General features: G+C 40.7%; 1 pseudogene; it reads left to right on the forward strand.

The window, feature by feature from the left end:
* Positions 1 to 30,081: 30,081 nt before the first annotated feature.
* On the forward strand, positions 30,082 to 46,470 carry LOC101439849 (serine/threonine/tyrosine-interacting protein pseudogene; annotated as a pseudogene).
* Positions 46,471 to 72,089: the final 25,619 nt, after the last annotated feature.

Here is a 72,089-nt window from a genome sequence, read left to right on the forward strand (position 1 = left end):
GGAGTTTTTGGTCAGTGTCCCAGCAGGAAATAGAATTTACCTTCGATAGTTCGAATGAAGAGACTTTAACGAAGAGATTCCTTACAGAGGTGTGGGCAGAGTTAATGTAACTAAACAAGAAATGTTGACGCACTCGGTGCTTAACAACAGCAGGAAAGCAGTACTGTCCGTAGGGCTAAAGAGGCAAGGGTAAGGAAGAGGGATGTCAGAGCCTCAGAGAAATTGGAGCAGAGAAGGAGTGGTGACCAAGTGGGATGATAGTCGGGACGGGATGCAGCTACTGCCCGAGGAGCAGGGCCCAAGCAGGGAGGAATCAGCCAAGAAACACCCCAACTGCTCTCTCCACCCTCTGATCTCTCGTCAGAGCCTCTCATTGGCTGAAACCAGCCAGAAGCCAGAAGGCCAAGAAGCCCAGGTGATGCAGTTACTAGGGAGCAGCCTCCCAGAGCGAGAAGGTGAAGGACGTCCAGGGAGGGGCCGTGGAAACTAGCCAGCCCAGTACACCCCCTTTGCCACTCGTCAGCTGTTTCTTCTTTGTTCGGATGAAGAAAACATCCCCAATAGGGGGATGATGAAAAGTCCTATCAGCCCTCGTGGGGTAATCCCAGCTCAAGCATAATCCCATCTGCATTAGCCACCATCAGCACTTTTCATTCAAGGAACAATGAAAAGGAGGTGAAAAGAGAAATAATCAATTACCATAAGACATGGCTAGCCACCACAGTCTGATTCTGTAGCTGGTAATGAAGCTGACAGTGATAATTACAATTTCCTTTTTTTATCACCCATTTCATATTCTCCTAACATTGCCAGTATCTAAACTAGAATTTTCGTTTCCTGGCTGCTAAAACAAACAACATGCAATGGGTTGGCTTGATAACAGGTATTTATTGGCTCACAGTTTTGAGGTTAGCAGAAGTCCCAAATAAAGTCATCATCAAGGCAATGGTTTCTCTCAGAAGACTGGCATTCCAGGGCTGGCTCCAGGGATCCTTGGGCTGTCCCATGACAATGCACATGGCAGCCTCTCCTAGCTGCTCCATGTTCCTTTGATGTCTGGCTTCTTCCTGTGATTTTCTCTCTGTGTCTGAATTCCATTTTGCTTATAAATGTCTCCAGTAATAGGATGAAGACCCATCCTGATTCAGCTGATGGAAGTAACCTCATCAAAAACTCCTTTTGTACAGTGGGTTCCCATCCACAGGAATGGATTAAGATTAAGACCATGTTTTTCTGGGGTACATATATCCAAGCCACCATAACTAGTTAAGATTTTTTACTTGGTGAGATGACTCCAAAAATACATATCAGAGAATGTGAGTCCTTAGTGGTCATGTCTTTACTGAGTTGTTACAGTTTTCCACATGCTTTTATTAAGGATGTGAGAGCATGAAGAGGCATCCCACTGAATCCCCTGGGTTCCACTTTGCTGCAATTGTGCAGAAGCAACCAATTTCCTCTTTATAATTGGAATCAGTCATCTTAGATATTGAACCCCCTTCTCTGACTGCTGTTTCTGTGTCAAGAAGAGTTCTAAATGGCCAGTGGGGATTGTCAGCTTCCAATTTACTGGAACCACAGCTGTGCTGTGTTCCCTCATGCAAACATTCTTCCCCTGAGAGCTGGGGCCTCCAAATCTACCAGGCCAAGGTATGCGAACATCAAGGAAAAGTTCTATAAGTCTGTTATTAGCTATACTTGTGAGAGGTGTCACTCACACCTTTTTCACTTGGTTTTCAGATATTTATACTCGGTTTTGAGGGAAACTGCACTGTAGTTTGGTCACAGATTCAAAGCATATATGGCATCCTGCAGGAGAGCACTCCAATCTCTCACGGTGCTGTCCCCAGCTGGGGCTGAGCCTTTGGCAGGCAATTCTGTCAGGCTAGATGCCTCAGGATGATGGGGTACATGGAAAGGTCACTGGATTCCATGGACATAGGCCTATCACTTCACTATGATTGAAAAAAAACAATGGGTCCTTTTTAAGAGATTACGTTGTATAGGATGATGATAAATAATGGATCCTATAGATCTCATGATGATAGTGTTGGCAGAAGAGTTTCAGGCAAAAAAAGGTAAATACAGAATATGTATATATTCCCATGAAGTCAAAGCCCTTCCTCTTAGAAGGTGGAAGAAATTAAGTAAAATTAGGTCATTCACTGGTTCCCACAGGGATTGATGCCCTATCCAGGGCTCACTGGTATCTGTGCAGTGGTTGGCAGAGGGGAAAGACCTGTTGTCATGATTTATTCCTGTCACTACAGTCACTTTATACATGGCAAGCACCAGGGTGTCTAGGGAGAGAAATTGTCTACATTCATAAACTAGGTCATCTTGCCTACCATATTTTTTAAAGCTTCCTCTGCAGTAAATGCTCTCTGGTAATCATTTCTTGCATCATTAATATCTTCATTGAATGTGCCTATTTCCAGAGTTTGACCTACATACTTCTCCCTAACTCTTTTTGCCTCTTTGCCATATCAGTCTTCCACTATTAGTCTTTCCAAGTCCCTAATCAGTCATGCTAACCTGCTAGTCCCTACCCACAAGACTAGAAAGATCTTTACTTCAGCCCATCTTTCCTTCCAAGCAAATCAAATGTTTTGTCCAAGATTCTACACACTGGAAAGATTTCCTTCATCATCTTACAGGGCCATGTCTGAGTGGGGATGCAATGCATCAACCATCCACTTCTGAAGGGTGCCAGCACACAAATAGATCTATCTATAAACCAGGACTGTAGTTTTTCCTCTTATCTTAACTGGTAAGATGGAATTTCCCATGAGGCCATTCACGTCAGTTAAGGAAAGAGCTGGAGAAACAGTAGGAGGAGATGAGATGCAATGGGAGTCTCAGTTTACCTGTGTCTCCCAGACCTATTCTGACCTGGTCTCATATATACCATCCTAATTTAATAATGGAATACTGCTGCACATACTTAAATTTATGATTTTGTGGGTAACATCCAATTGATAATGAATAGCTTAGGTCACATAATCATTTGGTATCATTTGTCAAGGGTTTAGATAACTCAAGAATCATTGAATCTGCTGGGTCATGGAGCCTAAGGGGCACAGACACTTGTACTGTAGCCTAGACATGGTACAGAGTTCTCTAATGCTCTGGGATCCACCTTAAAATGGCAACATATGGGTTACTGAGTAAATGGGGGCAGAAAACCCAAATGTGGTATATGTTCAAAGAGACCCACTAAGCATTGAACCCTTTTCTTTGTGGTGTACAGTGAAGTGTAGCAATTAAACGTTCACTTTGGAAGGGCTAGACTACTGAATTCCTAAGAATTTCACCAATGCAGTCAGGCTCTTGAATTTTGTGGGGTTTATCTTCCTTTCTCTGGTATCTCTATATCTTACATGTCTATCTCTAGTATCCTTGCCACATCATACTCACCAGTTTCAAATGGCATAATATCATTAATATAATGGGCTAGCATGAAGTACCACAAGGTGACAAGGACTCTCTGGATTAAATGATGCTAGAAAACAGGGGAATTGACACAACCCTGATGTTAGACTATGAAGGTATATTACTGTCTCCTCCAGGTGAAATCAAACTGTTACTTCTTGCTCTTACTCAAGAAAATGGAGGAAAAAAATCATTTGCAAAGTCAATAGTTGTATACTAGGTGCCATCACACTAGAAAAAACACTGCATCCAGAATAACAGCTGCAATTGGCAACAACCACTTAAATGAGTTTAGAATAATCCACAGTCATTCTTCTTGATCTATATGGCCATTTCTCTTACTAAATAGGTATTAAACAGGGATTTGATGGGAACCACCACCCCTTCATCTTACAAGTCTCTGTTGATACTCTAATATCTGAAGTACCCTAATAAGGCAGTATTGGTTTTGGTTTACTCCTTTCGCAGGCCGGGGAGGGGGATAGTCAGTTTTCCAGATGCTTCATCTTGGCTTATAATAATTTTTATTCCATGGATCAGGGAGCCAATTTTAGGATTATTCCAATCATTAATTAATACTGTCCTAGCTCCACTTTCAAGAATGGAGAAAATAACCAGACTTGGTCCATAGGTCCAGTAGACTCATTGTAAGATGATTCAAGCCAAGTGTAGCAGTTTGATGTGGTTATGAATTCCAAAAATAGATATTGGATTATGTTTGTAATCTGATCTGTACCTGGGCCTGATGGAGTTATGATTAGGGCTTTAATTGGGCCACATCATTAGGGCATTGGGTCCCCACCCTTTGGTGGGTAGGGACTCACAGATAAAAGGCATGGCAAAGGAGAGAGTTGGGGGTTCTTAATGTTGGAGTTTTGATGTTGGAGTTTGATGCTGAAGTCTTAAGCCAGAGCCCTGGGGAAAGGGACAGAGCTGTTCACCTGATAGTCTACAGCTGACCTTGTGGAGAGAGGCAAAGCCTAGAGAGCCTCATAGTCTACAACTGCCCTTGTGGAGAGAACAGGAACTGAGCCCAGAGGAACCCAGAAAGCCTGAACCCTTGCAGACGTTGGCAGCCATCTTGCTCCAACACATGGAAATAGACTTTGGTGAAGGAAGTAATTTATGCTTTATGGCCTGGTATCTGCAAGCTCCTACCCCAAATAAATACCCTTTATAAAAGCCAACCCATTTCTGGTATTTTGCATCAGCGCCTCCTTGGCTGACTAATACACCAAGATTCCTTTTATCATCAGACTTTTATTAATCTCTACCATAATTGATAGACCATGTTGGTTTTTAGAGTCTCCAGATATTAGCATCAGTTTTGTGCTAATACCAAGTAACTTCTAGACGGTCTGAAGCATTTCCCTTTCTTCTGTGCCCAGTCACCCTAGCAAATGGCCTCAGGCGTCTCTGGAGAAAGCCTGGAAGTAATTTACAGAATATACTTTTGATCACCTTTTAGGATTCTTCCTTAAAGCTACCTGGCTTCTCTCTCAAACGGTTCTGAGCTTATACCACCTTATCTCAGGGTACTGGGTGCCAGGGGAGAATTTTCACTGTAGCTTCTTGAATCAGGTTCCTACCCCAAACAACAACAATTTTCCCCAATTATCTAGATCTCTTCTGTCTAATGTGGTAGCTGAGAGTCCCATGTGGTTATTGAGCACTTGAAACATGACTAGTCCAAATTGAGTGTGCTTACATGTAAAATACACATGAGATTTTCAAGATTTAGTCTAAAAAATAAATATCTCAATATATTTTATATTGATTACATGTTGAAATGATAGCACTTTAGATATATTGGGTTAAAGAAAATATATTAAAATTAATATCACCTATTTTTCACTTTTCAGCATGGCCACTAGAGAATTTTAAATGATAAATGTGACTTGCATTATATTTCTTTTGGACTGCGCTGATATTGATCAAGCAATACCATTGTGGGCTGCACATCTATTTTATTACTAGGGACCGTATGATCAATTGTGCACCACCATAAATCCATGTGGCACAAAACACTGTGATTATTATTCTATCCTTGTGGCTTATTAGAGTAATTGAGCCCACCTTGTCTCTGATAGTCTGTCATGGTGGGTTCCCATTATTATCATTAATATTGGAGGTCCCAATTCAATGACAGTAGCTCCCACTGTCACCTCTGGCCTATAGAGGATGGCTATCACAGAGCTTTTCAGTTATGCTGGTGTTCTTTTTACTGATGAATTTTTAAAATGCTTTTGTAAAGTGAGAATCCTCTGGGTTTTGGGGGAGGCATTAAATAGAGTGCACATAATCAATACATTTCAACTTCCCATTACTCTAAGCTTTGGATTCTTTCTTCTACAATATGCTAGGGAAGTTCCAGCGTACTCAGCCTCATTAGATATAGGGTACTATTGAATTCAGGTTTTAATTAGAACCAAATAAACTATTAGAGAGACTCCCAGCTGTTTAAGCTACCTTATTACATCTCGAATCACCCATATTGAATTCATCCACATTGACAGATTTCATCCAACTCAACTTTACACTTCATTCTCCCAGGCCTAACACTCTTAGAATCTATTTGTATACATTTTACATGGGTTCCTGCCAATACAAGTGGAAAGAGATTGCAATTCCTTTGGAGTATAACTATATCCCCCTGGAGCAGATGTTTAACTTTTTCTTCTGGGCTACGATGAGATGTAGTTTTCATTATGAGCTGGGAGGTAATGAGGTAAGGTGGGCTTGAAGACAGTGGGTATCCTCTTGCTATGCGAAATATTAGAAAAGTCTTTTTGCAAGGGACTACTTTCTCTAGTAAGAGATTTAGGGGTGTTGAAGGTTCAGTTAGCTCAGCTGCATTTGTATAATCCCAAATGTCCTCATCCCAATCTCAGCATCCAACCCCTTCTTAACCAGTACCCTAACACTAGCACAGAAGCCACGAAAGATTGTACATCTAACAGGCATAACAAATCTTCAACCCACAGGATTACACTTTAGGCTTTACCAATCACTATGCTGTATCTGCTCTGAGGCTGCATAAGGTAAGGGTTTTTTGTTTTGTTTTTTTGAAGATTTATTTTTTTTTAATTTCTCTTCTCTTCCCCCCATCCTCCTCGTCCCCCATTCCCCTCCCCGCCCCAACCCCTGTTTTCTGCTCTCTGTGTCCATTTGCTGTGTGTTCTTCTGTGCTCGCTTGTATTCTTGTCATGTGCCACCGGAAACTGTGTCACTGTTTTTGTTGCATCATCTTGTTTCATCAGGTCTCCGTGTGTGGTTGGGTTGTACTTTTTTCATGTGGAGTGGCTCTCCTTGTGGGTCATACTCCTTGAGCGTGGGGCACCCCTATGGAGGGGACTCCCCTGCGTGGTACAGCACTCCTTGAGCGTGGCAGCACTGCACGTGGGCCACTCACCACACGGGTCAGGAGGCCCTGGGTATCGAACCCTAGACTCTCCATATGGTAGGTAGATGCTCTATCAGTTGAGCCACAACTGCTTCCCAGTAAGGGATTCTTTAAAGGCCTTGATAGAAACTTTTCTGGTACTGCACGCAAGTTTTAAGTTGAAAGTTTAAGACTCAGAGCCTCTCTCTCTCTGGTAAATGCTAAAGCACAGTCAGGAGTAGCCAACCCACCTGCAATTATTATTATTATTTTTTAAAGATTTATTTATTTATTTATTTATTTTTATTTATTCCCCCTGCCCCCCAGTTGTCTGCTCTCTGTGTCCATTCACTGTGTGTTCTTCTGTGACCACTTCTATCCTTCTCAGCGGCACCAGGAATCTGTGTTTCTTTTTGTTGTGTTATCTTGTTGTGTCAGCTCTCTGTGTGTGTGGCACCATTCCTGGGCAGGCTGCACTTTCTTTCGCACTGGGCAGCTCTCCTTACGGGGCGCACTCCTTGCGCGTGGGACTCCCCTACGTGGGAACACCCCTGTGTGGTACAGCACTCCTTGCGCGCATCAGCACTGCACATGGGCCAGCTCCACATGGGTCAGGGAGGCCCGGGGTTTGAACCGCGGACCTCCCATGTGGTAGGCGGACGCCCTATCCATTGGGCCAAGTCTGCTTCCCCCCACCTGCAATTATTGTAATCACCACTGTTGCTGTAACAATCAAGTGCAGCAGTTACCCGATCACTTCAAACCCTTCCTTCCGTTGGCTCTCCATCCTACACCACCATCAGTGATAATTTGAATAATCAATGCTACTTCGTGCCACAGTTACCAGTGTCCCATTTACCCAGCAGAAAGGTCATTTATGTATTCATTAAATGAGTGAGAAAGCTGGTTCCAGAATCTTATTTTGAAGGTTGTTTCCTGAGACCATTCCTGGCACCAACTTCTACATCGCTCAGGATCTCAGCAGGAAACAGCGTCTATGCCGTATGGTTAAAGGAAGATGTTTTAATGAGGAGACATTACAGGGGTATGAGCAGAGTTAAGAGAGCAAATAAGGAATGTTAAGGAACACAGAGTTGAGCAACAGTATGAAGCCATCACTATCTCCAGGGCTGAAAAGGCAATGGAAGCAAATATGTGACCGAAAGAAGTGAGAGTTAGAATTATGGAGTAGGGGACGCATGGAAGGGTCACAGCCACGCTATAAACATGATACAAGTGCAGGAAGAGAGCAGGTAAGAAATATTCCAACATCATTGCCAAACCCAATCAGAAGCCAGAGGCAGAGGAGCACAGGTAATACAGTCTAAAGAATGGGGCCAGTGTCCTGGACCTCAAGCAGGTAGAGAAGAGCTGAGAATGGATCTTAGGATGGGGGGCAGAAGGAGAAAAACTGTCCCACCAGGATTGCACATTACCTGAAAAATCCCCTTAAATCCTCTTAACCCAGTATCAGTAAATATGTACTATTACTATCCCCATTTTATAGATAAAGAAACACACTCAGAGAATTGCTTGCTCAAGCTTATACAAATAGTAAATGGTAGAGTTACTGCTTGAACCTGGGCAATTTGAACTTGAATTTTCATGTCATGCTAAACGAGATTAGTTAGGCTAGATTAGAGGGTAAAATTAGAGGAAAAGTGGAGACAAAGTTTAAGGCCAAGTCAGGGAATGCCTTAAGAGCTGGTCTAAGGAATTCTTTAGTGAGCTCTCCAAATGCAAGTTGGTACCACATCTGTCTCTACAGGTCCTTAGTCAAGCCCTATGGGAATTAGGAGGCCCATTGACATTTGCTGCCTCTTCTGAGTAGCCGGGACCAGACAGTCAGCCTTGGAAACCTTGTAGGGCTCCAGGGTGTGGTGGTCCTTGGTTGTTCTGGACCTCCCATTAGTCGCTATCTTTCGTATGGTAATTATTCTATCATATTGCTTTGGGAGAACCTTCCCTTCATCTCTGTCAGACCGTGTGTTTTGGGTTGTGGTCCTGAGCAAGCCAGAGAGCGTAGTGCATTACTCCCAAGGGCAACGTTTGGTTCAAAGGTGGACACATGGCTGAAGTCAGGCCAAAAGACCCCAGCAAAAGTCGAATCCTGAAATTTCATTAAAAGAATAAGAACCTGAGAGGAATTTGGAGTACAACTTTCGCTGCCAGGTTTCCAAAAATGGAGCCTGAGACTGAAGGCAATCTAGAGGAAGGCAAACTGAGAAAGGAGCAAAATCATGTCCCGATTCCAGCCACAGCCACAGCCTGACCCATCCCTAGACTTTTTGTTACATAAGCCATAAAATCCTTTTTTAGCTTAAGGCAGAGAAGGGTTTTCTGCCTCTTGCAATCATAAGGCAAATAGGGTAGGTCGAGGAACTGGCCCAACCTTCTCCGGAACATGCTACAATCTTTGCTCCTAATGCCACAGATTTTAGAAGCCTGAGTATTGGGGCCCACAGTGGAAGAGACCTGTGTGATGGCAGAGGGTGAGAAGCCCGGAAAGAGGAATTTATGCTCTGGGGATCAGAGACAAGATAAACACTTGAATCAACCCACACCCCCGTGGAGGTATATTTAGTAAACTTTTTTCCTCACAGGGCTTGAAAGATCAAAATTGCTTTTTAAAAATAATAAAAAGGAAACAGTCACTGTGGTTTCTTTTGACACCAGCCCAATTTCTCGGCTGTCACAATACTTTCAAATAACATGTGTAAGCTATTGCTGGGCTGTCTCTTTTTCTCCTAAATCCTAAGGCAAAAAACAGAAGTCTGCAGTTCAAGCTGCATAACAGTGTTTAGTTAGAGACTTCCTGAGATCTCGAAGATTCCTTGATGGTTTATAGGCTGTGATGTTCTCCTTGCAACTGCAAAATTGCTTTATGCAAATAGAATGTGGGTTAATGATCTAAGCCAGGGGTAACAGCCTGAACTCCCAGTTTCATTTTTCACTGCTCTTGGATAACCCCTGAAATCTGCCTGGGTCCCTTTATACCTATGAAAATAGGGGTCATAATAACCTGCTTCATGGGAGATGGAGTTATGATACTTGAACTTAAGTTTCACAGTTTTCCTAAGAGACTTCTTACTCCACCTTCACTACCTACCCTCATGCCCTCCCAACACATATACTTCCAAAGTGTATTCTTTTGCAATCTTACTTGTTTTCTTGCAGGTATAGTTCAGAGGAAAAAGCATATTGAGTTTTAATCAAGACTAGCCCTTCCATTTATAATTTTGATCCCATATTATACTTTGGTCTTAGTCTCCACTTAATCCTTCTCTCTCCATCACGTCTTAAAACTTGTTTAATTGGCTTTATGATGCATAATTTACATGTAGTAAAATGCAACCATTTTGAAAAATAAGTAAGTTTTGACAAATTAGTATACCTGTTTAACCACTGCCACCACAATTAAGATATAAAACAGTCCCATCACCCCTAAAAAACTGCCTCGTTCACTCAATCCCCTCAGTCCATTGCTAATCCCATCAGACAACCACTGATCCACTTTCTGTCACTATAGATTAGTATTGCCTGTAATAGAATTTCATATAAATGGAATCATATATTTTATACTGTTTTGTGTCTGAGTTCTTTTGCTTAGCATATTATTTTTGAGATTTGTCCATGTTGTTGCATATATAAGTAGTTCAACCATTTGATTGATGAGTAGTATTCCACTGTCTGGCTATACTACAATTTATCCATTCATCTTTGATTGACATTTAAGTTGTTTTCAGTTTGGGGCTATTATGCATAAAGTTTCTATGAACATATGTGTACAAGTCTTTGTGTGGACATGTTTTCATTTCTTTTGGATAAATACCAGGAAGTGGAATTCTAATTCATATTATAAATGCACATATACTTTATAAAGCGCCAACAAATTTTTTTCCAAAGTTTTTCCACTTTGCACACTTTGTACACTTCTGCCAGCAATGTATGAGAGTTTCAGTTGTTTTGTATTCTAACCAACACTTGGTATTGTCATTTTTTTAAAATTTTGCCATTTTAGTGGGTGTATAGTAGAATCTCATTGTGGCTTTAATTTTTATTTCCTTGATGACCAAAAACGGTTTTTTTGTCTGTTTGTTTTTTAAAAATTATTTTATTTTATTTTTGTCTTTATTAATTTTTTTAATATTACATTAAAAAAATGAGGTCCCCATATACCCCCCACCCCCCTCACCCCACTACTCCCCCCATAGCAACATTCTCCTCCGTCATCATAAGACATTCAACTAAAAATGTTAAGCATCTTTTCAAGGGCTTATTGGCCATTTATATATCTTCTTTTGTGAGGTGTCTACATCTTCTGTCCATTTTTTGTTTTCTTATTATTGAGCTGTAAGCTTTTGATATATATATTAATGTTTATATTCAAATATATATTTTTTTCTTTTCATTTTCTTAAAGGTATTGTGATGGTTAGGCTAATATGTCAACTCTGCTAGATAATTGTGCCCAGTTGTTTGGTCAGGCAAGCACTGGGCTAATTGTAATACAAGGACATTTATGGGTTTTGGTTATTGGCGAGTTTACATAGATGGCTGATTACATCTGCATCAACCAGGGAGATTGCCGTCAGCAATGAGTGATGCTTTATCCAATCAGTTGAATGCCTTAAAAGCGGAAGTGATTTCAGCATTCAGAGAGAATTTCCCAGCTCGTCTTTGACAGCCAATGTCTCCTGGAAACACATCAAGGACCTTCATTGGACTTTCATCGGAGGCCCTGATTTGCAGCCTGCCTGCGGAACCTAGATTTGTGCATCCCCGTGGTCACATACGCGATTCTTATAAAACCTCATATTATTTACAGATCTCTCCTGTTGATTCTGTTTCCCAAAAAAACCCTGACTAATACAGGTATCTTTCAAAGAGCACAGTTTTAAAGTTTTATGGAGTCCAATTTATCTCTTCTTCTTTTTTTTTTAGAGAAGTTGTAGGCTTACAAAAAGATCATGCATAAAATACGGAGTCCCATACCACGTTATTATTAACACCTTGCATTAGTGTTTTTGTACAGTTGTTACAATTCTTGAAATAATTCTTCTGTATTTTTAACCTCTGCTGGCTCCTTTTCTTCAGCATATAAAAATGTTCAAGTTCCTCCAATAACTACCCAAACAAAACAAAACTAGGAAAAATAAAACCACTCCTCCCACTACCTCCAAGAGCCCTTTATTGAACTCATATCCCTTTCTAGCTATCAGTGTATCCCTCTTCTTCTTTCACAGCCAAGCAGGTCAAAGGAAGAGTTTTCACTGACTGTCTGTACATTTTCTAAAACCAATGATTTCTTTAACCCGCTCCCAGTGCTCCACTTAGATATCTCCAGCAAAAGTCATCTACCCAGAAGCACAGCTGGGTTCTCGCCCCTGGGAAGCGAGTGCATACACACTTTACCACCCTCAGTTTGAGCAGAGCTGGGGGCACGGCCTGCATGGAGGTAGGGCCTGTGCAGTTGATTGGTAGGGTCTGGGGAAGCCCTTTGACTACCTTCTCTTTGTATTTTAAAGTTTTGCTTTTTTCATGGTTTCCTCTAATATCTCTTTGTTGCTGTCGAAGCAATTAGATAAACACATTATCTTAAAAAAATGATTGCTCAGGAGCCGCCTTTGGTGTTGTGCTCAGGGAGGTCGGCCTCTCCCTCGGCCTCCCCTCTGAGCTGGGCTACTCCCCGCGCCACCTTCTAGCTTTGCCTCCACGCCACTCTCTCCCAGCCTGCTCCCTAAAGCGGATTGTTTACCCCTCACCTTCCTGACTTTCTCTGCAGCGCTGCTCACCATCACTCTCCATTTCTCCTACTTTTTCTCCTTCTTATGTGGCACAGACACACAGAGTATCTATTATTCAATAGAATTTGACAAAATCAGTTGACTTTAGCTAGTGTGTCATGATGAGAGGCTCAGTTCCTGCCCTCAAGAAGCTTCTGCTCTAGTTGGCGAGACAGTCCAGCCATCTGTCACCCTGGTGGGACACACGCGAGTCCAGAGAGGGAGCACCCAACCAGCTTAGGGGTATAGCAGTTTGATTTGGTTATGAATTCCAAAAATAGATATTGGATTGTGTTTGTAATTTGGTCTGTAACTGGGCGTGATTAAGTTATGATTAGGGCTTTGATTGGGCCATTCCTTGGTGGGTGGGGACTCACAGACAAAAGGCATGGCAAGGACAGAGTTGAGGGTTTTTGATGTTGGAGTTTGATGCTGAAGGCTTAAGCTGGAGCCTGGGAAGTAAGCTCACAGAGGAAAGAGAAGCAAGCCCCAGAAAGAGAGGAATCCTGAGCCCAGGAAGAAGCAAGCCCTGGGAAGAGAGGAACCCTGAACCCAGAAAGAAGCAAGACCCTGGACGGGAGGAACCCAGGAAGCCTGAACCCTCACAGATGTCGGCAGCCATCTTCCTCCAACACGGGAAAATAGACTTTGGTGAGGGAAGTAACTTATGCTTTACAGCCTGGTTGGTATCTGTAAGCTCGTACCCCAGATAAACACACTTTATAAAAACCAACCAATTTCTGGTATTTTGCATCAACACCCCTTTGGCTGACTAATATAGGGGGGTTGAGGAGCTGCAAGACAGGATACAGCACCTACAGAGGTGTGTGTGTGCTTGGGGTAAGGTATGTGAAGTCTGTGAGAGCAAGAGATTTACACTGAACAGTTCAGACAGGTGGAGCTTAGGGAATATGTGGGAAGCACAGGATGCAAAAATAGGACTGCCTCTGTCCATTCTCTCTTTTCATAGAAATAAGATGGTTGGACTACGTTTCCCAGCCTCCCTTGCAGTTAGGTGGGGACATATGACTAGGTTATCTCCAATGGAATGTAAGCAGAAAGGATACATGCCAGGACTTTCAAGAGAATGGGTGTGCCTCCTTCATGTTCTCAAGATGGCAGAGCCACAGGACAGAAGAACTCCCTGGTTCCTGAATGACTATGTGGAGCAGAACTGTCCTGCAAATCTGAGCAATTGGTCAAGATTGCTCTGTGAGCAACAAATAAACTTCTAATGTATTAAAGCACTGGAATTTTTTACTTATCTTTATTACTGCAATATAACCTAGCCTAATAATACATTATGGTTATGGTACATTTGTGAAAACTTTATAAAATGTACATGTAGGTATAGAGTTTCAAAAAATGGAATATTGTCAAAATGTTAGCAATAGTGGTTATCTCTAGCTGGTGGAATTAGGGGTGGATTTCATTTTCTTTGTACTTTTCAGTCTTTTCCACATTTGGCTACAATGATCATGTACTATTTATAACCACATACCATACAATTTTTTTCTAATATAAATTTTAAAAATTCAGATCATTGTAGAGATAATAACAAGTTAAGAAAAGTTATTCCTAGGAGGCATGTAGAAAGTCTATTCAAGGGGTAGAATCTAAGGGTAGGAAAAAGCAGAGGAAAAGCAATTCAGTTTCACAATCATTGAAAACTTACTCATGTAGAAAGAATAGCAGGAATACAGCAGTGAAAAGCACCCAGTCCCTGGCCTGGATTCTTACCAATTATCTTCCTCCCCCACCCCAGAACCTCACTCCTTCTAACACAACTTCCATTTGCTATTGGCCAGTGGGCAGGGGTGGGGGGTAGCAGAGTGTAGAGTGTTTTCATTTTTCTTGGTATTTTTTCTTAATGTTTTTATTTTGAAACAATTTTAAACTTACAGGACAGTTGCAAAAACAATATAGACACCATTCAGAGAATTTCATCATATCCACCACCACCCCAGATACTCAGATCCACCATTTTAACATTTTACCCATTTGCTGTATCATTCTATTATCTATCTATCTATCTATCTAATTATCTATCTATATTCTAAACATTTGAGAGTAGGCTGTATACATCATTCTCCTTGAGCACATAATATTTCCATTTATTAATACAGTTCCAAAGAACAAAGATATTCACTTATGTAACTACTTTAAGTACAACTATCAAGGTCAAGAAATTTAATTTTGACATAAAGCTTACAATCTGTATTCCAATTTTTTTTTTATATGTTCAGTAATGTCCTTTTGGGCATTTTCTTCTCTGTTACTAAATGCAGTCCAGGATCATGTATTGCGTTTATTTGACATTGTCTTTTAGCAGGTTTTATTTAAAAAACAACTGTGGAAACACATATACAACATAAATTTTCCCATCTCAACCATTCCAAGCATAACATTCAGAGAGATTAATCACATTTGTGAAGTTGCCCTACCCTCACCACCATCCATTACCAGAACTTTCCCATCACCTCAAACAGAAACCCTACACTTGTTATTCCTTAACTCTCTATTCCACCTTTCTCCCTACCCCTGGTAAATTTTACCCCTCTTTCTGTCTCTACGCACTTGCATATTCTAGCTATTTCATGTAAATGAAATTATACAGTATCTGTCCTTTGTTGTCTGACATATTTCACTCAACATAATGTATTCAAAGTTCATCCATGTAGTGGCATGTGTCAGAACTTGATTCCTTTGTAAGGCTGAGAAATACTACACATTTTGTTCATCTACTCATCTGCTGGTGGACATTTGGGTAACTTCCCCCTTTTGGTATTGTGTATAATGTTGCTATGAACATTGGTGTACAAGTATCTGTTAGAATACCTGCTTTCAATTCTTTTGGGTATATACTAGAAGTGGGATTGCCAGGTCATATGGTAGTTCTACGTCTAGCTTTTTGAGGAACTGCAGAAGGTTTTCCACAGCAGCTGCGCTATTTAAAATCCCACAAACAATGCACAAAAGTTTCCTATTTCTCCACATCCTTGATAAAGTTCGTTATTTTCTGTTTGTTTAATAACAGTCATTTTAATGGGAAGGGGGTGGTATCTCATGGTGATTCTCTTTGTATTTTCTTCACATATTTTAGGGAGGCTTAGGATATGCATGAGGGCAACAGAGAGAGGACTTGGGAGCAGAATATAGAGAAAGGACAGTCAGGTGTTAGAAAAGAAAGCAGTTAGTGGGGCATGGTTTAATGGGTGTACTTTGACTCCACAGATGCTGCACATACCTTCTGTTCCCTCCACTTCCTGAAACTCACTCCTCCCTTTGCTTCCATGAGAACATAAATTCCTGATTTTCTTTCTTCCCTTCTGGCCACTTTGTGCTTTTTCTCTGCCATCTTTTGATTCCTCAAGAGTCCATCCTTGGACTTCTTCTCTGAGTGCACTCTCTTCTGAATGGCCTCATCCTCTCCAATGTCTTCCCAAGTCTATCCTCTAGCTTAGATCCAAATCCAGATGAAAACCTGCCTAAACAGGATTTTTGTTTGAATTGTACCTCTCCTCACTTCCATTCAGTGACCCTATTGCATCATCATCTACACAATTTTGTCAAGTTAAGGAAACCTGGGTATCACTCCCATTCCTTGTCCCTCTCCAACCCATCACCAGGCTGTTTGTGTTACTTCCTTATTATCTTTTGAGGGTATCTGGTTTCCTACATCCCCATTGCCAGGATCTCAGTTCAGGCCATCATATATCTTGTTTGAACTTCTATAACAGCCCCCTAAATAATCTCTAGGCCCTAAAGACCCTCCATTTTCCACATAACCCTGAGAACATTTTCTCTCTAACTTTAGAAAAATTATGAGATAGAACAGGCATCTGGCTGGCCAGGATGGCAGTCTAAGATGGTCCAGGATTCTGTTCCACAGTAGAATATTTAAACAACTAGCAAAAAGTGGCAAAGCCATCTTCATCAAAATTCCAGAGAAATTAAAGGGTTGCAGTGATTAGACAAGTGCCGAATTAAGAAAATGCAGCTTTTTAAAAGGGTAGGAGAGCCCATGAGACACATGCTGGACACTTCCCCACCCTCACCCCCTCGCTGGCATGGTGTGGAGCTAGTAGACTTCCACTGTGGGTCACTGGCCCTATTCTAGAGGGAACAGAGTTAACCCCTATGCACATACTGCAGTGCCTGTATGTTGGTGCCAGTCTGTCAGGTAACAGCCTGAAGGACTGAACCAGAAAACTTATCTCTGGCTCACCCTCCCAGAACTTGCCCTGTGGGCAGAGGAAGCTTGTGGACTAATAAAGCAGTGTAAGAAAAATTGAGTCACAGTGGCCTGTGGCAAAGGGTTAGCTGCTTTAAGTCATACACTAGAGCACCAGAGAAGGAGAAAAATTCTATTTCATAAGGAGTAGAGGGAGCATTTGAATTCTGTAAATGGAAAATTTCTTAGGCCACCAGTAAGCACAAGCCACAGTCTCAGAAAAGACTGAGGACTCCACTGCACTTTTGCCTCAGGCTAATCTTCAGAAGAGGACTAAAATCTGAAAGATAACACCAGCCAACATGACTAATTTGCAAAGATGGTGAAAAGTGGTGTGTGTGTGTGTGTGTGTGTGTGTGTGTTGGTTTGTTTGCTTTTGTTAGCTCTTGGCACACTAGGAAATCTCTGTCATATCACTATCTGGGCACAAACATAAGGAACAGAAGTTCAGGGACTAATTTCAGAGTTAACACTTTAAAATATAAAATGTACACTGTGCAACAAAAGAATACACACTAAACAAAGAAATAGGAAGTATTGGCCCATCCAAAGGAACAAAATAAAAATCTAGAAACCATAAGTAGAGAAAACCAAAATTTGGATATACCAGGAAAAAAACATTTTAAAAAATTCTCAATACACTCAAGGAGATAAAGGAAAATACAGAGAAAGAACTTAAGGATATCAGGGAAACAGTGAATGAACAATATGAGAATCTCAACAAAGAGACAGAAATTTTAAAAACAAACCAAGCAGAAAAGCTGGAGTTGAAGACCATAATAACTGAAATGAAAAGTCCCTAAGGGGTTTCAACAACAGATTGGAGCTGGCAGAAGAAAGAATCAGTGATCTAGAAGACAAGACAATTGAAATGATTCAGGCAGAGGACCGGAAAGGAAACAGAATGAAAAAGAGTCAACTAAACCTAAGACACCTGTGAGATATCATTAAGCATACCAATATACACATTATGGGAGCCCTAGAAGAAGAAGAGAGAAAGGGACAGAAGGAATATTCAAAGAAGTAATGGCAGAAAACTCAACAGATTTAACAAAAGACAGGAATAGACACATTCAGAACCCCAAAAAGCCCCAGATACAATAAACTCAAAGACATCCACTCCCAGACACATAGTCAAACTGCTAAATGCCAAGAACAAAGATAGAGTTCTAAAAGTTGAAAGAAAAGGTCAACTTGTAGCATGCAAAGGAGGCCCAATAAGATAAAAGACCAATTTCTCATCAGAAACCATGACGGCAAGGAGACAGTGGGGAAAAATATTTAAAAGCTGAAATAAACAATTGCCTAATGCAAATTTTATATCTGGCAAGACTATCTTTCAAAAATGAGGGAGAGATAAAGACATTCTCAGATTTAAAAAAAAAGCTGAGGGAGTTCATCACCACTAGATCTGCCCTACAAGCAACGCTAAAGGGAGCTCTTCACTAAAAGGAAAGGACACTAAACATTGACTCAAAGAGGCATAAAGAAATATAGACCTCCAGTAACAGAAACCATTTGGATCATTATAAATCTCAGTATTATTGTACTGTATTTTTTTGGTATTAATATCACATTTCACTTCATAAAATTTCTAAAATTCAAAAGTATAAAAAGTAATATAAATCTACAGTTTTAGATATGTAATGTATAAAGATATAATATGTAACAAGTATATAAAGGTGAGTGGATGGAGGGATATAGGAAAAGTATTTGTGTATACTATTCAGTATAATTTGGTAGCAAATCAAATGTGGTTACTATAAACTTAGGATGTTATATTTAAGCCCCTTGATAACCACAAAGAAAATATCAGAAAAATACATACACAAGGAAATGAGAAGTGATTCAAAATATTACACAAGTTAAAAACAAGACAAATATGAAATTAGACATTAACAGAAGAATTATGGAACAAAAAAGGTATAAGATTTGCAAAGGCCAAATAGCATAATGGCAGGAGAAGGTCCTTCATTATCAGTGGTTACTTTAAATGTAAATGGATTAAATTCTCCAATCAAAAGGCGAAGATTGGCAGAATGGATTAAAAAACATGACCCAGCTGCATGCTGTTTAAAATAGACTCATCTCAGGAAGCAGACTTGACTCAATGGATAGAGCATCCACCTACCACATGGGAGGTCCGCAGTTCAAACCCAGGACCTCCTTGACCCGTGTGGAGCTGGCCCACATGCAGTGCTGATGAGTGCAAGGAGTGCCGTGTCATGCAGGGGTGTCCCCAGCATAGGGGAGCCCCAAACACAAGGAGTGCACCATGTAAGGAGAGCCACCCAGCGCGAAAGGAAGTCCAGCCTGCCCAGGAGTGGTGCCGCACACACGGAGAGCTGATGCAGCAAGACAATGCAACAAAAAAGAGACACAGATTCCCGGGCCGCTGACAAGAACAGAAGCAGACACAGAAGAACACACAGTGAATGGACATAGGGAGCAGACAACTGGGTGGGGGTGGGGAAGGGGAGAAAAATAAATAAAAAAATAAATCTTAGAAAAAAAAATAGACTCATCTTAAATTCAAAATATAGGTAGTTTGAAAGTGAAAGGATGCCAATAGTAACTAAAAAAATAGGGATAGCTATACTAATATCAGATAAAATAGACTTTAAGCAGAAAAAAACTGTTATAAGGGACAAAGAATGTCACTATATACTAATAAAGGGGTCAATTCAACAAGAAGACATAAGCATTATAAATATAAATCAACTGAATGGCAGGGCACAAAAATAGATGAAATAAATATTGACAGATTTGAAGGGAGAAATAGATGGTTTTGTATTAATAGTAATTGACTTCTTCTACCACTTTCAATAAAGGATGAAATATCTTGATAGAACATCAATAAGGAAATAGAAGACTTGAATGACACTATAAACCAACTAGACCTAACAGACATATATAGTACACTTCACACAATTGCAGCGGAATGCACATTTTTCTTTAGTGTACATATCATTCTCCAGGATAGACCATATGTTAGATCAAAAACAAGTCTCAATAAATTAAAAAACATTGAAACCACACAATGTATCTTCTTCAACCACAAAGGAATGAAGCTAGAAATCAGTAACAGAGGGAGAAATGGAAAATCCACAAATACATGAAAATTAAGCAACACACTCTTAAACAACCAATGAGTCAAAGAAGAAAATAAAAGGGGAGCTAGGAAATAATCTTGAAATGAATAAAATGAAAACACCATATGCTGGGATGCAACAAACACAGTGCTGACAGGGAAATTTATAGCTCTAAATGCTTACATTAAAAAAGAAGAAAGATCTCAAATCAGAGACCTAACATCATAACTGGAGGATCTAGAAAATCTAAACCCAAAGTGAGCAGAAGGAAGGAAAGAACAGAGTAGAGAGAAATGAAATAGAGAATTAAACATGTATAGACCCAACAAAGCTTGTTTTTTTAAAACAGATCAATAAAATTGAAAAACCTTCAGCTAGAAAGACAAAGGAAAAAAAACAAAGGACAAAAATAATTAAAATAAGAAATGAAAGGGAAGACATTACTACCAACTCCACAGAAATAAAAAGGATTATATGGATATTATGAACAAATATACACCACCAAATTAGATAAACTAGTTGAAATGGACAAATTCCTAGAAACACCACAAACTACCTCATCGATTCAAAAAGAAATAATAAATCTCAACAGACAATAACAAGTAATGAGATTTAGTCAGTAATCAAAAACCTGCAAATAAAGAAGAGCCCAGGACCAGATGACTTCTCTGGTGAATTTTACCAAACATTCCAAGAAGAATGAACTCCAATCCTGCTCAAACTCTTCAAAAAAATTGAAGAGGAGGGAACACTTCCAAACTTGTTCTGTGAGGCCAGCTTCACTCTAATACCAAAGCCAGGTAAAGATACCATAAGAAAATTACAGACCAATAGCTCTTATGAACATAGATGTAAAAATCATCAACAAAATATTAGCAAACCAAATCTAATAGCACGTTAAAAGAATTATACACCATGATCAAGTGGGATTTATCCGAGATATGCAAAGGTGATTCAACATAAGAAATCAATTAATAAGTGCACTGCATTAATAGAACAAAGGAAAGAAAACATGATAAACTCAATTGATGCAGAAAAGGCATTTGAGAAAATACAGCTCCTCTTCTTGATAAAAACACTTAAGAAGCTGGTAATAGAAAGAAACTTTCTGAATATGATAAAGAGTATATGTGAAAAATCCACAGCTGACATCATAGTCAATGGTTAAAGACTAAAAGTTTTCCCTCTAAGATCAGGAACAAGAAAGGGATGCCCACTGTCACCATTGCTATTCAACCCTGTGCTGGGAGTTCTAGCCAGATAAATTAGCAAGAAAAAGAAATAAAAGACATCCTACTTGGCAAGTAAGAAATGAAACTTTTCCTATTTGCAGAAAATCATAGAAAATCCTCAACAAAGTTCCTAGAATTAGTTAACAAATTCAGCAAAATGCAGGGTACAAGATCAACAACTGAAAACCAGTAGTTTCTATATGGTGCTAATGAATAATCTGAAGAAGAAATCAAGAAAAAATTCCACTTACAATGGCAATGAAAGAATCAGCTATCTAGGTATAAATCTAACCAAGTTTGAAAAAGACCTGTACACAGAAAACTCCAAAACATTGCTAAAAGAAATCAGGTAAGACCTATATAAAAGGAGGGACATGCTGTGTTCAGGATTGGAAGACTATTGTTAAGATGTTAATTCTACCCAAAGCAGAATTCAAGGCAATCCCAATTAAAATTCCAATGGTATTCTTCGTAGAAATGGAAAAGCCAATCATCAAATTTATATGGAAGGGTAAGGGGCCCCCAAAAAGCCAAAGCCATCTTTAGAAAGAATGAAGTTGGAAGACTCATACTCCCAATATTAAAAACTTATTACAAAGCCACAATAATCAAAATAGCATGGTACTGGAGCACAAGAACAAACATATAGACCAATGGAATTTAACTGAGAATTCAGAATCCACCCCTCACATTATGAACAGCTTAGTTTGGACAAGGGGACAAAGACCACCCAATTGAGAAAGAATAGTCTCTTCAACAAATGGTGCTGGAAAAATCGGATCTCCACATGCAAAAGAATGGAAGTGGAGCCCTATCTCACACCATATACAAAAATCAACTCAAAGACTTAAATATAAGTACCAAAATTATAAAACTCCTAGAAGAAAATATAAGGAAGCATTTTCAGGACCTTGTGCTAGGCAATGGTTTCTTAAACTTTTAACAAAAAGCACAATCAACAGAGACACGGATTTGGCTCAACTGATAGAGCATCTGCCTACCACATAGGAGGTCCAGGGTTCAAACCCAGGGCCTCCTGACCCGTGTGGTGAGCTGGCCCACTTGCAGTGATGATGTGCGCAAGGAGTGCCAGGCCATGCAAGGGTGTCCCCCGCATAGGGTAGTCCCACGCACAAGGAGTGCACCCCTAAAGGAGAGCCGCCCCATGCAAAAAAAGCGCAACCTGCCCAGGAGTAGCGCTGCACACAAGGAAAGCTGATGCAACAAAATGACACAACAAAAAGAGACATAGATTCCCGATGCCACTGACAAGAATGCAAGTGGACAAAGAAGAACACACAGTAAATGGACACAGAAAGCAGACAAAGAGGGCGGGGAGGGAGAGAAATAAAAAAATATATATATATATTTTTAAAAAGTACAAGCAACAAAAGAAAAATAGGTAAATAGGACCTGATCAAAATCAAAACTTATGTGCATTAAAGGACTTCATCCTGAAAATGAAAAAACAACTTACAGAATGGAAGAGAATATTTCAAAACCACATATAAGGATTAAATATTTAGAATACGTAAAGAAATCCTACAACTCAACAACAAAAAGACAAATCAATTGAAAAATGGACAAAATACTTGGATAGATTTCTCTAAAGAAGATATAGAAGTGGTCAATAAGTCCATGAAAAGATGCGGAACATCATTAAACTCTTAGGGAAATGAAAATCAAATCCACAATGAGATACAATTTCACATGCACTGGAATGGCTATTATTTTTAAAAATGGAAAATTACAGGTGTTAGAGAGGATGTAGAGAAATAGGAACACTGGTTCCTTGTTGATGGCAATGTAAATGGTTCAACTGCTATGGGAAACAGTTAGTGGTTTCTCAGAAAGTTAGGTATAGAATTACCATATGATCTGTCAATCCCACTTTTAGGTATATATCCCAGAGAACTGAAAGTGAGGACTTGAACAGGTATTTGTACATGGATGTTCTCAGTGGCATGATTCACAATTGCCAAAAGATGGAAGCAACCCAAGTGTCCATCAGCTGATGAATAGATAAACAAAAGGTGTTCTACATGCAATGGAATATTATCCAGCCATAAAAAGGAATGAAGTTCTGATACATGCAACAAAATGGATGATTCCTTGTAGCCATCATGTTGAGTTAAATAAGCCAGATACTGAAGGAAAATATTGAATCATCTCATTGATATGAAATAATTAGAATAAGCAAATTTCTATGATCAGAAACCAAAATACAGGTTATTGGGGGTTAGTGTGAGGGTAGGGAATGGGGAGTTAATGCTTAATTGTTACAGAGTTTCTGTTCATGGTACTATTATAGCACACAATGTGAGTGTAATTAATATTGAATTATAAGTTTGATTGTGGTTTAAAAGGGGAAATTTTAGGTTGTTTATATATTGCTAGAATAAAACTTTTTAAAACACCCATAGACTATGCAACACATTAAACCCTAATTCAAACTATGTACTATAATCAATAGTATAATTATAATAATATTAATTCATCAATTGTAACAAAGATACCACATAAAAATAATGTGTCTTTTTTAAAGATTTATTGTATTTATTTCCCCCCCACCCCCACCCCGCTCCCCCCATTGTCTGCTCTCTGTGTCCATTCGCTGTGTGTTCTTCTGTGTCTGCTTGTATTCTCATTAGGTGGCTCCAAGAACTGATTCCGGGACCTTCTGGAGTGGGAGAGAGGCAATTACTCTCTTGCACCACCACAGCTCTCTGTTCTGCTACGTCTTCTTATTTTCTCTCCTCTGTGTCTCTTGTTGTGTCATCTTGCTGTGCCAGCTCTCTGCGCTGGCTGGCACTCCTGTGTGGGGCAGCATTCGCACATGGGCCAGCACTCTGCATGGGTCAGCTTGCCTCGTGGGCCAGCTTGCCCTCACCAGGAGGCCCTGGGCATTGAACGCTGGACCTCCTATATGGTAGATGGGAGCCTAATTGGTTGAGCCACATCCATTTCCCAAAATAACATGTTAATAGTAGAGAAAACTGCATGTGTGAGGAAGATTGTTATTTAGGAACTCTAAATTTTCTGCATGGTTTTTCTGTAAACTTACAACTTCTCAAAAACTTTTAAAAACTCAAAAAAATCTGAAATATCTCTTATATACAGAAAAGGACATTGCATAAATAATACAATAATCTATGTGTACACCATCCAGAATAAACAAATGTAAACATTTTCACCAATTTTCTCCTAGATAAATATTTCTAAAACAGATTTTGAATATACAATGTTTACTCTCTGGATTAAAAAGTTTCAATGGATCTATATTATACTCAACATAACTTCCAAACTCCTTAACCTGTCTTTTAAGATCATTTATAATACTAGCATGGTGTTTAAGAGTGCAGGCTCTGGAATCTACCACTTTTCAGCTGTGTGACCTTGGGCAAGTTACTTAACTTGTCTGGGCCTCAGATTTCCTCATCTTTAAAATGAAAATAACATTATGGGGTCTGTTTGGGGATTATGGGAGATGTACAAATTGCCTAGCACGGTACTTGGCATATAGTATTCATGTTAGGTTTCTAACTGTTTTGTTCTGAAATCCAAGGCAAGAGAGAGGGGTAGACGGACATGAAGGGAGGGAGCTTTAAAAAGGAAGGGAGAGGGAAATAAAGAAAAAGAGGCAGTAGAGCTTAAGGAAAGAGTTGGACAAGAGAAGGAAAAAGAGGAACTGAAAAGATGAGAGGAGGGATGTCTAGAGATTTAAAAAATAAACAAATAAAGAAGAGAAAAAAAAAAAATGGCAAAAGAGGAGGTCACTCTCCAGGATGGAGGAGGACAGATGCTGGGCTGCTCAAGGAGGGGACGGTGTCAGCGAGGACTCCCTGACACTGGTCCAATCCCGGGGCTGGGTCTCTGGCACTGGAGTACCCCGCCCCCCCTCTCCCAGCCCCCAGGGTGATGTGAAGTCATTACTCCATTTGCCTGTAATTCTCCACCTTCTCCCTGGGGATGCTCTGGAAACACTGATTGTGATGATGCCACATTGCTTGGATAGATTCTGCTACTTGTTATTTGAGGGATAGGACAGGCATCGAGCTTTCTGGAGATTAATTTTTGATTTATTGGTGGTAACAATGATTTATTCGGATCCACTCCCCGGGCAAAGACAGGACTGTAAATATTTTAAGTGCTGTTAGCCGATGACAAGAAACATCGCCAGTTGGGGAGCAGGGCAGATGGGAATTTCAAATGCCTTCCCCTAAAATACTCAAAGGCAACCTGTGAACACTTGCTACCTTGTTTAATACAAGGCTGGGGTAGCGGGGAGAAACATATTCAATTGCTATCTTATTAACTCAGGCTTCCTCTTAGGTTTTCTCCGTAGAGTCCGTTTGCTTTCCCTACGGATTGGACGGGACTGGATTTCACAGCCAGCTGAGGCAACGCGAAGAGGCAACGTTCTGGTCCTGGCGAGAGAGGAGGCTGTGCCGGGGAATCCAGCAGGCCGCCAGGCGCCCAGGGCTGACCAGCAGGCGGGGTAGTGGGAGAGCCCTGGACAAGAACCCGCACTGGCTGTGTGACCTCCAGTGAGGCATTGGCCCTGAGTATCAGTTTCTTCACCTGTAAAAGGGGGATGATAAGCCTTGCAGGTGCGGCCCGGGGGCCTGTGTGGTGGGAGGATTTGGTGTGATGATGAGAGGAAACTCCCTGCGGCCTTTGCTATCCCAGCCCCTCTCCCCCTTGGGTCTCATATCAGGCCTGATCGTCCAGGAGGGGAGCTATGGCTAATTCCTCCAATGGGAGAAGGAAACTGAGGCTGAGCGATGGGCTCTAGCAACGCTGGGGAGGGAGGAAAGCCAGGAGGAGACGGTGGGTGGTGGCCAGTGTCTGGCTGTCTGGAAGCTGCTGTAGTCTGGCTTGGCCTCCCCTGCCCCCTTGATCCCTCCTCACAGGGCCCGGACTAGGGAGAGGTGAGTGAGGCACTCACTTCTGGGGCAGAATTTAAAGGAGCGCCAATAAGAAACTCAGGAATCAAGATAAATAATGTTTTAATGCAATAGTTTTAAAAATGAAAAATACTGCAAACAAATCAATGATGGACAAAATATCAAAATTGCAAATAAAGACAGGATTAGTCCTTATCTCATAAAACTTTCTTCCTCCTGAGTGAAGAGACAGGAATTTCCCGTGGTAGAGGAAACACTGCCTGGGACTCTGTACTGGGATTTTTTCTGGCTTGGCCTCTTTGTTCAAGGTACGACTCCTTTCCTTCTCTGACCATTAGCTTTCCCCTAAGCGGCAGGAGAGCAAGGAGCCAGCACATGGGCTCTGGAATAAAGTAAGTTCGGATTTAAATGCCTACTCCACTGTTTACTAGTTATGAGATCTTGGGATAGGTGCTTAACACCTTGTACGCTCCAGTTTCATGACCTGTAAACCTCAGTTTTCTAATCTGTATCTGCCTCCTTGGGTGATTATGAAGATTAAGTGAGAGAATGTGCATAAAGCACTTAACAGAGGACCTGGTCCATGGTTATAACTCAATAAACATTAACTATTATTCTTACCTATAAAATGGGCATGATGTCAGACTCAAAGCTGAGACCAGCTGCATGCTAAAGAGGCACCATAGCCCCGGGGAGGAAGGAGAGAGAAACCCAAGCACAGGGCTGCTCTCACTCCTGGCAGGCACCGGGGAAGACAGCGCCATCTCCTCATCCCTTCCAGCTCCCAAGTGCATCCTGAGCACGGCGTGGGCATCTGAGCTGGCTCTGCCCACAAGAGACCCTGACCTGCAGGAGCTGCTGGACCACCCCCACAGCCTGTCTGCTGATCCATCTATCACTATGGTGCCAGATGACTCAACTGTCTCACCAACTAGACCCGCAGTTCCCTGTGCCCAAGGTCAGGTCACGGTGGGAAAGCCGCCGTCAGGGAAATAGCCCTGAGGGTCTTGGTGATGGAAACTCTCCACCGACACTATAAGCGCTCCTGGTTCCCTTTCTGAGTCGGATTCTATGGCACACAGAGTTAAATGTATGGCCCATCTTTAGCAAGCACACAACCTTCGTTTCATGCATTCGGTGTATGAACCGCACGTTGGCGCCATCTAAAATTCCTACTCGTTTTCCCTCACTTGTTTTAATTTACTTTAAGCTGCCTTTAATCCATTTTGAAACAAGGTGGGGAATAAATAAATACATCCTGTCTGTATTTAAACAGCTTCCCATTGTATATGTATATATTCTTGTGTATCTCTTTTCTAAAAATTACTGCCTGCTGATGCCTGCAAATGGCTGTGTTTGCATGTGCTAATTGTGCGAGCTGGCTGGATTTAAAACTGAGGGCTCTAATGAGTACCCAGGAAGGAAGGAAACAGGCTGCTTCAGTTTTGAGTATAAAAGGCAGGGTTGGGTCCAGGTGTCTGCCCTAGGAAGTCCATTTAAGGTGGTGGGTTTTGCCTTCCAGTGGGTATTTGGCAATGTCTGGGGACATTTAGGATTGTCACAAATGGGGGTTTGCTCCTGGCCTGTAATGTCTAAAAATGCTACTAAACACCATACAATTCACAGGGCAGCTCCCTGCATTGAAGAATTATGTAGTCCAAAATGTCAAAAGTATGGAGATTAAGAAACCCTGCTTTGGCTGCTGGGGGTAGGGAGTGGGAGGAAGAGATGTGATGTGGGGGCATTTTCGGGGGTTGGAGGTGTCCTGGGTGGTGCTGCAGGGACAGTTACTGGACACTGTATGTCCTCCCATGGCCCACTGGGTGGACTGTGGGAGAGTGTGGGCTATGGTGTGGACCACTGACCATGAGGTGCAGCAGTGCTCAGAGATGTATTCACCAAATGCAATGAATGTCTCATGATGATGGAGGAGGTTGTTGCTATGGGGGGAGGAGTGGGGTGAGGGGGTGGGGGGTATATGGGGACTTCATATTTTTTTAACCTAACATTAAAAAAAGAAAGACAAAAAAATAAAAAAATAAAAAAATAATTTTTTTAAGTAAAAAAAAGAAGCCCTGCTTTAAGGATCTAGGCTAGGTCTAGAAGAAGAGAGGTCTAGAAAACACTGGGACAGCCTTCCAGAACCTGACCAGGAAGAGGGAACAACCGAGAGGGTGCTGTCGCCTCAATTTCCAGAATACTTCAAGGCCTCTGATGGGGATCACAGGAGAAGCAGTGGCAACTAAGGAGAGAAAGAGACTTCTCGGGTGCCCAGGAAGGGGGAGCCATTCATTCAGCAGCAAATCTCTTCCAGTTGCTTCTCCGCCCAGGAACTTGCAGGTGTGTCCGGTGAGCGCAGCCGCAGCAGGAGATAAGAGGGAGGGAGACGAGGGAGGGGCGTTGACTTCCAGGCCTCTCTGTGGGGCTGCCTCAGGCTGGCTGAAGTCGTCACCTGAAGTCCCAGCCCCCCTCAAGGCAGTCCTCCCCATGCCAAGCTCTCCTCACAGGTGCCGTGATGCCCTCCTTTTGCCCCTTCCAGCCTTGGGGTGCTCACGCCCCTGCTGTGTTAGCACTGGGGTACTGTACCATGTCTTGTTGCCCCAGACCCTGCCCATACCTTTAGTTAAACTTCCTTCAAATTATCCTAATGTGAGTGTGCCATCTGTTTCCTTCAGGGAATTAAGCTGACACACACTCATTCGTTCACTTATCAAAGTCCCTGCCACTGTCCCCTCACCCTCTAGCTGGTACTGAGTAGCACCTGAATGGGTCTCGCTTCTGGTTGGACAGTGTCATGCCTGAGCAGGGGCAGCTCTCGGGGCATGGGCCACAGTGCCCCTTTGGCTCTCAACCCCAGGGCAAGGGGCAGCGTGCTGGAGCCCCGTCAACCCAGCTCTGCCACCAGCCAGCCCTGTGCGCCTGGGCACGGCTCTCAGCCTCTCCAGCCTTCATTTTCCTTATCGGTAGGGGGAGAGGTTGGTCTAGATATCCAACTTATAGATCCTCCATATTTGGAATTAAAATTTCCTGGGATGCATTGCTGCCCCAGTCCTGGGTTGGGGACAGCAGAAGCAAGCTTCCTGTGCCAGCTGCACACATCCGAGTCCTGGAAGGAGCCCTGGAGAGGGCTGGGGAAGGACTGGCTTCTCCAGGTCTTGCTGGTGGCTGCCCGGCTTACCTCCCAGGCTGTCAGGTGGGGTTTCCCCGAGGCCCCCTGACTCCCCTCCTCTCCTTCCAGCCACACCTTCCTCTCAGGGTTATCTCTGTTCTTCTTAGGCCCAGGCACTGCAGCCCAGGAAGCTGGAGATGTGCCTGGCCCCTTAGCACACCCAGTTTGGTCTGCTGGTGCCAGCTGGCAGGCCCAGGCAGCTTTTTTGGGCAAACATATGCACAAACTTTCTGGATGCTACTGGCTGGCAGTGAATCCTCCCCTGCCTCGAGGCGAAGTTGCAGCCAGCCAGCCCAGACATAATTTGCACATCTCTTGCACTGATAGACCTTCAGGCCTAGACCCAGCAACCTCCCTTCAGAAAGTCACTGGAGACCAAAGGACGGGTAACTGGCTACAGGTAGCGAGCAGCGATCCACGATCCACGATCGACATTGGACATGAATAAGCAAACATTAGCTGAGTCTGCATGGAGCCCAGTGCACCGAGCCAGGTTCCTGCACAGAGATGATTTCTCTGTGAGATGCAATCAGATAGTCCTTTATTGACAACACACTGAGCTTAGAGGGAGGAAATGACTTTCCCAGGGCCGCACAGCTCAAAGGGAAGAGCAAGGATTTGAACCCATGCCTTCAGGCTCTAAACCCAGAGCACCTCCCATTATACCTCATGCTTCTCACCTCACAGACACCTCCCACTCCCCTGCCCGATGCCTGTGCCAGGACCTGGTCCCCACCCTCATTCTCTGGTCCCAGGGGAAAGGGCAGAGCTGCTACTGGTCAGGGTCTCATCTGTCAAGCCTGCCACTTCCAAGAGGGCTGGGACAGGGAGGCCACTTTACCAGCACCATGGAGGCGCTGCCCCTGGGCGCACAGCCTTCCCACCAGGGCCAGCCTATCGCTGCTGAGCAGGTAGTCAGGTCCTGGGGGGCAGCTCCCCTCTGGCATCTTTCAGTGGGGCAAGGGAAAAGCCACAGAGGCTCTGCCCAGCATCTAAGGAATCCCACCAGCTTGCCCCAACCTGGGCTGTGGCTAGAGGGGGCAGATTTTGCTGCCTTATCAATCAGGGACAAGGGCTCTCTTCCCCTTTGTGTCTGTGGGAGGGCAAAGGTGAGAAAACGCTCTTTTCTTGCCATCTAACTTCTCTTCTTAACTGGGAAGGAGAATTTCTTCCCCTCCCTGCCTCCCTCTCTCCATCCCTCCCTTCCTTTCTTCTTTCCTTCCTTCTCTTTCTCTGCCCCCATTATAAGCTAGTCATCAACTTCCTTTGTGCTCCCACGAACTCAGTGCTTATATAGTCACAGCCGTATCACCCAGCATTATAATTCCTTCTTATTGTCTGCCTCCTTCCAGCCCAGGTGTCTTTGAGCTCATAGCCCTGCCCTGAGCCCAATGCCTGGCACAGAGTAAGGACCCCATACAAAGAACCTTTGTGTGAACCAAGCTTCCTTCCACAGGTGTTGAGGGACGGCCTGCTCTAAGCCCAGCTCTGAGCTTGGTCCTAAAAGAGATGTTTGATGAGCCTTCAAGACTCATGGGCTGTACTTGAGGGGATCAAAAAAATACATAATCAAGCAGGGATTGTACAGTAAAGACCTCAGAAATCTTTAAGCCTTTTGTTAGGAAAGATGAGTGAGCACTGAAGTTGTCAGAGACGTTCCTGAAGAAAAGGTGGAATCATGAAGCACAGGTAAAGTTGGATAGGTGATGAGGTGGAGGAGGGATATTCCAGCTGGGGAGAAAGGAGAGGGTGGGATAAATGGAGGAGACAGTTCTGGCCAAATCAGAATTCAGCACCGGGGTGAGGTGGAGAGGATGGAAGATAGATTCCTACTCAATCTTTCCATTTTGAACACCTACTATGTGCCACACACCAAGCAAGGTGCTTTACAAACATGATTTCACTTTCTCCTTACGAAAGCCCTGTGAAGAAGGCAGGACAGGTTTTACATGTCGATGGCAGGGAGTGCAGAAGCTCTGGGTGGCTTAGAAAATTGCTCAAGGTCAAAAAGTGGAGAGACATTGTGTATTTCAGAGGACATTATCAAGAAAGTGAAAAGAAAGCCTACAAAATGGAAGAAAGTATTTGCAAATCGTATATCTGATAAGGATTTAATATCCAGAATATATGAAGAAATCTTATAACTCAACAACAAAAAGATGACGTGATTTCAAAATGGTCAAATGACTTGAGTCGACATTTCTCCAAAGAACATATGTGAATGACCAATAGATACATGAACAGTTGTCCAATATCATTAGTCATTAGGGAAATGTAAATCAAAACCACAATGTGATACCACTTCACACCTTCTAGGATAGCTATAATATGGAAAATAGTGTTGATGAGGATGTACTGAAATTGGAATCTTTGTACACTGCTAGTGGGAATGTAAAATGGTACAGCTGTTGTGGAAAATAGTATGGTGGTTCCTCAAAATACTAAACAGAATTACCTTACGATCCATCAATTCCACTCCTAGGAATATACCCCAAAGGACTGAAAACAGATACTGAAACAAACACTTGTACAAGAATGTTTACAGCAGCACTATTGACGATAGCTGAAAGGTGGAAACAACCTGAATGTCCATCAGTGGACATAAACAAATTGAGGTATATAAACCCTGGAAACATTATGCTAAATGAATGAAGCCAGATATAAAAGATCACATAATGTTTGATTCCACTTAAACAAAATATGCAGAATAGGTAAATCCATAGAAACAGAAAATAGATTGATGGTCTCCAGGGACTGCAGGAGGGGAGGACTGGGGGAAACTGATTAATGGGCATGGGGTTTTATTTTAGGGTGAAGAAAATGTTTTGGAACTAGATAGGAGGGTGGTTGCACAACATAGTGAATGTACTATAGACCACTCATTTGTTTGCTTTAAAACAGTTAATTTTATGTTATGTGAATTTCATCTCAATCACATAAAAAACACGAAGAGACAGAATCAAAGCCTAAACCGAGGGACTGATGGAGATTATGGAATTCTAAAGCACCCCTAAGTCCCCCGTTAGTGCTACCACTAGGCTATCCTACTGTGGGGAGCCAGGCGGGGCTGACTCCTGCTGGGCGTGTTTGGGGGCCGTGCTGTGGGTGGACTGCCCACCCCTGCCGTGAGCACAGGGCTCCAGCCTTGCTGCCCTCCCCTCACGCGGTGCTCCCGAACAGGGCACGAGCTCTGGCGAGGCTCCTCCCACGCGCCTCTTCTGTGCACACAGATCACAGTGCCCCCACCCCATCTCCGAGTGACAGAGAAGCATTCTGTGCAGCTAGTGGCCAGAATGCGTTACCTGCCCCCTACAGACAGGACTTGTGACACTGCCAAGGTCTGTGGAGTGTGGAGTTGACTGAACAGACAATTGTGTCATAGAGAAAAGAACGTTGGTCTTGGAGCCAAGGGCTTGACTTTGAATCCCAGCTCTGCTGCTTACAACTCTGTGACTACAGACAAGTCACCACACCCTTGGGAGTCTTCTTCTCCTCCCCTGTGGGATGGGAAACCGTACTGCCCTCTGGGCATGGTGGAGGGTGGACCCAGGTCGCCGGTTTGAAAGCACTTTCTTGGTGCTAGACGACTGGAGCTTGACTCCTGAGCCTCCACGCTCAGTCCACTGTACCCCGTCTTTATTGGTGACCATCTACATCTCACAGCATCACAGAATCTGGGCACTGGAGTGGGCTGAAGGGGCAGGAGTTTTCTCTTTCCCACCCTATTAAGAACACCAGTTTTCTCGATGGTTGCCACCCAGGCTCTGCTTGACCAAGTCTAGGGGCAGAGGTTCACTACACGTGGGCGCCCCAGACAGCACCTCACTGACCTGAAATCTGCCTTCTCCGTGTCCATCAGCAGACCCTACCCTGCCTCGTCACATACTCTCTGACACATGTCAGGAGGAGCATAAATATTTATGGCATGCAGCTAATGCAGTCGGCTTATAAGACTTCCAGTGCTTTGGGTGGGAGCTTTTTGCACAAGAAACCCTTTATCTGGGAGAGGGGTCCTGGTGGCAGATGCAGGCAGCAGAGAGGAGGCTCTCCGTCTCTCCAAGTGTCCTAGAAACCTGCCCTTCCCTGCTCGGCAGCCTGAGAGTCTGAATTTAAAGGGAAGGTCGGTTGGCAGCTGCACTTTGGGCTCTGGGCTTTGAGAATCAGTCAGCTTCTGGAGGTCTTCACTCAAGAAGCCCCTCCCTGGCTCTGCAGGGCTGGATCTCAAGATGAACAGGCTCATAGTCAGAGGGATCTGAAGATCTCATTCCAGCCACCCTGAGGTGAAGTGGAGGGTGCAGGCAGCCAGGAGAGGGTTCTCCCTCTCAGCCCAAGAGTTTCTGGATTCCCTCCCAATTGGGTGTCCAGGAGCTGTACCCAGGGAGTAAGTCCTAGATGCCTGCCTTTAACTTCCACATGGTTCCCCATAAAGTCACCCTACACATCTCCAGCACCTCAGGAAATGCGAATGTTCCAAAGGCTTCGAATGGGGTAGCCAAGGTTTTATATGTGTATGGAATCAGTTCCTCCTGTGGTTGGCTGGCCAGCATCCTTGATGTGGCCGTATGTCTGAGCATCCTGCAACAGATGCTATAGCATCTCCTGGGCTCCATGGAGCAGGATGAAGAGTAATGGGCAAAGGAGGAGAGAGAGAATCCCCTGGCAGGTGCATGCCTGAGGGCATGGAGCTGGAGTACCTCTACCTGGCAGGCCCTTTTCTGGGGAGCATCTCAGGAGCAGAGCCTGCCCTCACCTTTGAAGGCTGCGCACTGCCTGAGCTGGTTAGGAGTGTGCTCCCTGGAGAGGGATACGATGACTTCCCTCTGGGTTCTTGATAAGGTAAGATTCAGTCACCCCAGAGCTCAACTTCCATCTTTTTCCAACCCTGCCCTAAGCTACGAGCTCTCCCAACAGATGTCTTTGACCCCAAACAACTATTTTACCACCTAATATCATTCCATTTGCCCCTACATCTGGGCACTATAATACATAAAAAGTTTCTTTTCACCTCACCCTGGACAGCTCCTTGCTAAGGAAGAAAGAAGGAAGAAGGGCGAAGAGGAGTATCATGGCAAAAACTGAAGACTAGATGTAAGCACTGATCTCCCATTCATTCTTTCTTTTTTATTTTAAGATTTTTATATATTTATTTATTTTTAAGATTTATCTCTCTCCCCACCTTCACTGTTTTGCGTTGCTGTCTGTTTGCTGTGTGCATTCGCTGTGTGTTCCTGCTGTGTCTGCTTGCCTTCTCTTTGGGCAGCACCCGGAACCAATCCTGGAACTTTCTCAAGTGGGAGAGAGGCCCTCAGTCTCTTGCGCCACCTCGGCTCCCTGGTCTGCTGCATCTCTTATTGTCTCTCCTCTGTGCCTCTTTTTGTTGTGTCATCTTGCTGCGCCAGCCCTCCACACCGGCTGGCATTCCTATACGGGGCAGCTTTTCCCACGCGAGGTGGCATTCCCACACAGGGTGGCACTCCTGCATGGGGACGCATTCCTGCGTGGGCCAGCGCTCTGCATGGGCCAGCTTGCCTTCACCAGGAGGCCCTGGGCATCAAACCCTGGACCTCCTATATGGTAGACGGGGGCCCGTTTGGTTGAGCCACATCTATTTCCCCTGTCTTTAAATTCAGAGTGCTCAGCACCTTGTCCAACACATAATAGGCACTACCAAAATATTTGGCAAATCTTCCCGAGCTTTTGAAGTTCAAAAAAACATTTAATCCTCAGTCTGACATATTACTGGCTGAAGTAAGGGTGGGGTTGAAGAGCAATAAGAGAGAAAAGAGATCTGCCTGCCTTTGTCCATGTTTTCCAGAGGGACAGAGGGTGGAGCAGAGGAACAGCAGCTGCAGTGGTAGAGGAGCTCCTGGGGAAGAGGCCAGCTGCAGGCTAGGGGGTTTGCTATTTCCACAGCAGGAGAGGACCGCAGTCCTTGCAGCATAGAAAGTAACCAGGCTGCCAGTCACCCAGTATAAACTGAGTGACTAGTGAAGACAGCAGTGAAATTATTCTATGGGGAATGGCTAATGATCCCCTGAGAATCAGGACATCTTTATGCAGCTCCCACTCTGCTCTCAGCACTGAGGGGGCACAGAGTTGGGTGAAGGACAGTCCTCATCGTCAAGGGGCAACCAGTGCAGCTGGGGGCTGAGACTCACAGAGCCCCGATGAGCGACTCATCCAGGGTGTATTCCCAGATGGCATCATTTGGTGTGACTCTGGGTGTCCTTCAAGGTCAGGGCAGAGAGGGATGACTCATCACCAAATAATTACTGAGGCCATGGTATTTATTCCAGGTGATTTGTGGAAGTACAAGGCAATTCTTATGGTGGAAAAGCAACTAATGCACAGAACAGCTCCCCAAAGGGTACCCATTGAAAGCAGGGTTCTCATCTCCGGGGGCTTGAGAGAAGGAGGGAGTCAGAGGCTTGGTTCCACTTTGAAGGGAGGACAGTATTTACCTGGGGAGAGCAGAGGGAAGGCACAGGGCAGAACTAAGCACCTCCATCCACTCGAGGATAGGGATGGGAGTGGGGTGCTTGGTCTGCACCTTGGAGACCTTCCCATGGCTGAGTTCTAAATAAAGTTTAAAGTGAATGCATGCACAGTGTAAATAATTAAACCTTATAAGGTGTGTTCAGTGACGGGCTAAGCTCCCTCCCACCCTGTCGGGTCACAGCTCCCTTCTCAGAGGCAACCACTGATACCTTTCTCTTGGGTAATCATTTCAGAGATTTCTAAGGATCTTATAGTAAAAACTTTATTTGATGCACAAATAGCACCATTTTTAAAAACAGAAATGGCAATATACAACACATAATGTTTTACATCTTACTTTTTATTAAAAATATATATAGGCAATTATTCCATACCAATCCCTATGAGTTGCCTTATTATTTCTGATGACTTTGTAGTATTCCAATGCATATGTATGACAAATTAATCTAAGCAGATTCATATTAATGGATAGTCACGTTATTTCCAATTTTTTTGCTTTTACAAGTAGTGTTGAAATAACATTCTTGCATATATTTCATTTTACACATGTATGAGCATTTCTATAGGAATAGTTGAGCCAAGGGGTATGTATATTTTAATTTTGATGAAAAATTTTCATAGCCTCCATAGAGGTACAACTTTATGAGAATACATGTTTTCCAATAAGTGTTAAACTGTAACCTTTGACAATCTGATCAGCGAAAAAATAGTATCTCATTCCAGTGCTAATTTGCATTCTGCATGAGTTAAATTGAACATCCTTTCACACATTTAAAAGGTATTTATTTGCATTTTGTTTTCTGTGAACTATTTATATCCTTTGTCCATTTTCTAATATATTTTTAGTCTTTTTCTTTATTATTTGTAGGAGTTCTTCATTTATTAAAGTAACCTCTCATTTATGATATTACAAATACTTTCTCAATCTCTTATTTGTGCTTTTATTTTTTTTATAGTGGTTTTTGCTAAATAGAAATATGTGATTTTTATGTCTGATCTTATTGGTCTTTCTTTTATACCCTCTGAATTTGGACCATACAGACCTTGCACACATATATTTTTTCTGATACTTGCACAGTTTCAAATTTATTTTTTAAATACTTGATTGATTTGGAACTAATTTTGATTTTAGGAATGACTTTGTTTTTTTACTTAACAAAATAACTTGGAGTTCATGCATACCAGTGCATGGAAGTTGTCTCATTCTTTTTACTGTGGGAATAGTTATTCTATCATATGACTTTACTATAATTTATTTAACCAGATCCCCAAATTATACAGAGTTAGATTGTTTCCGGTTTTGTACTATGATAAGAAATGATGAAATGAGTATCGCCTCAAAGGCATTTAAAAGGTAATTTAGTTTAAAACTTCTTAAGATATAATGAGCTTATGAATTATCTGGGTATCTTGTTAAAACATGGATTCTGACTCAATGGGTCTGGGGTAGGACCTAAGGTCCTGCATTTCTAACAAACTCCTAGGTGATGCCGTCGGTATGGATCTGTGGACCTCACTTTGAATAGTGAGACTTTAGTGGACTTCTTGTATGATTATTTTATTCATCCCGCCCATTGGAGGGAGTAGCACTCATGAGTCAACTCATTCCCTCTTTGAATAGCTCTAATTAAGGTTGTTTTTCATATTAAGTCAAAATATGTATTTTTAAAAAAGATTTTATTTATTTATTTATTTCTCTCCCCTTTTCCCCCCACCCAGGTTGTCTGTTCTCTGTGTCTATTTGCTGCATCGTCTTCTTTGTCCACTTCTGTTGTTGTCAGCAGCACAGGAATCTGTGTTTCTTTTTGTTGCATTATCTTGTTGTGTCAGTTCTCCGGGTGGGCAGTGCCATTCTTAGGCAGGCTGCACTTTTTTTGTGCTGGGCGGCTCTCCTTATGGGGCGCACTCCTTGCGCGAGGGGCTCCCCTATGCGGGGAACACCCCTGCGTGGCTCGGCACTCCTTGCGCACATCAACACTGCCCGTGGGCCAGCTCCACATGGGTCAAGGAGGCCCGGGGTTTGAACCGCGGACCTCCCATGTGGTAGACGGATGCCCTAACCACCGGGCCAAGTCCGCTTCCCAAAAACATGTATTTCTTGGACCTAGTTTTATATCCTGGATCCAGATAGATCAGGTCAAAGTCCTTGTTCACGTAACAGTTCTTGAATTCCTGCTAGCTAGCTATCATGTGTCCTATGGACCTTGTCTTCTCCAGGATGTCTGTGTCCCCTTCTCCACCTGCTCCCTAGATGGTGTGGGCTGTACGGGAGAGGTGGGGAGGAGGCCAGGGGCGGGGAGTGGCAGTGAAGTTTGTTCCCCCCTTGTGAACTCCAGTTTCTTTCCATGCCTGTTTGCCCAGATAAGGTCATCAAGTCTCCTCAGCACTGAAGGTCAAAGTCTTGTCTTACATCTCCTGCCTCTGAAGAGGACTCTCCTGGGCTGACATTGGGGGAGTAGCTTGTTGGGTTGAGTTAAAAATCAGAGAACTGGGGCTAGGAAGAGAGTGGTCCTTAGTGGTGTGCTGGTAAATGGTTATATCTGGTTGTCCAAAAAAAGGAGGAGGAGGAAGACAAGGAGAAGGAGGAGAAGAAAAGAAGAAAAAGAGAAGGAAGCGGGGGGTGGGGAGGTGGGGTGAGGTGGGGGTGTAGGGAAACAAAGGCAGAGGAACCCCTGATTTGTAGCATTGTTGATTTTCATTGCATAAATTCTCCCACAATTTTAAGCTACCAAGATGAGGTCCCTGAAGGTGGAGTAGGGAAGAGATGAGGAGCAGTCCATCATTATAAGGCATTCCTACCACACAGAGAGACCGAAATCACTTCAAGAGCATGGATGATGATGGGTCAAGTAGAATAATTTCAAGTAATGAATTTTTTGATTATTGTCTTTGTTTTTGTTTCTTCAAATGGATGAAGAAAACCAGGGCATGAATGACCTTGATTTTTTTTTTAAGTTTTAATTATGGACATTTTAGCCACCAATAAAAGATAATGAATGTCTAATAGTACATCGTTCAGCTAAAAACACACCAACTCACAGCCACCCTTGTCTCATCCACACTGTTCTCCCACTGTCAGCCTCCAGCCCTCTCTGTGAGATTTTTTTTTGAAGCAAATCCAAATTTTTTTCCCTCTATAAATATTTCAAGATGTGACTCTTAAAAATGTCCTCTTAAGAACACATAACCAAAATAACACCCTTATAACTACAAAAATTAATGAGTCCTTAAATACCAAACACATAGTTGGAATTAAAATTTCCAAAATTAGCTCACTCTCTTTTTTTGGATATAGTTAGTTTGTCGTCATCAAGATATAGAGAAGGTCTGCATGTTGCAGATGGTTGACATGTCTGAAGTCTTTGCTTAATCTGCAGGATCTCTCTCCATTGCTTGTCATGTAACTTCCTATATTCTGCATTTTTATGAACGAATCTCCATGATGCCACCTAAGATGAGTTTTTCTTTATTAAGTAAATTGGGGGTTAACAGAACAAGCATGTACAAAATACAAGGTTTCCATATACCACCCCATCACCAACACCTTGCACTGGTGTGAAACATTTGTTACAATTGATGATAGAACATTTTTATCATTGTACTTTTTAACTAAATAGTCCATGGTTTAACTTAGGGCTCACTGTTTGTGTAGTGTAGTCCATGGATTTTTTTCAACTTTTTATTCTGTTACCATATATACAATCTAACATTTCCCCTTTTATTAATATTTCAGTGCTGCTACGTGTTCACAATGTTGTGCTACCATCACAACCATCTGTTTGCAAAACTTTTCCATCACTCCAAATAGGAACCCTGAAAATTTTAAGCCTTAACTTCACATTCCCTATCCCCACCCCATCTCCTGGTAGCCTATATTCTAGATTCTGACCCTACAAGTTTGCTCATTTGAATTGTTTCAAACCAGTCAGAACATAAAATATTTGTCTTTTTGTGTCTGGCTTATTTCACTCAACATGATCTCTTCATACATCACATGTATCAGGACTTCTTCCCTTTTTAAAGCCAAATAATATCCTGTTATATGCATATACCACATTTTAATTTTCCATTCATCAGTTGATGAACACTTGGGTTGCTTCCATCTTTTGGCACTTGTGAATAATGCCACTATGAACGTCAGTGTGCAAATATCTGTTCGAGTCCCTGCTTTCAATTCTTTGGGGTATATACATAGAAGTGGGATTGACAGGTCACATGATAATTCTATACTTAGCTTTCTGAGGAACCGCCAAACTAGTCTTCCACAGCAGCTGCACTATTTTACATTCCCACCAGCAATGATTGAGTGTTCCTATTTTCGCACATCCTCTCCAACACGTGTTATTTTCTTTTTTTAAATTAGTAGCCATTCTAGTGGGTATGAAATGGTATCTCATTGTGGTTTTGATTTGTATTTCCCTGATGGCTAATGATGTTGAACATCATTTCATGTGCTTTCTGGCCATTTATATGTCTTTTTAGAGAAATGTCTATTCAATTCTTTCACCCATTTTTAAAATTGGGCTGTTTACTCAGGAGTCCATCAACTGATGAATGGATAAATTGTGATGTACACACATGATGGAATATTATGCAGCAGTAAGAAGAAATGAAGTTGTGAAGCATATGACACATGGATGAACCTGGAGGACCTTTTATTGAGTGAAGCAAGCCAGACACAAAAGGACAAGTACTTTATGATTGTGCTATTATGAACTAAATATGCTGTGCAAACTCACGGAGTTAATAATTAGCATATAGGTCACCAGAAAATAGAAGGAGGGTAGAGAATGGAAAACTGAGGGTTAGTCTGTACAGAATTGTTAAAAAGGTTGTTTGTAAATCTTTGGAAATGAATAGAAATGGTGAAAGCATATCATGGTGTTTGTAACTAGCAGTGCTATTGCATGGGTATGACAGTGGTTGAAAAGGAAAGTCTAAGGTCATGTATACTACTAGAAGGAAAGCTAAAAACTGTAACATGAGATTGTATACGATAGTAAAATCCCATGTAAAACATGTATATGGTAATATTACATATATAAGAGTGTTTTTACAAAACATAAACACAAATATACTAGAGAGAAGGAAAAAGAATAGCAGCTATGTATGGCATGTGAGGCATAGAGAAATCGAGAGTTGAGTTTTGTTTTATTATTATTATTATTGGAATAATGAATGTTCTGGGAGTGATTGGGGTGATGAATGCACAAACATGTGACTACAGTGAATACCACTGATTGTATTCTTTGGATAGATTTATGCTTTTATAATATGTATCAATAAAATTGAAAAAAAATCCAGGGGTAGGGTCTAGGGGTGGAGCCATATTTGAGGCAAGAGCTCTCTTCTTGAAGCTGGGAGATGGGTCCATAGGGTTCATTATATGTTTCTCTCTACTTTAGTTTAAGCTTGAAAGTTCAATGATAAAAAGTTAAAGAAAAAAAATTGGGTCGTTTGTCTTTTTATTGTTAAGTTGAAGGGTTTATTTATATATTCTGTATATTAAACCTTTATTGAATATGTGGTTTCCAAATATTTTCTTGCATTGTGTAGGTTGTTTTACTTTCATGATAAAGACTTTTGGAGCAAAACAGTTTTTAATTTTGATGAGGTCCCATTTATCTGTTTTTTCTTTTGTTGCTTGTGCTTGGTTGTAAGGTCTAAGAAACCATTGCCTCACACAAGGTCCTGAAGAAGTGTCTCTACATTTTCTTCTAGGAATTTGATAGTTCTAACTCATATTTAGTTTTTTGATCCATTTTGAGTTAATTTTTGTTTATGGTGTGAGGTAGGGGTCATAGGGGTCCTCCTTTTTTTTTTTTTTCTTCAAATGGAGATCCAGTTTCCCCAGCACCATTTCTTCAAGAGACTAGTCTTTCTCAATTGAGCTGTCTTTACCCCCTTGTCAAAAATCAGTTGGCCATTAAGGTGAGGGTTTATTTCTAAGCTCTCAACTCAATTCCTTTGGTCTACATGTCTGTCCTTGTGCCAGTACTATGCTGGTTTTTGTTGTGGGTTTTTTTTTTTTAGGTACTGGAGTTGGGAATTGAACCTGAGACCTCATGGACCTCATATATGGGAAGGCAGCACTCAACCATTGAACCACATTGGTTCCCCTAAGTTGGTTTCTTCATTTGTTTGCTTGTTTGTTTTTAGGAGGCACTGGGGACCAAACTTGGGACGTCCCATTTGGGAAGCAGGCACTCAACCACTTGAGCCAAATCTGCTTCCCATGCTGTTTTGATTATTATAGCTTTGTAAATAAGTTTTTTAAAAAAGATTTATTTTGTTTATTTATTTCTCCCCACCACCTCATTGTTTGCACTTGCAGTGTCTGTTCATCTTCCTTGTTTCTTTAAGAGCCACCAGGAACCAAACCTGGGACCTCCAATATGGGTGGGAGGAGCTTAACTGCTTGAGCCACCTCTATTCCCTGCTTTGTTGTATCTTTCATTGTGTTTTTCTTCTTGTGTCTCTTGTTGTGTCATCTTGCTGCGTCAGCTTGCCACACCTGCCCTTCATGCCAGCTTGCTGTCTTCTCTAGGAGGCATCAGGAACTGAACCGGGGACCTCCCATGTGGTAGGCAGGAGCTCAATCACTTGAGCCACATCTGCTTCCCTATAATAAGTTTTAAGATCAGGAAGTGTTAATTCTTCAACTTCATTCTTCTCTTTCAAGATGGCTTTGGCTATTCAGGACCCTTAGCCTACTATATAAATTTGATGATTGGTTTTTTTCATTTCTGCAAAGAAGTTTGTTGGACGTTTGATTGGGATTTCATTGAATTTATAAATTGCATACTAATGCTATTTAATCTTCTAATTCATGAACATGGAATGTCCTTCCATTTATTTAGTTCTTCTTTGATTTACTTTAGCAATGTTTTGTAGTTTTCAGTATGCAAATTCTTCACATCCTTTGTTAGATTTATTCTTAGATAGCTGATTCTTTAATTGCTTTCATAAATGGAATTTTTTCCTTGTGTATAGAAACATTACCTGTGTATAGAAATACTACTGACTTTTGTGTTTGATCTTGTACCCCTCCACTTTGCTGAATTCATTTGTTGGCTCTAGGAGCTTTGTTGTGGATTATTCAGGATTTTCTGCATATAGGATCATATCATCTTCAAATTAGGGAAAGTTTTACTTCTTTCTTTCCAATTTGGAGGCTTTTTCTTTATTTTTCTTGCCTATTTGCTCTGGCTGAAATTTCCAGTACAATGTTGAATAACGGTGGTGACAGTGGGCATCCTTGTCTTTTTCCTGATCTTCGAGGGAAAGCTCTCAGTCTTTTGCCATTAAGTAGGTTGTTAGCCGTGGGCTTTTGATATATGCCCTTTATCATGTTGAGGGAGTTTCCTTCCATTTCTAGTGTTCTAAGTGTTTTATCAAGAAGGGATGCTGGATTTTGTGAAATGTCTTTTCTGCATCAATTAAAAAAAGAGAGAGTCCTATCCATCAGCCATGTGGGAACAAAGCCCACCCCCTCAATTAAAGGTGGAGTGGAATCACCATCCCTATATTTTTAAACTTTATTTTGTACATATAATTAAAAATATAAACAATTAAAAACTAAGAAGAAAACACAGTTGAATAAAAAACATTTCTCAATTTTAAAAAGAGTCAGTTAAGATGATCATATGGTTTTTTCTCTTCCTTCTGCTAATGTGGAGTATTATATTAACTTATTTTCTTATGTTGAACCAACCTTGTATGCCAGGGATAAATGTCACATGATCAAGGTGTATAATTCTTTTACTGTGCTTTTGGATTCAGTTTACTAGTATTTTGTTGGGGATTTTTGCATCTATATTCATAAGAGATATTGGTCTGTAATTTCTTGTGGTATTTTTATCTGGCTTTAGAATGTGGGCCACATTGGCCTTGTAGAATGAATTAGAGAGTGTCCCTACCTGTTCAATTTTTGAAAATGTTGAGAGGAATTGGAGCTAGGTTTTCTTGTAATGTTTGGTAGAAATCCTCTGTGAAGCCATCTGGTCCTGGGCTTTTCTTTGTTAGAGGTTTTTGATGAGTGATTCAATCTCTTTACTAGTAATTGTTTTGTTGATCTCTTCTATTTCTTTTTGAGTCAATATAGGTAGTTTGTGTGTTTCTAAGAATGTGTTCATTTCATCTAGGTTATCTAAGTTATAGATATACCATAGTTCTTAGTACCCTCTTAACAGTTTTTTTTTTATTTCAGTGGGGTTGGTAGTAATGCCCCCCTTTTCATTTCTGATTTTAGTTATTTGTATCACCTCTCCATTTTTCTTTGTCAGTCTAGCTAAAGGTTTGTCAATTTTATTGTGCTTCTCAAAGAACCAACTTTTGGTTTTGTTGATTTTCCCTGGTTGGTTGTTTTTTTTTTTTTTTCCTGTTTCATTTATCTCCACTCTAATCTTTGTTATAGCTTTCCTTCTGCTCACTTTGCGTTTATTTGCTCTTCTTTTTTAGCTCTCCTGGTTTTGAAGTTAGGTCTCTGATTTGAAGTATTTCTTCTTTTTTAATGTATGTAGTTAGGGCCATAAATTTCCCTCTAAACACTGCCTTCACTGCCTCCTATAAATTTTCTTACATTGTAGTTTCATCCACTTCAAGATATTTCCTAATTTCATTTCTGATTTCCTCTTTGACCTATTGGTTTTTTTTTTTAAGAGTATGTTATTTCATTTCCACAGGTTTGTGAAAGTTCTGTTTCTACCAATGTTCTTGATTTCTAGCTTCATTCTATTGTGGATAGAGAATATACATTGTATGACTTCAGTATTTTTTAATTTACTGAGACTTGCTTTATGACCCAACATATGGTCTATCCTGGAGAATGATCCATGTGCACTTGAGAAGAATGTGTATTATGTTTTTGTTGGGTGCAGTGTTCTCTATCTGTCTGTTAGGTCTGGTTGGTTTAGAGTATCATTCAAGTCTTGTACTGCCTTATTGATCTTCTGACTAGATGTTCTATCCATTATTGAGAGTGGTGTATTTAAGTCTCCTACTAGTAATATAGAACTGCCAATTTCTCCCTTCAATTCTGTCAGAATTTCCTTCATATATTTTAGAGGTCTGCTGTTAGATGCATATACATTTATAACTGGTACATATTCCTGTCGAATTGACCCTCTTTGTTAGCATATAATGACTGTCTTTGGCCATCCAAATCAGGTACCAAGCTGTAATAGTCAGGGTTCTCTAGGGAAAAAAAACTGACAGGTGATATCTGTAAATATTATGAGATTTTATAAAACTGTCTCATAAGACTGTGGGGATGAATGAGTCCAAAATTTATAGGGCAGGCTGCAAGCCAGAAACTCTGATGAAGGCCCTTAATGAATTCCACAGGTAAAGCTGTCTGTCTGAAGTAGAGATGGGAATTATTTCTTCTGACTGCTGAAATTACTTCTCCTTTTGAGGCCTTAAACTGATTGGATGAGATGCCTCTTATTACTCAAGGCAATTTCTTCAGTTGATTGCAGATGTAATCAACCATAGATGCAATCAACTCACTGATGCTTTAAGTCCATGAAATGTCCTCACAGTACAATTTGGCCAGTGCTTGCTTGACCAAACAACTGTGTACCATAACCCGGTCAAGTTGGCACTTATCTGATATTAGTATAGCTACACCAGTTCTCTTCGGTTACTACTTACATGGTGTACTTTTTTCACTTTCAACCTACTTATGCCTTTGAATTTAAAGTGAGTGTCTTGTAGACAGCATATAGTTGGATCATGCTTTTTTTAACCCATCCTGCCAATCTCTGCCTTTTGACTGGGAAATGTAACCCATTTGCATTTAAAATCACTGCTGGTGGGTTGTAGGGCTACTGCCTTTGCCATAGCCTGGGCAGCCTGAGTGTGGGGAGACAACAGGGAGGGAGACAGCAGCAGCATGGCCTCCTGGTACCAGCCTTTCCACCCTCCTCTTCCCTGCTGGTGATTGCCTGTGTTCGTTGTAAGCCGCCGCCCACCCACCAGTCCTCTGGTCCCCCAGTTCTCCACTGTGCTGCCACTGCCAGCCCCAAGGGCCGGCCAGCTGGGTAACTCGCACTCCTCCTCACTCACCAGCAGGCCAGGACCGTGAAGGATGTGAAGCTGGAGTTCCCCACCCTCCCTCAGTGCAGAGAAAGTGCCGAGGAGTCGACCTATTTTATGAGACAAGAGATGCAGGAAATTTTACCTGGGTTGCTGTTAGGCCCATAGTCTTCTGCTATGAAAGGCAAGCTACCTATACTACAGAAACATGGAAAAAACCATATAATATGCATAAAACAAAATATTGAAGCAAACTTTACTAAACCAAACTTTCAGCAATTATTTCAATATGTAGTCTTGGATATCGTAGATAGTTCAGTTAAAAATATAATATTTTTTTTCCCTTGACTAAGGAATTTCTTGATGGGAGCTTCCACACTGAAGGAGAAGTTCTTGTTGGTGGAAATCCAGGGATCTCCAGGAGTGCTGCCTTTGTTATTGTACACATTATGGAAACATCTGAAATGAAGTACAGGGATACATTTGCTTATGTTCAAGAAAGATGACTTTGTGTTAATCCTAATGCTGAATTTGGCCATCAACTTCAGGAATATGAAGCCATCTACACAGCAAAATTAAAACACAGACAATGTCACCACTACAGATAGGTCCATTCTGGGACCACAGGCAGTTTGAAAAGAACATGTGAAGAAGATGATGATTTTGGAAACATAAAACTGGTGATTGCACAGAATGACTGACTCAAGAGCACCATTACAGAAGATGAGAATTTCTATTTGGGAAGGAAAAACTATTAGAGACGATAATAATTTAAAACGGTAAAAACACAAGTAGTTTCTTTTTGATCATATGTTGCTTCTGGACATGTTTCACTGCAACTTGTTGACCAACATTTTAGAAAGGTGTTGGACTTCTACAATAAATGGCTCTGATGGTTTTATACCTTTTTTGTTGTTTTTTTCCTTTGTTTTTCATTTTATAGTTTTATTGAAACTGTGGCAGTTTGATATTATTTATGAATTCCAAAAAGAGATACTGATTGTAAACAGGTCTGTTCCTCTGGGCATGATACGCTTTGATTGATTTAAATTTAAAGGCTTTATTGTTTACTTGATTAAATAAAGATTAGGGCTTTGATTTGACCACATCGTTAGGGCATGCAGGGTTGAGTCCCAGCCCCATTGGTGGGCTATGTAAATGGACACTCAATCAAGAAGACATGAGAAGAACACAGAGGAATGGAGAGAGCTCCATAGACATGGAAGGGGAGAGAACTTGTCAGCTTTGATCCTGTGAACCCGGGAAGAGAGATGATAGTTTACAGCTGACCTTGTGAAGAGACCAGAAAGAAAAGAGCCCTCCAGATTGGAAGAAGCTGGGCCCACAGAGCCTAAAAGGAAAGAGGAAGGCTGAACCTTCGCAGATATCGGCAGCCATCTTGGCTCAACATGTGGCAACAGACATTTGGTGAGAAAGTACCTCTTATGGTACCTTGAGTTAGACTCTTTAGGGCCTTGTGACTGTAAGCTTCTACCCCAAATAAATACACTTTACAAAAGCCAACAGATTTCTGGTACTTTGCATCAGCATCCCTTTGGCTGACTAATACAATAACCAAGAAATTTGGACTTGCAAAGAGGTATTATTGCAAAAATGTACTTTTCATACTTGAAATCTATTTGCATGATATAAAGTTTTTGCTTTAAACAAAATGCAAGTTAGGGAGAATTTGTTTATATAATTTGGGTAATTTATATCAAAAGAATTTACAAAAACTTGCTAAAATTCATTTTGTGTTATATATATTGCATTTTAAAAATAATGTTACACATGTGGGATCTAAGCCTCCTCTCAATATAGAGGTGGAGCAGACATCACCAACCCAGGGTCTACAGGAAGGAGGAATAAAATAGGGCTTAGAGTGAAAAACAAACAAAAAAACAACAAAGAATAATGTTACAGTTCAGGGAAACGTACTTTGGCCCAGTGGTTAGGGCGTCCGTCTACCACATGGGAGGTCCGCGGTTCAAGCCCCGGGCCTCCTTGACCCGTGTGGAGCTGGCCCATGCGCAGTGCTGATGCGCGCAAGGAGTGCCCTGACACGCAGGGGTGTCCCCCGTGTAGGGGAGCCCCACACGCAAGGAGTGCACCCATAAGGAAAGCCGCCCAGCCCGAAGGAGGGAGCAGCCTGCCGAGGAATGGCGCCGCCCACACTTCCCATGCCGCTGACGACAACAGAAGCGGACAAAGAAACAAGACGCAGCAAAAAGACACAGAAAACAGACAACCGGGGGAGGGGAGGGGAATTAAATAAATAAAAATAAATCTTAAAAAAAAAAAAATTGCAGTTCAGTTTTATGATGAAGGCTCCTACAAAAACATTAACAAAATGCAGGAATTTGCCACATTTCTCTTCTAGTATAACTCAATACCTTAATTGTCCTTTTATTTTTCTAAGTTCTTCTTTTTTTTTTAGATTTACTTATTTATTTTTCTCCCCTTCCCCCCCCCCACCCCAACCTCCCTGTTGTCCACTTTCTGTATCCATTCACTGTGTGCTCTTCCGTGAGCGCTTCTAGCTTTATCAGCGGCACCAGGAATCTGTGTTTCTATTTGTTGCGTTATCTTGATACGTCAGCTCTCCATGTGTGCGGCACCATTCCTGGGAAGGCTGCACTTTCTTTGACACTGGGCGGCTCTCCTTACGGGGCGCACTCCTTGAGTGTGGGGCTCCCTTACGCGGGGGACACCCCTGTGTGGCACAGCACTCCTTGCACGCATAAGTGCTGCACATGGGCCAGCTCCACATGGGCCAAGGAGGCCCGGGGTTTGAACTGCGAACCTCTCATGTGGTACGCTAACACCCTATCCACTGGCGTTATCTTCCCTCTTGATCCTTCACTAAGAGTCTTTAAATCATGTCACTAGCCAACTTTCCTTACTTAAACATAATCCAGTCATTACTTCCTTTCCTGTCACCTTACTAATTTATTTAGTCTATTGAAAAAGAGTTTAAGGAAGATGTTTTACATATAGTACCAGACTCTCTCCCCCCAAAAGTACAGAAGTTTCAAGTGACTTTCCATTTTACATTACCTTTTATCTGTTCTTTTGAGAACCTTTTGTTTTATTTTGTTTTTGTTCTGTCCAAAATGGTTCCGAATATACCAATTTAGCATTATTGGTTTTTATTTTTCCCTAAGTGAAACCCAAAAAAAGAAAAATGACTTGCTTCATTTAAAGAATGAAAAGATAAGTCCTCATGACCTCCAAATTGGTATACAGAACAGTGAAAGATAAAAATAAAATATACTAAGCTTTGAAGAGACCTCAGTGAATTATTTGGCACATGGAATGTTTCCTCCTGTTCATTTTATGTTGTCTTGATTCTGTGAGATTGTTCTGGCCCAGAGAGAAGCTTTTCTCTGAAGATGCATTTACTGGGGAAAGTTATTTATAGGAGTCCTTATTGTTTTAAATCAGCTTTTTAATAAGTTATTTAAATTGAGTTAATCCAAATTTCCCCCATAACTTGCATTAGCAAAGCCACTTTATGGATCCTTGTTTCTCTGTTTTGTTTTGTTTTTTTTTTCTGTGTTTTTATTTATATGTATAAAAATTGCTCTAAGAAAAACGTTTGCTATTTTAAGTATGTGATGTGAGGGAGGAGAGGAGTGTTTTTAACTTTTTATAGTTGGTGACTTTAGCAGAGCACAAACAAAACTCCTTTGTATTTCACTTTTCTCAGTCCTCTCTTGAGGTGCTTTACTGATGGGAATGATTTCTGTGCATTCCCTTAGTGCCAAGAGGTAAAATGCAAAGTGACCTATTACACCAAGTTACTTGCTTTGTTTTCCTGTGGTGTAATAATATAGTAAAAGCTGTTTTATCCAGCATAGTGAGGGAGTGGAAAGGGAATGAAATGCTTGTTAAGCATTAGTTCTGGTATCTCTCCAGGGAGGGGCAAGATGGCATCGGATTAAGTGCACCCACATCATCTCTTACAAAAAAAGACTGAGTGGCGGCAAAATCCTGCCTGAGTGAGCTGTTTTGGGAACCCACAAAGCGGGAGGCTTCAGGGCATCAATCTGGAGAGAGTGTGACAAAAAGATTGATTGCTCAAGGTAAAGCCATGAGTTTCTGGTGCTTGAGGCTGGAGCTCTGGGACAGCTCAGCCCCACCATCAGGGCAGGAAGTCACCCAGCCAGAGAAGGCATACTCCGAGAGAGGGAGGGTTCTGGTGAAGGGTGGAGAGGGGTCTCCTCTGTGTGGGTTCAATTGTCTGAACCCCCCCTTTTTTTTTTTAAAGATTTATTTATTTATTTCTCTCCCCCTCCCCCAATTGTCTGCTCTCTGTGTCCATTTGCTGCGTGTTCTTCTGTGTCCACCTGTATTCTTGTCAGTGGCACCAGGAATCTGTGTCTCGTTTTGTTGGGTCATCACATGCATCAGCTCTCCATGTGTGCAGCACCATTCCTGGGCAGCTCTCCTTACGGGACGCACTCCTTGCATGTGGGGTGCCACTACGCAGGGGACACCCTTGCATAGCAGGGCACTCATTGTGCATCAGCACTGCACGTGGGCCAACTCATCACATGGGTCAGGAGGCCCTGGGTTTGAGACCTTGGACCTCCCATGTGGTAGGTGGTCACCCAATCCATTGGGCCAGATCAGCTTCCCTGGACCCCCTTTTTTGAGCTTTGAAGAGCATACCAGCTGGCTTGAGGAGAAATCAGGAAGAGGGAAGAGGCAAATCTGCTGAGGCAGCTTGATTTAACTAACCGTCCTGGGATTGGGAAAATTGACCTGGGAGAAGGTAGAGTCAAGCAATTAACTAGTCCTGTGCAACTCCCTGAAGGGAGGGGGCAGTAGGAAGTGCTTAATAAGCTTCCCAAAACATATTTAGGGTTCCCTGCAAAGAGTGGGTGCTCTTGAGGAGACCTAGAGTCATTTTTTTTAACGTGTGGCGAGTTAAGTCACCAGGGTCCCATCTGAATTTCAAAAGGGATCTCTCACACAGGCTGTTGCATTCTGTTGCCCCGGGAGAGAAAGCTGTTAGAATAAAAAGGGGGAAGGACAGATTCCTAATCAGCAGTTTATCCAATTGCAGAGTCAATCCTACCCAAGGGAAAGCGACTTAATAGCTTTCCGAAGAGCTAATCATGCCAACAAGAAAGTTTAGCTCAGTGGAGGAGTTTCTACCTTGAATATATAAGATCTCTAGTTCGATTCCTGGTTCCTCTTAGAGTAGTGACCCATCTGGATGTTAAAAATCTAGCTGATACTTTAGGAGAGAGAAAATATAGACATTATTCTTGTTTAGCTTCTCTTGGGTCTCTTATTTTTCCTTAAAAAAAAAAAAGGTTACTTTCGTTTCATAATTTAATTTAGTTTACTTGCTAAAACCTACTTCAAAATCTGCAGCAAGAAAGCTGCAGGGAAATTGATTAACACTGGCATCCTGAGAAGCTCCACAGGGGCTTAAGAGGGAAGGCTGCTTTTTCTCAGTGTTTGGTTGACTCCTTGTTTGTGGGTTTGTCCGTTTTGTAGTTTTGTCTTTCTTTCCTCTTTGTCCCTTCCCCCTTTTAATTTTAATTAGAACTGTCGAGTGATTGGTGTTTGCTGTGTTTCCTCTTCCTCAATTTCCTCTTTTCTGTGTGTACTGATTTTAGCTACCAACACTATCTCCTTTCCTTCCTACATCTTTCTATTTTCCACTTTCTATTGTTGTTCTTACATTTCACCTCTCTTTGTTTAGCCCCCAATTTTTCTGGCTTTTTATTTCTAACTCTTCTATTCTGTTTTGTATCTTTTATTAACTCTTTCTCTTTTTGTCCTTTTTTCTCTTTCCCTCTCTCCTCATCTCTCTGGCCTTTTAATTCATACTATATACTTCTCATATTCAGTTTCCCATTTCATTGTAGGTACTCCACTTTTTTATTCCTATAACTCTACACTGCTTACATGAGTTTAAATATTCATTTTCCTAGGTCTTATACATTTCTTCTGCTAACTACTAACTATCAGTATTACTGTTATCCCTTTTCCTTTTCTTACCTCTTTTGCTTTCCCTGGCCCTAATCTTTTTCCTTCAAGGGAATTTAGACAACAATAAAGAAATAGAATAAGAGGAACAAAGTGTCAAAGAGAAAACTTAACACACACACACAGAAAACAGCAACTAAATAAAACCATTGACTAGAGGGAGAAGCTAATCAACTGAACAAACCCATCAAGATAAAAATATGACCAGACAGCAACAAAAAATGACAACCCATACCAAGAAACAGGAAGATAAGGTCCAGTCCAATGAACAAACTAAAAACCAGGAAGAGAAGCAAAACATTGAACAACTAATCAAAGCTGTTCAAACAAATATCATGGACCAATTTAATGAAGTGAAGGAAGAGATTAAGGATATTAAAGCAAACACTGGGAGAGGATACTGAAGAAATTTTAAACCTACATAAAGAGATAATGTGTATGATGGTGATGAATAACACAATCCAAGAAATAAAAAATACACTTTCAGCAAATAACAGCAGATTTGAACAGGCAGAGGAACGAATTAGTGATGTGGAAGATAGTACATCTGAAATCAAACAGATAGTAGAACTGATAGATAAAAAGATAGAAAAAAATCCAGCAGGGACTTAGGGATTTGAATGACAACACAAAATGCACAAATATATACATTATAGGCATCCCAGAAGGAGAAGAGAAGGGAAAGGGGACAGAAGGAGTGTTGGAGGAAATAATGACTGAAAACTTCCCAACCCCATTGAAGGAGATGGATGTACTTGGTCAGCAAATGCAGCACACCCCAAACAGTATAAATCTCAACAGGCCTACTCCAAGACATATATCTGTCAAATTATCCAATGCTCAAGAAAGAGAGAAAATACTGAAGGCAGCAAGAGAAAAGAGAACTATCACATACAAGAGAAGCTCAATAAGATTAAGTGCTGATTTCTCCTCTGAAATCATGGAGGCAAGAAGGCAGTGGTATGACATAGTCAAGTTACAAAAAGAAAAAAAAATTCCAGCCAAGAATTCTCTATCCAGCAAAGCTGGCATTCAAAAATGATGGAGAGTTCAAAGTATTCACAGATAAACAGAAACTAAGAGAGTATTCCAATAAGAAACCTTATTGGACTAAGGGAGTTCTGCAAGAGAAAAGAAAAAAAACAGGGGAGACAGAGTTGGAGGAGAGTGTAAGAACAACTAAAAAGAGAAAAAGAGAAAAAAATCAATCAATATATGACAATCACAAATCCAAAGAAAAGATGGCTAATATAAGTAATTCCTTGAAAGTAATAACACTGAATATCAATGAATGAAACTCACCAGTCAAGAGACACAGATTGGCAGAATGGATAAGGAAACATGACCCATCTATATGCTGTCTACAAGAAACCCACCTTAGACCCAGGGATTCAAGGAGGTTTTAAGTGAATGGCTGGAAAACAATCTTACAAGCAAACAATAACCAAAAAAGGGCAGGACTAACTTATTCTAATATCGGCCAAAATAGGCTTTAAATGCCAAACAATTGTGAGAGACAAAGATTGACATTATATATTAGTAAGGGGTACTCTTTCAAGAAGAACAATCATAAACATTTATGCACCTAACCAGGGCACCACAAAATACATGAAGCAAACACTGGAAAAACTAAGTAGAGAAATAGATGCCTCTACAGTTATATTGGGGGACTTTAATACAACACTATCATCATTAGACAGAACATCTTGACAGAGAATCAATAAAGAAACAAAGACTTTGAATAATATATTAGAGGATCTGGACCTAATATACATATACAGAACACTATACCCAAATATAGCAGGATATACATTCTTCTTAAGTGCACATGGATAATTCTCCAAGATAGACCACATGCTAGGCCACAGAGAAAGTCTCAATGAATTCAGAAAGATTGAAATTATACGAAGTAATTTCTCTGATCACAATGGAATGAAGCTGGAAATATGAAAGGGCCAGAGACCAAGATAAGGCACAAAGATATGAAAGTTAAGTGACACCCTCATAGAAAAACAGTGGGTCAAGGAGGAAATCTCAAAAGAAATCAGTAACTACCTTGAAACTAATAAAAATGACAGCACAACATATCAAAACTTATGGGATGCAGCAAAAGCTGTACTGAGAGGGAAATTCATAGCCATAAATTCATATATCAAAAAAGAAGAAAGAGCTGAAATTGAAGACCTAACCACACACTTGGAGGAATTAGTTTAAAAACAGCAAACTAACCCCAAAGGAAGTAGAAAGAAAGAAATAACAAAGATCAGAGCAGAACTAAATGAAATAGAAAATAAGAAAGCACTAGAAAAAATAAAACAAAGAGCTGGTTCTTTAAGAAGATCAATAAAATTGACAAACCCTTAGCTAGACTAACAAAGAAAAAAAGAAAGTAGATGCAAATACACAAAGTAAAAAATGAGGAAGGGGATATCACCATTGATCCCATAGAAATAAAGAGTATCCTAAGAGGCTACTTTGAAAAACTTTATGCCAACAAGAAGGACAATTTAGAAGAAATGGACAAATTCCTAGAAACGCATAAGCAGATGAAGAAGAAATTTGATGATCTTAACAGACCAATCACAAGTAAAGAGAGAGACTCAGTCATTAAAAACCTTCCAACTGAGAAGAGCCCAGGACAAGAGAGCTTCACAGGTGAATTCTTCCAAACATCCTGGAAAGAACTAACACCAATCTTGCTTATTAAACTCTTCCAAAAAATTGAAGTACAGGGAACATTGCCTAACTCATTTTATGATGCCAAAATTACTCTAATACCAAAGCCAAACAAAGACACCACAAGAAAGGAAAATTACAGACCAATTTCTCTAATGAAACTAGATGCTAAATTCCTCAACAAAATACTTGCTAATTGTATTCAACAACACATCAAATGAAGTATACACCATGACCAAATGGGTTTCATCCCTGGTATGCAAGGATGGTTCAACATAAGAAAATCAATCAATGTAATACACCACATAAACAGATCAAAAGAAAAAAATCACATAATCATCTCTATAGATGCAGGAAAAGCATTCAACAAAATCCAGCACCATTTCCTGATAAAAACACTGCAAAAGATAGGAATAGAAGGAAACTTTCTGAACGTGATCAAGGATATACAAGAAAAACACACAGCTAACATCATATGCAATGATGAAATCATAAAATCTTTCCCTCTAAGACCAGGAACAAGACAAGGATGCCCACTATCACCCCTCATTTTTAATATTGTGTTAGAAGTACTTGCTCAAGCATTGAAGCAAGAAAAAGATACAAAAGGCATCCACATTGGAAAGGAAGAAGTCAAAATTTCACTGTTTGCAGACAACATGATCCTATACATAGAAAGCCCTGAGAAATATATAACAAAGATTTTAGAACTTATAAATGAGTTCAGTAAAATTGCAGGTTATAAGATCAATGTGCAAAAATCAGTAGCATTTCTGTACACCAATAATGAGCAATCCAAGGAGGAAATCAAGAAAAAAATACCACTTACAAAAATTAAAACATCAAATACCTAGGAATAAATTTAACTAAAGATGTAAATGATTTATACACAGAAAACTACACAACACTGTTAAAGAAAATCAAAGAAGGCTTAAGTAAATGGAAGAATATTCCCTGTTCATGGATAGGAAGACTAAATATCAGTAAGATGTCTATGCTACCCAAACTAATCTACAGAGTTAATGCAATCCCAATAAAAATTAACACAGCATTTTTTACTGAACTGGAAAAACTATGAAATTTATTTGGAAGGGAAAGAGGCCACAAATAGCCATAGATAAATTGAAAAAGAAAAAGAAAATCCGAGGAATCACACTACTTGACTTTGAAACATACTACAAAGCTATAATGGTCAAAACTGCACGGTATTGGCACAAGGATAGACATCCTGACCAATGGAACCGAATGAGAGTTCTGATATAGATCCTCACATATACAGTCATCTGATATTTGATAAGGTCACCAAGCCCACTCAACTGGGAGAGAATGGCCTCTTCAACATATGGTGCTTGGAGAACTGGATATCCATATGCAAAAGAATGAGAGAGGAACACCATCTCACACCTTATACAAAAATCAACTCAGGATGGATTATAGATCTAAATATAAGAGCCAAGATCATAAAGACCTTGGAAGACAAAGTAGGGAAGCACCTACAGGACCTTGTAAGAGCAAATGACTTCATGAACGTCACACCCAAAGCACGAGCAGCAAAAGAAAGAATAGATAAATGGAACCTCCTCAAAATTAAAACCTTTTGCACCTCAAAGGAGTTTCTCAAGAAAGTGAAAAGACAGCTTACCCAATGAGAGAAAATATTTTAGTAACCATATATGTGATAGTGGCCTAATAGCCAGAATATATAAAGAAATCCTACATCTCAAAAATAAAAAGACAAGCAACCCACTTAAAAAATGGGCAAGAGGTTTGAACAGACACTTCTCCAAAGAAGAAATGTAAATGGCTAAAAAAAACACATGAAAAGATTTTCAACATCACTACCTATTAGGGAAATGCAAATCAAAACTACAATGAAATACCATCTAACACACATTAAACTAGTGGCTATTAAATAAATAGTGGACTACAAGTGTTGGAGAGGATGTGGAGGAATGAGAACACTTACCCACTGCCAGTGAATGTAGAATGACCAAGCCATTGTGGAGGATAGTTTGGCAGTTCCTCAAAAAACTAGCTATAGATTTGCCATATGAAACAGCAATTCCACTGCTGTGACAGAAGAACTGAAAACAAGGACACAAACCTATATATGCCCACCAAAGTTCACAGCCATTATGAACATTGCCATTATTCACCATTGCCAAAAGTTGGAATCAACCCAAATGCCCATCAACAGATGAATAGATAAACAAATTGTGGTATATACATACAATGGACTACTACTCAGCTGTAAGAAGGAATACAGTACTAACACACAGGATAACATGGATGAATCTTGAGGACCTTATGATAAGTGAAGCAAGCTAGGCATTAAAGGACAAATACTGCATGACCTCTCTGATATGAATTATATAAATCGAGCCATCTCAGAGAGGTAGAGTCTGGAAGATAGACTTACAGGAAATGGGGGGGGGGGGGTGAGAGGAAGGTTGTGAGCCAATACCCACATGGGCAAAATCTATGCTAAGTTGGAGGTAAGTAGTTGTGCAGTAAAGGATGTGACGGGGATATAGGAATACTATTGGGTTAGGCTGTGCAGGCTTGTTGGGGGCTAGGGTTGGGAGGATGGGTCGGATGGTCCATGGAATTGGGGGGAGGGTTGAGGGGAACAGGCGAACACAGGGGATTGACTGGTATGTGGTTGAAACTCTAATGTTGAGAAAACTCTTTGGACAATATAATAAGGAAGGGTTACTGGTTACTGGTTAGGTGTATGGAGGGCACTTGGCACAGAGTGTACCTGGGGCAGGCCTCCAGGGAGTGTGAGAGTGCTCATCTTGTCATAGTGTGTCATATCATTGGATGGAGACCCATACAATGAGCAGGAAGGTGTTGTACCCCCATCCTGGGAGGCCCGATGTTCTCAAACAGAGGGGACAGTATCTCTCGAGAGCATAGGTGGCTCCTAATGGGGGACAGACTAGTGTGTCAAGCCCTCAGCATTGTTGCAAGTATCTATGAATCTTGTAATTCAAGCAGTGAAGCTTGGTTGTCACTGTGGGCCCCAAGGGGAGGCAGAAAGAGAAGTAGAATAAATGGAAGAGAGGGTACTTGGGGGGCAGTGGAAGTGTTCTGCATGATTGTGCAATGATGGATACAGGCCATGTTAAATTTCACAAAAAATTTATGGAAGTGTATGGTCTAAAATGTAAACCATAATGTAAACTACTGAACATGGTTAGTAGCTATGTTTCAATATTTGTACGTCAGTTGTAGCAAATGTAACATCCACATGTAAAAAGATTATTGGTGGGGAAGGGGGAAAGGAGGGAGGATACTGGGTATATGGGAGTCCCTTTTGTTCTGTATGTGACTTTCCTGTGACCTAAAACTTCTTTAAAGACATAACTTTTTTTTTTAAGTGAGGTAAGATGCTGAAGAAGAAATGGAAGAGATTGTCTTGCCACTGTTCATACAGGACAACATCTATTACAGTGATGAAAGGCAAAACATCAAAAAAAATTTTTAAATAATATTTCCCATTTTTTAATACCCCAATTTTTAACTTTATTTTAGTTTTTCTAAATTATTATGTATTTTATTTCTAATGTTTAAACCTATCATTACTATTTCATTTTCGTATTAATTGAATTTGGCAATGTATTAGGCTTCATTTTTTTAAGAAGTTTTGCAGCACAGAGGGGTTCAACTATGGGAAGGGAGGGGCATTGGTGTGGGTGTCACTGATGGGGGATGCATGGGAGGGAGTTCGCCTGGGCATGCATATAGGGTATATAGATATGTTCGGATGTTCATTGAGTATTGACACAGTGGGCAGAGATTCACACAACAGAGGGAGTGCTGGGTTCCCCTCACGGGGAGTTCTGCCACATTCCCCAACGGAACAGCAACAATCCCCCAAGTGCAAGGGCAATGACCAGTGAAGAAGGATGGTCCAATGATGGCCCTTTGATACTGATGACTATGCTAATGAGCCTGTTGCACTTGAAATTTCAACTTAACCTGGTGTTACAGGGTGCCTAAGAGTTACCTCCTGAGAGCCTCCATGTTGCTCAACTTGGCCACTCTCTAAGCCAAATGGAGCATATAAATGCATTACTGTATTCGTCAGCCAAAGGGGTGCCGATGCAAAATACCAGAAATTTCTTGGTTTTTATAAAGGGTATTTATTTGGTGTAGGCACTTACAGATACCAGGCCATAAAGCATAAGTTACTTCCCTCATCAATATCTATTTTCACATATTGGAGCAATATGGCTGCTGATGTCTGTGAGGGTTCAGGCTTCCTGGGCTCCTCTGGGCTCAGGTCTTTTGTTTTCTCCACAAGGTCAGCTGTAGACTATCAGGCAAATGGCTCTGTATCTTTCCCCGGGGCTCCAGCTTAAGACTTCAGCATCAAACTCCAACATCAAAACTCCAAATGTTAAGAACCCTCAACTCTGTCCTTTGCCATGCCTTTTATCTGTGAGTCCCCACCCACCAAGGGGCAGGGACTCAATGCCCTAATGATATGGCCCAATCAAAACCCTATTCATAACACAATCACATCCAGGTACAGATCAGATTACAAACATAATCCAATATCTATTTTTGGAATTCATAACCATATCAAACTGCTACAATTACCTTTCTCCCACTGTGGGACATGACTCCCAGGGATGAGCCTCCCTGATGCCAAGGGATTACTACGAAGCATTGACTGGTGATGCAACTAGTAAAAGACATTGAATAATAGAAGAAATGGTAAAGACAAATGAGTTTATATGGCTAAGAGACTTCAAAATGAGTCAGGAGGTCATCAGAGGGGACACGCTTATGCACATCTCAGAAGGATCTCAGAGACACCCAAAGTAGATGCAACCCTAGGTAGTGGTGCTCCTGAGGGCTACAGAGACACCCAGGTCCTATGGTCATGGCAGATGGCTCTGGAGTTTGGTGCCTTGCCAGTAGGCCCTGCTTTGGAATTTGTGCTCCTGAGTGTGATGGAGTTGGACTCAGATGTGACTTCTCTACACATACCTCTTCCGTCCTTTTTATTGAACCTGTGGTTGACACAGGGCTTGGTGTATGCCCAGGAGACTTGAATCTCTGGGTTGTTCATGTGTCAGCTGGGCCCTGAGCCCCAGCATTGTTGAAGCACCTACTCTGCAGTTTGTCAGACTTACCCAGGCAGTTGACAGGGAGATGAGGATGGACAACCACCACACCAAGGAACTGAGAGAGTCTACAGCTGTTGGCATGAGAGTCCCATCAACCAGCCATGTGGGATCGAAGCCCCTTCTCAATTGAGAGGTGGAGTGGGCATCACCATCCCAAGCTCCTCAGGATGGAGGAATAAAGTATGGATTAGAGTGGACTTACTGATATTCTACTATAGAATTATTGTGACCCTAGCAACAGAAGAAATTATATCATTGATATGAAGACAGTGGCCATGGGAGTTGCTGAAGGCAGGGAGAGGGAAAAGGAGGCATAATATGGGGGCATTTTTGGGACCTGGAGTTGTTCTGAATGATATTGCAGAGATAGATGCAGGACACAATGTATCTGCCATAACCCACTGAATGGACTGGGAGAGAGTGGGAACTATATGGTAAAACTATAACGCATGCCACATAGCAGTGCTCCAAAATGTAATCATCAAATGCGATGAATATACCACATTAATGAAAGAAGGTGTTGATGTGGGAAAGGTGGGAGATGTGGGGAGTGGGGCATATGAGACCCTCCTATAGTTTTTAATATGATCTATGTATCATTTAAAAATAAATAAAAAAATATATATTTTAAAAAAGAGTTAATTCCTGTTGAACCTGATGATATACTTCTTCTGACTTCCCTTCCCCTATCTTACCCGCCTGAAAAGAGCAGAGTGCTAATCCCATTGTGGTCAAGTATTCTGTTGTGTCCTTAGGTCATTTGGTGTAGTGATCAAGTGGAGTCATGATTTGCACTGGGTATTCAGAAAGTCCAGTTAGCAACGTGCCAGATAACACAGTTTTCCTGTATATAGATGACTTATTGGTGAGGTCAACAAAGCTCTCTTGAAATTTAATAATCTGTAATGTTTCATTCCACAGAGAACCTTCATAATTATACATTTAGGTTTCAAAATGAGGCAGGGGAAGCAGATGTGGCTTAGGCGATTGAGCCCCCGCCTACCACATGGGAGGTTCCAGGTTTGGTTCCTGGTGCCTCCTAAACAGAGGACGAGCTGACACAGAGAACACACAGAAAATGGACACAGAGAGCAGACAAAAAGCACAAAAGCAATGAGGAGGGGGAATAAATTAATAAAATAAAAAAAATTTAAAATAATGCCATAATATTTTCTTATTTAGTGTCTTAAATATACATATCCTCTCTAGTAGTCTGATCAAAGATACAGATTTGGTTATTGATATTCATTTATAACTGGTAATTTTCCACCTTTTCTGACCACTATAAATTTTAGTTGCCCCTAAAGTGCCTGTCCAGCCCTGTATGATAAAGACAGTTTATCATAAACACTGGAAAAAAAGACTGCCATCTCTTGGGTACAGTATTGATGCAAACAAAACATGGAATTTATTCTTTCTTTCATAGGAACTTTACAAGTTTGTATTTCTTGAATCCATTTTCACCTAAATTCAACTAGTTCTTCTGGTGGTATATCCTATTCTTACTTTGGTTCAATTTCCGTGATTCCCTTTATTTCCACTGACGTGTTGTGATGGTTAATGGAAATAAATTTAACCAATCGTGATTTATTTCCTGGAGTATTTAAATAATGTATGTATGACATAGCACCCGATCTTAAAACTAAATAGGTAATCTGGGCACAGAACCTAAAATGAAATTATTTCAAAACATAGGAAAATTGCATTATTAATGTCTATTTTTGAAAGTATGAAATAACATTTAAATATTCAAATTCAAATGGCAGTATATGTACCTTTTAATTTCATTCAATTGGTTCATGTTAATTTCTTATCTATTAGATGTTTAGACAGCAGTTACCTCTGTTTATTGGTATCTACTCTGGTGGAAATGTTAAGCAGTGATAGCTTTTGCTATCTCAACTCTCAACCACTTAGCTTTTTGAGCTGAATATTAGTTGGGCGGGACTATTTGTGCTTCATCTGAGTTTAGAAGTAATATCAAAAAATGTTAGACATGTCCTTTTGAAGAAAACAAAGTTTCTAATTGCCTTATACCATGGTAAGTCAAGTGAATTAGAAGTATTTAACTGCAGTCCTGAATTACAAAGTTGGGATGTATATATCAGGATCTCAACTTGATGTAAAGTAAATCAGCAGTTACCTGGCAGATTTTTTTCTTTAATAACTGGTTTAATCCATAATTTCATAACAAACTTAGCTTCACTTCAATATTTATGTTTGCGCATTCAATAGTGCTCCAATTATGAAATGATAGGAAATATGTGAGAATTACTATAAGATTTTATTTTGTTGTTGATTAGTAAAAGTACATTTTTAGGGTGTCTGAATGCTGGATTTTTTTGTTTTAACTCCTATGGCAGCTGAAAAAAAAGAAGAGAAAAATCTTAAAATATTCAGGTTTACAAATTAACTTCCTCTCAAAGGGAGTTGTCATGCCTCACATTTCAAAGGGTATTCTAAAAAAAAAAAAGAAAAAACAACAAAAAATTGTATTCTATAGATAAGTAACATTATATTGACATGTAATTGCAATTTACTATGCAGCAAAAACGATTCAAGATGAAAAATAGCTTACAGTGTCTATTTACCTTTGCATAGGCAATTGCTCAATTTACTCCTTTAAAAAACATTTGTACTTGAATAAAATGCTTATGTGTGTAAAGGAATGTCACAATGCAAGTTGCTGCTAGCCTAGGCACAAAATATTAAAATTATTTTGTGAAGAAAAAAAATCACTACTGATAACACAGGGCTTTCTTCCGGCATTTTGCTAGTTAGTGTTTGTACGTCTTTTATCTTTTTATCCCTCAATTCTTCTGTTAATGGCTACTTTCATATTTCTTTTATTTTTATTTTTTTTGTATTATGCCATATTGAATTCCTTTTCCTTTCTACCTGAATATATTTTTCATATATTTTCCTTGTGGTTACCATGGGGTTAAAATTAAACACCCTAAATATATAACAATCATATTTGATAGGATACCAATTTGACTTTAATAACATACACATGCATTGTTTCTGTACTTCTCTGTAACCCCCCATTTTTACTTGTTACAAATTATATCTTTGTACATTGTATGTATAAAACCATAGATTTATAATGGCTTTTTATGCATGCTCATTTTAACACCTATAGGAGATTAGAAGTGGAATTACATACCAAAAAACCACAATATAATACTGGCATTTATAATTACCCAAATGGTTACCTTATCAGAGGTCTTTATTTCTTTATGCTGCTTTGAACCACTGTCTGGTGTCCTTTCCTTTAGGTCTGTAGAACTCCCTTTGCATGGCTTGTAGGATAGATCTAGTAGTGATGAATCTCTTCAGCTTTTGTTTATCTGACACTGTCTTAATCTCCCCCTTATTTTTCCCCCTCAATTTTTAAAGAAAGTCTTGCTGGATATAACATTCTTGGCTGGCAGTTGTTTTCTTTCAGGACTTTAAGTATCTCAACCTACTGTCTTCTTGCCTCCATGGTTTCTGATAAGAAATAGGCACGCAATGTAATTGGGACTCCCTTGCACATAACTCATTGTTTTTCTCTTGCAGCTTTCAGAACTCTCTCCTTGTCCTTTGCATTTGATAGTATAATGAGTATATTAGTCAGCCAAAAGGGTGCTGATGCAAAATACCAGAAATTGGTTGGTTTTTATAAAAGGTATTTATTTGGGGTAGGAGTTTACAGATGCCAGGCCAGAAAGCATAAGTTACTTCTCTTATCAAAGTCTATTTCCACATGTTGGAGCAAGATGCTTGCTGATATCTGCAAGGGTTCAGGTTTCCAGGGCTCCTCTGGGCTCAGGTCCTCTAGTTTCTCCACAAGTTCAGCTGTAGACTATGAGGCTCTTTAGGCTTTGTCTCTCTCCTCAAGGTCCGCTGTAGACCATCAGGCAAACGGCTCTGTCTCTCTCGCTGGGGCTCCAGCTTCAGCATCAAACACCAACACCAAAATTCCAACCTTAAAAGCCCCCAACTCTGTCCTTTGCCATGCCTTTTATCTGCCCAGGTACAACAAGAAGTTTACATAATTATTTAATCAAGTAAACCTCTGAATCCAATATAATCTAATATGCCCAGAGGAAAAGATCAGTTTACAAACATAATCCAATATTTCTTTTTAGAATTCATCAATAATATCAAATTGCTACAAATGAGTATATGATGGGTGTATTTTTCTCATGTGTAACCCATTTGGTGTTCTCTGGGCTTCTTGGATGTACATATTCATGTCTTTTGCTAAGTTTAGGAAGTTCTCTGTCATTATTTCTTTGAATCTTCCTTCTGTCCCTTTATCTCTTTCTTCTTCTAGGACTCCCATATTATGTTTATTGATGCACTTGATGGTGTTCCATTAGGTGTCTTAGGCTATTTTTGCTTTTAGTAATTATTTAATCTTTTTGCTCCCAGCCTGACTCATTTTTATTTTCTTGTCTTCAAGTTCACTGTTTCTTTCTTCTGCTAGCTTCAATCTGCTCCTGAAACCCTCCTGTGCATTTTTCATTTCAGTTTTTGTTGACTTCAACTCCAGTAGTTTTGTTTGGCTCCTTCTTAAAAATTCTCTTTATTAAGACACTCATATCGCTCATTCGTTGTTTTCCTGATATCCTTTAATTCTTTCTCTGTATTTTCCTTCATCTCCTTGAACATTTTTTTTGCATTTTAAGAAACAATTTATTGAAGTATATCATTCATACATGAACATACATAAACAATAATTGTATAGTAAAAGTTATGAACTTATAAAACAAATAGGCATGACATCATACAGGGCACCCATACATTACCCCACCTTCCCTTGTGAAATAGTTGTAACAAATTAAGAAAGAGCATCATCAAAGTATTACTGCTAAGTATAGTCTGTATCTTGCATTTGGTGTATTCCCCCTCCCATCCCATCCTATTTTGTTGTTGTTGTTCATAAACCATATAACTTATCTAAAGTGTAATATCAATGGCATTTGGTATAATCACCAAGTTGCACTTTCATCACTTCAATCAATATTAGAACATTTTCCTTAATCAAAAGAAAAAAAAAAACCACTATCATACTCATATATTAATGCTATGAATTGCAAACCCTATGCTGTGCTTCACTATTTCTATTCATTTTCAAACATTTACGAACAACTTTTACCAATTCTGCACAGATTAAACCTCCACTTTCTCTAACCACATCCTCTGGTGACTTATAGTCTAGCTTTTTTTTTTTAAATGTTACATTAAAAAAATATGAGAGAGGAAGCAGACTTGGCCCAGTGGTTGGGGCATCCATCTACCACATGGGAGGTCCACGGTTCAAACCCCAGGCCTCCTTGATCCATGTGGAGCTGGCCCATGCGCAGTGCTGATGTGCGCAAGGACGGCTGGGCCATGCAGGGTTGTCCCCCGTGTAAGGGAGCCCCACACCCAAGGAGTGTGCCCCATAAGGAGAGCCGCCCAGTGCGACAGAAAGTGCAGCCTGCCTAAGAATGTCACTGCCCACATGGAGAGCTGACACAACAAGATGATGAAACAAAAAGAAAACACAGATTCCCGAGCCACTGACAACAACAGAAGCAGACAAAGAAGACGCAGCAAATAAACACAGAGAACAGACAACCAGGGGGGCGAAGGGGAGAGAAATAAATAAATCTTTAAAAAAATAAATGAGGTCCCCATATACCTGCCACCCCCTCACCCTATTCTAGTTTTTAATTCCATTAGTTTGCTCATTATATTTAGTTCATAATAGCAAAGCCATACTATGTTTGTCCTTTTATGTTTGGCTTGCTTCACTCAACATAATGTCTTCCAGGTTTGTCCATGCTGTCATATGCTTCACAACTTCATTTCTTTTTACAGCTAAATAATATTCTGTCATGTGTATGTATACCACAGTGTGTTTAATCATTTGCTCCTTGAACACAGTTAAGATCATTTTTAAAAAAGACTTTATTCAGTATTTCCACATTCTCATCTTCTTTGTTGGTTGGATTTTTTATCCTCTTCCTTTGGATGGGCCATTATTTCCTGTTTCTTTGTCTTGTACTCTTTTCTTGCACATTGAAGTTTTTAATATGTTAATATTTTAAAATGTCAGCTCTGGGATTTATTCCCCGAGAGGTCTGTTTCTTGATTGTGTGACCAGCTGGTGATAAGGCGGAGGCTTTCCTGAGCCTCGGCCCTCTGAGAAGGCAGGTCTGCCCAAGGCAAACGCAGCATGTGGTTTTCCGCCTCTTTCTGGGGCTTCTGTCTTGTCCTACACTTTTCCTTGTGTGGGAGTTTCCCTATTTACAGGAGTTTGGTTGTCTCCCCAAAAGACAGACCACCCTCTCTCCCAGGTGTTTGAAAGCAGCAGGACTTTGCTCCAGGCTGTCTACTTCTACAGTTTTTTTTACTCTCCTTTCATTGTCTTAAGCCGCTTTTTACCTGTAGGACGTTCTGGGAGGAGGGGCATGCTAGAGAGGACCCTCCCACGGTAGTCCCTCCCAGCCCAAACTGGGCCAGAGTCCCACGCAGAGGGCACAGGCCCACTCCAAAGTGCCCTGGCGAAAAGAATCAAGAAGGGCATCAAGGCTTCTCTGATGGCTCTCCAAAGCTGAGTTTTCCCTGGCCTGCCAGCCAACGTAGCCCTTCAGCTAACTTGCCCCCCCAACCCCCAAGGAGTCCCTGTATCTTTAAATCCCCACTGTCTCAATCTGGGTAGGGTTGAAACAATGTCTGCCACTGCCTTTGTCCGAAACAATAGCCACCTTCAGAGCGCAGCGGGCCCCCAGCTATTCAAATTCATTAATTAAAAGCCATGATCAGTGATCAGCCACGTCCAACCCTGTTCTTGGAGAAGAGAATTTTTATGCCACTTTCTGTTACCAGTAAACTAGCGAGCTTGGCAGCCTGCTGCAGGAGTGGGGGGTGGGTGCAGGTAACCACTGCAGAGAGAGCAGTTTACTGTTCTCTACTGTAATTTATCAGCCTCTTCCTCCGGCTTTTCCCTGGATGCTTTTCAGTGTTCTCATGGCGTCTGCAGTTTCAAAATACTTGTTTTGGACAGTTCCTGCCTGGTTAATAGTTACTTTGGTGGAAAGAATGAGTCTTGGAACTGCCTACTCTACCATCTTCCCACAAGCCTCTCAAGATGAGATTTAATCTGATTCAGACTTGATTTTTTTGACATGAAGACTTCAAAGGTGGTAGGGATTTCTACCACAAGTTCCATAATTTTTGCTGCTCTCATTTTGTGATTTAAGTAGCCACTGATCATTGCACAGGTTTGCAAAAGGGTGATATTCAAATTCTGTTATTGCTTCTTCACTTATAGGCTAGAGAGATTTTATAAAAGGAAACTTTCCTTAAACAATTGTTATCCTGAGGTATAATTCATTCAGGAAACACTGGCTAAATGTGTCATTCTGTCTCTTTACTAGTTTTTATAATGACGACTTTGTCCGCTGGCATTCTCCAAAGGTGATAAATTATTATTTTATAAATATCATTATGATCCCACAAACTCTAAATATTCTATAAATATTTGATGGATTTTAATCTATTGCATTTATTGTACTTATTGGAGACCAAATGGGCACATCTCTGGGAAGCGGAACCCTCTTTAGATTAGTTTCTGGGTCCTTCTGACATGATCCCAGCAGTCTTTGATGGATTCCTTGCTTTCTGGTATTGCAAAAAATTCCAGACTCATCCTGTACATTCCCTGCCCTTGATCTGTAATTGATTATTTCTCTAGTGCTGATGGGGGTGTTCAATGATCCCGAGTGAAAAGATCTTTATGTTTAATAAATCAAAGGAAGATCTATTCTGTTTACTCTTGTTCTCTCTCCAGTCATACTAATGGCCCACACTCCTCCATACAACCATACAGAAGCTGGAATGGTGAATCGCAGCAGGAAACATTTTTTGTGTGTGCTCAGCTAATTCAAATCTTTCCCTTAGTGGAGATTTTCTGACTTTTAGGACATTTCTGGTCTAACCCAGGTTTAGTTTGCAGTCAGAGCCACAAGAGATGCTTTCCAGCAGCAGATGCACAACTCTTGAAAATAACTTGAGCATCACAGTCCAAAAGCAACTCAGAGAGCCTGGCTCCTATGGACTCTAAATTGTAAATAGAGATGTAATTGCTAGGAAGGCTAGCGTAGGAGAGATGTACTAGAGACACACCACAGAGACGACCAGAACAGGAGAGTTGGACTCATCCAAAGCACCCTGGCCTTGGTCAGCTCTTTCCCATCCATTCGTGTTTTCTCCTTTCCTCAGTTATTTTGTAAGTTTGCATTTCAAGTCTACCACAAGCCATCTTCCGGGATGTGAACCAACAAGATCTTCCAGGCACAGGTACCTCCAGAAATGGTTAAGAACTTACTGTTTTAAGGAACCAGACCATGTCTTCTGACGACAAAAATGTATGAATTCCACAGACTATGTCCAAAGTCACAACACTCAGGCATTCTTTCACTTTCCCTTCACTTCCAAACGATAGTACACATCACCCTACTACATGTTGGGGGAGAAGCTGATTGTATCCCAGTGGTACCCTTTACTGTTTCAGAGGCATTCACATACTTTATCTAACCACTGAAAATGTTGAGTTTGTTTGGGTGTGCCAAGGGTGAAACGGCATTGTATGAGGACCCAAAAATGTCACTGGATTTCCCACCAGGCAGGTTCAGACAACTGCCCAGTCTGTGCAGGGGTAGATTTATCGAAGTCACTACTTCCTTTCCCCCCAAGGGGGTTTGTACTATTGAGTATATTCTGAGATTCTTGACTTTGTCCAAAATATTAGATGGCATCTTTTAAAATTTTTTTTAAAATTTATTGAAGTAGATCATTCATATGTAAACATACATAAACAATAAGTGTATAGTTACAGTTGTTAGCTTACAAAAGAAGCATACGTAATATCATACAGAGCCCTATACCTTATCCTACCACCAATAATTTGCATTGTTGTGAAACATTTTTAACTAATGATTAAAGAGCATCCTCAAAATATTTCTACTAACCAAAGTATCTTACGTTTGGTATATTTTTCCCCAATCCACCCTATTATTATTATTATTATATCATTTATACATGAACATACTTAAGCAATAAGAGTATAGTAAAAGTCGTGAACTTACAAAGCAAACATGCATAAGATCATTCAGGGATCCCATGCTTCAACCCACTACCAACACCTTGCATTGTTGTGAGACATTTGTTTCAAATTATGAAAGAATATCAACAAAATCTTACTACTAACTACATTCCTTGTCTTACATTTGATGTATTTGCCTCCCCAACCCACCCTATTATTATTTTTAAAATATATTTTTATGACAGAAGTTGTAGACTTACAAAACAATCATGCACATGTGCAGAATTCCCATACAATACTCCGCTATCAGCACACCACACTGTGGTGGAACATTTACTACAGAATATGAAATAATATTATTGACTATTACCAGGCCCATAGCATATATTTGGCATACTTTTTCCATACCCCCCATTATCAACTCAGTATCTCTTTAGCATAGATGCATGAATATTACATTATTACTGTTAACCACAGTCCATAGGTCACTCCACTTGTATTTTTCCCATGCTTCTCCACATTTCCACCACCCTGCAATAGTGATGTACATTTGCTCTAGCTCACAAAGGACACTCTTGCATCTGTACCATCAACCACAATTCTCACCCACTTCTGGGTTTACTGTGCTGTTCAGTCCCTAAATTATTCTTTAGCTTTCTGTCAATTGGCGTTTACATCCCTAGACTACCATTTTCAGCCATATTCCCATTTATAAACCAGCTGTTACTCACTATGATGTGTTATCATCAACTCTATACATTTCCACACTTTTCCAGTAAAGTTAATTAAAAACTTCAACATACACTAAATATCTGTAATCCATCTCAGTCCTCCTCTTACCTCCTTTAAGAGTCCACCACCTATCACCAGGTCTTGAAAATATTTTCCTACATTTTCTTCTAGAAACTTTATGGTTCTTGCTTTTATATTTAGGTTTTTTTAATCTATTTTGAGTTAATTTTCGTATAAGGTTTGAGATAGGGGTCCTCTTTTCTCCTTTTGGCTATGGATATCCAGTTATCTCAGCACCATTTGTTGAATGGACAATTCTACCCGAGCTGGGTGGGGTTGACATGCTTGTCAAAAATCATTTGACCAGGGATGTGGTTATGGCTCAACCAATTGGGCTCCCATCTACTATATGGGAGGCCCTGGGTTTGCATCCCAGGGTCTCCTTGTGAAGGCAGGCTGGTCAGCACCCACAGAGAGCTGACGGCCCGTGCCCACAGAGAGCTGACAGCCTGCACCTACAGAGAACTGGTGCAGCAAGATGATGCAACAAAGGGAGACAAACAGACACAGAAGAACATGCAGCAAATGGACATAGAGAGCAGACAGCAAGCAAGCCACAAGGGGGGGAATAAATAAATAATAAATCTTAAGAAAAAAAATCACTTGACCACAGATGTGAGGGTCTGTATATGAACCATCAATTCGGTTCCATTGGTCTATGTGTCTGTCTTTATGCCAGTACCATGCTGTTTTTACCACTGCATCTAGGTAATATTATTTAAAGAATGAAAGTGAGAGTGCTCCAACTTTGCTTTTTCTTTTTAAGATTTTTCTGGTGATTCAAGACCCCTTATCCTTCCAAATAAATATGATAATTGTGTTTTCCATTTATTTTTAAAATGCTGGTGGAATTTTTATTGGGATTGCTTTGAATCTGTATATTAATTTGGGTAGAATTGTTATCTTAATGATATTTAGTCTTCCAATCCATGAGCATGGAATGTTCTTCCAATTATTTAGGTCTTTTTTATTTATTTTGAGAATGAGTTGTAGGTTTCTGAATACAAGTGCTTTACATTGTCGGTTAAGTTTATTCCTAAATATTTGATTCTTTTAGTCACTATTGTAAATGGAATCTCTTTTCCTGACTTCCTCCTCAGATTGCACATTATTAGTGTCTTTTAATGTTTATTTCATCTAATATAAATATAGCTACTCCAGCAATTTTTGTGTGGGGAATATCTTTTTCCGGCCTTTCATCTTCAATCTGTTGGTATCCTTGAGTCTAAGGTGAGTCTCTTGCAGACAGCATATAGCTGGCTCATATTTTCTTATCCATTCTGCCAGTCTGTGTCTTTTGATTGGGGAGTTTAATCCAATAACATTCAATGTTATTACTGTAAATGTAGTTTTTATTTCACCCATTTTGACCTTTGGGTTTTATCTGTCATTTTATTTTCACCACTCTTTTGAGACTTTTAGTTACTTTTACTGATATAATCTTCCTTTCTAGACTCTCTTCCAAGCCTTTCCCCCATTCTTCTTTTCAGACTGTATCACATCCTTCAGTATTTCCTGCAAAGCTGGCCTCTTAGTTACAAACTGTCAGTTTCTGTTTATTGGTGAATATTCTAAATGCACCCTCATTTTTGAAAGACAATCTTGTCGGATATAAGATTCTTGGCTGGAAGTTTTTCTCTTGCAGTATTTTAAATATACCATACCACTGTCTTCTTGCATTCGTAGTTTCTGATGAGCAATTAATCTTATTGGGTAGCACTTATATATTATGCATCGCTTTCTCTTGCTTCTCAGAAGTCTCTATTTTTGACATTTGACATTCTGACAAGTATGTGTCTCGGAGTTGGTCTCATCAGATTTATTTGGATGGGAGTTATGCTTCTTGAACATGAATATCTATGTCCTTCAATAAGGTTGGGAAATTTTCTACCATTAGTTCTTCAAATATTCATTCTGCCTCTTTTTCCTTCTCTTCTCCTTCTGGGACACCCATGAAACATATGTTTGTACATCTCTTGCTGTTTAGTTCCCTGAGAACTTGTTCAATTTTTTCTGTTCTTCATCTGCTCTTTTGTATGTTCATTTTCAGAGACCATTTCTTCACGTTCACCAATCCTTTCTTCTGCCTCCTCAAATATGCTATTATGTGATTCCAGTGTATTTTTTATTTCATTTATTATGCATTTCATTCCTGTAAGATCTATTTTTCTATGCGTGCTTTCAAATTCTTCTTTGTGCTCATCCAATAATTTCTTGATATCCTTAACCTCTTTAGCCATCTCATTGAATTTATTAAGGAGATTTATTTGAACATCTATGAGTAGTTGTGTCGATTCCTTTATATTATCTGGAGGCTTTTCTTGTTCCTTTAACTGGGGCGTATCTTCCTGTTTCTTGGTGTGGATTGTAATTTTTTGTTGGTGTCTTGGCATCTGGCTTACTAGATGTATTTATTCTGGGTGCTGTATCTCCCTTTAGGTTAGGGTTTTCTTGCCCTTTCTCCCTTGCTGGTTGTGTAGTAGGAGCCAAGGATGTAGTTGGTGCTATAAGCTGTGGAGGCTCAAGCTGCCCTGATTGTCCCCAGGGACCAATGAAGCGTCTCCCAACTTTCTCCTTTGCCAGGGGTAGGGACAGAGCCACAGCCATGTGTAATAATACAAAT

Source organism: Dasypus novemcinctus, chromosome 13, assembly GCF_030445035.2.
Source record: "Dasypus novemcinctus isolate mDasNov1 chromosome 13, mDasNov1.1.hap2, whole genome shotgun sequence".
Taxonomy (NCBI): Eukaryota; Metazoa; Chordata; class Mammalia; order Cingulata; family Dasypodidae; genus Dasypus; species Dasypus novemcinctus.